Source organism: Salvelinus namaycush, chromosome 5 (assembly GCF_016432855.1).
Source record: "Salvelinus namaycush isolate Seneca chromosome 5, SaNama_1.0, whole genome shotgun sequence".
NCBI lineage: Eukaryota > Metazoa > Chordata > Actinopteri > Salmoniformes > Salmonidae > Salvelinus > Salvelinus namaycush.
This window is the reverse complement of record NC_052311.1, coordinates 63,592,290-63,664,378: the sequence shown is the minus strand read 5'-3', so window position 1 is coordinate 63,664,378 and position 72,089 is coordinate 63,592,290. Positions and strand designations below refer to the sequence as shown.

The following is a 72,089-nucleotide window of genomic DNA, read 5'->3' as shown; positions in this document are numbered from 1 at the left end:
CATTTCACATTTAATTAACCCTCTACTTTGGGGCAGATTCATGCATAAATCATAGAAATGTAATATTGATGTCTCTACTATTTAGCTTCTTGTCAGAGACGTGAAGAGCCGGGAATCTGACTGTCCATATCTTACATCTCTTCTCTACGGGACTAAGCCTCACTTCAGCTAAGAGCACGGAAATGTTATTTTCGGAGAATTGATGTCAATTCTGTTTCTGTCAGCTCTGCAAACTATCCTCCATGATGAAAACCAACCGCTCTATGACAGTTGGCATTCAAATTGGCATTATATTTACAATGGAATATGTGTTTCTTGGAAATGATATTGGAACTAGTGCCAGAATTCAACTATTCTAGCGTGTTGCGTGACAATAAAAGGTTTGCCACTGAAACATTGACTACTCTCCTTTCAATTGCCTTTGTTTTTCAATATCACACAACCCCAGGGGATAATTGTCTTTACAGAGTAGCGCTGAGCTCAGTGTCAATAACACACACTAATGAATGAATCATCTTATGGATGTAATATCCTTATCTGCTGTGTGATGACTGAGCCCTCTGGCTTGTCTTGCATGATCAGCCTGCTGTCTTTCCCTGACAGTGTCGGTGGTTGATGTGATATGTGTCTGTCGTCACAATCTGGCCCTGCTAGACGGGAAAGTATACGACTACTTCGTTACAGCAGGTAGCCTAGTGGTTAGAGTGTTGGGCCAATAACCGAAAGGTTGCTAGATTGAATCCCCGAGCTGACAAGGTAAAAATCGTTCTGCCCCTGAACAAGGCAGTTAACCCACTGTTCCTATATCATTGAATATCATTGTACATAAGCATGTGTTCTTAACTGACTTGCCTAGTTAAATAAAGGTTAAATAAAAATAATTAAAATCACAAATGGGATTTCAACCACAAACCCTCATCTTTAACGTTAACCCTAACATTACCCCTAAACCATAGATTGAACAAATAGATAATTCTAACATTTACTGTCACTCTAGTTCTCCACAGTATCTGACTTTAAAAAGTCAGGCCACCAACAAACACCCACAACTGCACTGTGAACAGCAGTAGGCTTCCTTTACACTATTACTGCTTCCTCCAGTCCCCATTCTAGAGGGAAGACACTCAAAGTTCGTCCCTGACAGATGAGAAATCTGCTGAGTCTGCAATCTGGGCCTGAGTGGTGTGTTAATGCAGTGGTCTGTCTGGTCACTCTTTCACTCGCTCTCTCGCTCTGTGTACCAATGGATCTATCTATCCCACTTTCATTATTCTCTCTCCTTTATACCTCTGTCTTTTCTCCCCCTTTCCTTCCATCTGTCCCCGTGTCCATCTCATCCTCTCCTCTATACCTCTGTCTTTTCTCCCCCTTTCCTTCCATCTGTCCCCGTGTCCATCTCATCCTCTCCTCTATACCTCTGTCTTTTCTCCCCCTTTCCTTCCATCTGTCCCCGTGTCCATCTCATCCTCTCCTCCTCTACGTGAGTCTATTATTCATCTGTAAAGTGACAGTGGGCAGGCTTCTCCGTACCTCAAATAAGGAGATACATGCTGTTTCATTATTGATGCCAGAGCCACTGTTTGTTTGGTAAGGGCTGTGACACCGCAGAGAGAGAGAATGGAAGAAAGGAAGGCTGGTGGACGGACAGAAGAGGGACAGAGAGAGAGGGAGAAAACGAGAGGCGAAGGGACACAGGAGACAGAATGAAAGAAAGACTAAAGAAGACAGAAATCACACAGTACAGTATGTGTTTATCTCCTGTCTTCGGGGAAGACAGACAGACACAGTACAGTATGTGTTTATCTCCTGTCTTTGGGGAAGACAGACATACACAGTACAGTATGTGTTTATCTCCTGTCTTTGGGGAAGACAGACAGACACAGTACAGTATGTGTTTATCTCCTGTCTTTGGGGAAGACAGACACAGGTAGAGAGAGAGAACTAAAGTGTTGTTCTCCCCTTCTCTAATCCTTACGTCTCTCTCTTCTTTTCTCTCTCTCTTGTGGTGTTAATATGCACTCCACTCTCTGCTGGAGTGTAAAGGTGACTCGCATTAGTTCCTGTCCCACTGTCACTGGTGTGTTCACTTTAGTTGAGTGGCCTTGCCTGCTCTCTCTCTTTTTCCATCCCTCCATCCCCCTTTCTATGTAGCTACAGTTGTTAATGCATACACTGCCACCCACTGTGAGTAGTGTCTAGTACTGTACATATTAGTCATATCTAAAAGGAGACGTAGGCTGCCTTGACACTTTCCAGGCAGTAGAGTCAGTTAGCACTCTACCAACCTCTTCCCTGTTAATATTGATGGAGAACAAAGGTGTGTGTGTCATGCTTTAGCACCTCTCTGCGATGGGCCCAAACACACCTACAAAACACACACAGTCACACACACTGAAGGTAAGGCACACAAACATGGTTTAGCACCTCTCTGTGATGGGCCCAAACACACCTACAAAACACACACACACTGAAGGTAAGGCACACAAACATTGTGGCACAGACACTCCAACATACACACTTATAGACAAACACAGAAACACTCCATTCATCCACCCATCTCCACCCTATCTCTTAATACGCTCCAGACGCTGCATCCATCCACAGACAGTCAGTCAAGGACAGATTCTGCTACCCTCCATCATTACATACAACCACAGAGAGAGAGAGACACAGGGAAATAGTGGAGGGAAGGATGGAGGGAGGGAGAGGAGGAATGAGGAAAAGGGGGGATTAACACAATTCCAGAAATAAGCTCACGCACGTCAAAGGGAGTTATCAAAACTTCACTGTTGGTTACAAAGAGGACAAGTGCTGATGGAGGGAGCAGCGGTTAACCCATCACACCCCACGCCTTGTTACAGTCTGCATAGCTTAACCTAGCAATGAAGCAAGAAGTAAGTCACTGAACAGGCACCAGCAAGATACAGGAAGAAAGACAGTTGCAATTTGGTGAAGATATGAGCAAGTTATTTCCCCCTGCTAATACCCTGTCTTTTTTTACTGCCTCTCTATATCTCTTCTCTGACATTTTGTGCATTACCTTCCCATGATGCTCTAAAAGCTACCTCTCATTTGGCACACTATTGGGCAACTCCATTAACCATGTTTTCCTTTTCAGCAGAAATGTAGCAGTAGGCCTATCCCTAAACCACTCAGTAATGAATTAACTGTTATTTTGCCGTTCTGTGGCCCTGTCTCTCTTTCCAGTTTCAGACTAATATTATTGGGCTATTTGGCACATTATCCAGCTAGCTTGATTTCAGGGCTAACTTCATTCACCATTTGTTCCTCCTCTTACTCAAAAAGCAGGCCTAGGCCTAACCATTCCATTAACAAACTGTTACTCTCCCTCTCTCACCCTTTCTCTCCCTTTTCTGCCACAATCGTGTTTGGCTCATTATGAGGCTATCTTGGTAGAGGGCTAATTTGGGCGGCAGGTAGCCTCGAGGTTGAGCGTTGGGCCGGTAACCGAAAGGTTGCTGCTTTGAATACCGGAGCCGACAAGTTGAAAAAAGAAAGTCTGGCTGTGGTCTTGAGCAAGGCATTTAACCCTAATTGCTCCAGGGGCGCTATTCAATGGTGACCCTGGCTGTGACCCCACTCCCCACGGGTGTCTCAGGGGGAGTTGGATATGGTGACCCTGGCCGTGACCCCACTCCCTGCGGGTGTCTCAGGGGGAGTTGGGATATGAAGAAACACATTTCCATTACACACATGTGTGTAACAGGACAAATATAAGCAACCCCAAATTATTATTATTATTCAGTTTAAAAAATGTTGTTCTCCTCGACAGATAAGTTAACTCTTCTGTGCCAGACAGTGAGTGGTCTTTGGTCTCTGTCGCCTCGGGGTTCATGGCTCTTGAATCACAGAAGTGACGCATGACTCAGCCATGGATAAACCAGACACGACCACGGAGATAATCCTCACATCACACAAGGGGAGACAGGGGAAATAAGCCTGAGAATAAATGTGAGAAAAATATACAATGTAAGCCCCCCCAAAAAAATGTCCCAACAAAAACAAAGCCCTGGCTCACCTAGGGGTCGTAGTGTTGTTGTAGGGTCCTCCTCTCGCCTCACACGAAGCCATTTCAATCACCATATGCGCACGCATGCAGGCGGCCAGGCCTCAAGGACATAGCGAGCTTTTAGTGGGAGAGCTGCTCTTTTAAAGCGGTTCCACGGTCCCAAGACTCCCGCTGAGAGACACGCGCTCCGTTTGAACACATTTTATTTTATTTCTTATGCCCTGAAAGAACAGCTTATCACACCAGAGATAAGGCCAATTATCTGCTCAATTAATGCCAGAACCTGTTACCAGCACTGGGCCAAATGACCTCAGATTCGGATTCAGAACACTTGAATGTCCTCAGAGAGGCAATTCATTTTCCAGCAGTCATAGAACTTATCACATATAAAAAATGTAAATGAAAAAACAACCACAAATAGCAAAGGATATTTCCAAGACAGTAGGCAGGGTAAGTGAATTTCATAGTCATAGCGCAAGTGCTAAGTGTAATTAGTCCAACATTTTGTTAAATTGCAGAATTGCATTCGGAATAAAAGAGTACTTGGCCATATTTAATTTATTTAAAAAAAAAAAAGTTTTGGGCCAATAACCGAAATGTTGCTGGTTCAAATCCCTGAGCCGACTAGGTGAATAAAAAAACAAACATCTGCTGATGTGCCCTTGAGCAAGGCACGTAACCCTACTTGCTCTGGATAATAGTGTCTGCTAAATTACTAAAATGTAAAAATGTAGTCTGTACCTGCGGCCAGAGGGAAGGGGTGGACTGGGTGGGATGAGTCAACCTCTATTTTATTTGCGTACCGGAGGGCTCTGCCCAGGTAGAGAGATGGAGGGCTCTGCCCAGGTAGAGAGATGGAGGGCTCTGCCCAGGTAGAGAGATGGAGGGCTCTGCCCAGGTAGAGAGATGACAGTTTGCTGTTGCTGCCCCATGATTTTTCCACAAGTCCTGACTATTTTGTACAACCTATTTTTCTGTGCACCTTTGATATTCCCAAACCAGCAGGTCAAGCAGTAGGACAGAATGCTCTCAATGAACGATTTATAAAAGAGAACCATGATGGCGAGATCAACATTCAAAAAGTGCAGGTTCTGGTGAGACTGACAGAATTATTATCTCTAGCCCACACAGCTAGCTGAGAGGCCCATCTTAGCCTGATAGCCTGTTATAAACAAGAAACAAATGGATATTAGGCCTAATCTGCTGTTAGGCATGTAACACTAAAGTCTGCTATTTTAAAAGTCAGGCTGAACTGAAAATATGAATCATATCCTATAGATACTGGTCATCGTTATCAGTGCCAATCATGTTATAGCCCTTTCCTGCAGTCAAATGACCAAATCGCCCTCTAGTGGCCTCATGGGTGGAATGTTGTTAATATTTTTCATAATTTCATAATGAATCTACATTATAAAAAAAACTGCTGAAAACCCAGTGTTTCTATGTCAAACGGTTTTGTCCAGTTTACTGTGATGTATATAAAGTGTAATATTGGGATGCAAACTCAAAATTGAATACCTTTCAACTCTCTATATATATATCTGACATGGTACAGGTGTCTTCTTTGTTTTAAGCCCATAACCATGTGTGTGAGGTGTAAACTTTTTGTTTCAAAGTAGATTTGTTAAGACTACCAAGAAAAACTCTGTGTGACCCTGATTTAGCCCACTACCGTAAAAGTTTAGCAAGTTACAGCCTACCGAAACAGAAGAGGGGATATTTTAGAAAATAAACAAATTGGTCATCACTGTCAGTCCATTCAGGCATGTCTTCTAGTGCCTGAGGTGATCAGGTCTGTCTCCTGTTGGTGCATCCCAGTTAGTGTTGAACCCAACACCCTTATTTGATTTATTAACCTTCATTTAACCAGCGGAAACCCATTAAGACCAGGTTCTCATTTCCAATGGTGCCCTGAGAACCACAGTTCAAACAACGTGAGCAACACATTTAAGAATGATCACCACAAAATGAGTTAGAACATTTCAAATAAGTTACGTTCCATTCAAAAGGACAGTAGAAACAAATACATACAATCAATCAAAACAAGGGCAGTTTTCATTGGTCACATTTTTTATCATGAGACCTAAATTCCCCTTCTGGGACCAGATAATGCCGTTTTAGAATGAACTGTAGGTCATCCCAGGACGGAGAGGCATAGTAACTGAAAGCAGTCTCCCCTAACTCAGAGAACACCCGCGGAGACCTGTTGAACAGCTAAACTCAAAGGACAGTGATAGATGGAAAAACACAGACAGGATACCGTAGAGTAATAACCCAGTTATTAGATGTTCTTCTTCAAAGGACGAACATGTTGCCAACGAGGTGTACGCTACAAAAAAGGAGTATAAGAGAGATTTATCTCTTTTCTTCATGTTTAATACGCATCAATCGGCACCTTGTCAATCTCTTTGGTATGTTGTGATCTTTGGCTCCTACCTGGCTATAGGAGTGTACACACCAACACCTTTCAGCCACCATAGTGAGCCATGACACACACACACACACACACACGGAGACATAAAGCGTCAGTTGTTCAACCCTAAGCAGTGTAGAGTAGCCTCTGGACAGGGAATACACTGGACAAACACAACACAAGATTCAACAACCACAACTCTCTGAACAACCTTACATACAGACATAGATATACTCATTGGTGCACGCAGAACAAAAAACATGTATTCACACTTGCACACTGACTCACAACACACACAGCCAAGCAAGATAAAAACACACCAGATCCCACAGACACTAAACACATGGTCACATACATAGAGACAGTCTGTCAGACAGTCAGACTTTCATTTAATTTCAATTAAATCACAACCTCCCACCACCATCAGTTCTTGGCATAACCAACTGGTTTTATGTCGTTTTTAGATGGAGTTCTGTGCTATCAGCTTAATACAGCATAGAGAAAGAGCTCTGTCAATCATTCAGCACATCAACAGAATCTGTAGGCCAGTGACACAATCTACCCCCCCTCCCCCTCCCCACACACACACACACACACACACACACACACACACACACACACACACACACACACACACACACACACACACACACACACACACACACACACACACACACACACACACACACACACACACACACACGCACACAAACACAGCACATTTCATCTTAGTAAAGACCATCTGTTACATACGCTGCAGCTCTGATCTGTGGAGCTAGATAGAGCAGTTTCCTCCCCTGCTTTGACACACAGACAGAGCCATCATGAATAACCACTCATACACATCAATCACTGCACATCACCCATCATCGCTCTTCTTTAAAATAGAACAGGAGCTTTCCAGTGCTTTTCAGATGAAATATATGCAGAGGCCTCTCCAAGAGATGGAGACAGAATGCACAAAGGTGTAATGAGTGTACAGACATACACTAAGTCACACACACATGTACACACCACACAGACAAAGACCCGTGCATGCACACATACACACATATACACACATAAAGGTGCACGCATGCACACACACACGCACACACGCATACACACACACACATACACACACACATACACACACACACACACACACACGCACACATACACACACACACACACACACATACACACATACACACACACATACACACACACACACACACATACATACACACACAGCCAAAGACAGATAGTGAGTCATTAACTATTACTTAGTTTTCGCATATCAACCCACTTCAATATGACTGTCCACTTTATGCATGTGGATTTTGTGCAGCTATCCATCCATCCCTCTCTCTCTCTCTCTCTCTCTCTCTCTCTCTCTCTCTCTCTCTCTCTCTCTCTCTCTCTCTCTCTCTTTCTTTCTTTCTTTCTCTCTTTTTATATCCCTTCCCATCCATCCATCCATCCATCCATCCATTTGACTATAAATCATCACCAAGACCTATCAAAGCCTGTAACAACATGCTGTCTTGAATACTGGGACAGTCTCCCATTAACATGAACAATGGGCGAAAAGACCAACAGATGAAAAGAGGCACATGTTACAGTGGGAGGAGGAGGAGGAGAGGAGGAGAGAGGAGGAGAGGTGGAGGAGGGAAGGTGAGAGGAGGAGAGGTGGAGGGGAGCGGAGGTGAAGGAGGGGAGGAGGGGTGGATGAGGACGAGGGGAGGAGAGATGGATGTGGAGGTGGAGGAGGCGGGAGAGGAGGAGGGGAGGAGAGGTGGTGGAGGAGGAGGAGAAGGAAAAGGAGGAGGGGAGGAGGAGGCGTGCTGTGGCTGTAGTGGAGCTGAATAGAGAGGGAGGCAGGGGGTCTTTAACTGTCACATTCATGATATCATGAGTGGGGGGTGGCAGGGTTCAGAGGGAGAGAAGGGTTATGCTTATTAATCATTTTGATTATGCCCCACATTTGTATTCTTTTGTTGTGAGAGCTTGCCAGGCCCCATGGAGAACCTGGCTTTCCCATGCCAACTAAGTCCTGTCTGACACACTATAACATGGAGACACACACCCGCATGCACACACTCTCACACACACAGAGACAAACCCACTCTCCATCACTCTTGAACACACACAAGCGCACAACACACATACACACATACATTCACACACAGAGCCACATCCATTGCACGCAAACACACACACACTCACAAACACAGAGAAACACACAAAAAGCAAACTCCCCATCACTCACAATCACACTAATACAAACACGCACACTGTCTTATATAGGAATAGAGAGATAAAGTAGTTTCTTACCTTCCTCAGCTGAATGAGACTGGAGAAACAGAGAGAGAGAAAGAAAGACACTCCACATCTCCACTACAGAATGACACTAACCCAGAGAGGGAGGAGGGAGGGAGCATGAAAGAGAGAGAAAGAGAGAATGAGAGAGAGAGAGAGGGAGAGAGAGAGGGAGGGGGGGACTGGGAGGAGGAGTCTGCCTGCTCTATTTCAGAGAGAGTTTGTTAAACAAACTGGGGACTGAGAGGAGGAGTCTGTCTGCTCTATTTCAGAGAGAGAGAGAGAGAGAGAGAGAGATATGGGGAGATGGATGGGGGAAGGAGAACAAATCCTTTTCGGAGTGAAGGAAAAAACGACAGCAGCACCAACATTGTGCCAGGCGTGAGGTAAACACTCCACATTCATAACTGTGGAAACGAGAACGACAGAGTGTGGCGGAAAAATCTACAAATGAGTTTGGCTGGTTTGCACTAGAACCACTGTCTAGACATGCCCAGATATCCTTCTCATCTATGTTATCCTTCTGTGTAAACACACATTAATTCAGGCTGGCATGAGACTATGGCATCACTAGCATATCTGAATTCTGTAACAACATGCATTTCTTGGAACTGTGCCAACATTTTTTTGTCATACTTTTTATGGAAATCATCATAATTTAGACACATGTTTGGCCTCCACCACTCATCTTGCTCTCTCTGTCTCCTGTCTGTGCTCTCTCTCTCATTCTCTCTCTTGCTGTCTTTCTCTGTCTGTATCACTCTCTCTGACACACACACACACACATAGGATTGCTCACCCAGACAGTATCTAAACACGCATCTCCCCAAAGACAAGGTGGAGATCATGCCAGCAGAAGCCCCTTGTCCACTAGTGACGCCTGCTTGTCAGGCCTAGTTACTACAGCTTGTTGACGCCTGCTGGTCAGGACTGGTTACTACAGCTTGTTGACGCCTGCTGGTCAGGACTGGTTACTACAGCTTGTTGATGCCTGCTGGTCAGGCCTAGTTACTACAGCTTGTTGACGCCTGCTTGTCAGGCCTGGTTACTACAGCTTGTTGACGCCTGCTGGTCAGGACTGGTTACTACAGCTTGTTGACGCCTGCTTGTCAGGCCTGGTTACTACAGCTTGTTGACGCCTGCTGGTCAGGACTGGTTACTACAGCTTGTTGACGCCTGCTTGTCAGGCCTGGTTACTACAGCTTGTTGACGCCTGCTTGTCAGGCCTGGTTACTACAGCTTGTTGACGCCTGCTGGTCAGGACTGGTTACTACAGCTTGTTGACGCCTGCTGGTCAGGACTAGTTACTACAGCTTGTTGACGCCTGCTGGTCAGGACTGGTTACTACAGCTTGTTGACGCCTGCTTGCCAGGCCTGGTTACTACAGCTTGTTGATGCCTGCTTGCCAGGCCTGGTTACTACAGCTTGTTGACGCCTGCTTGTCAGGCCTGGTTACTACAGCTTGTTGACGCCTGCTGGTCAGGACTGGTTACTACAGCTTGTTGATGCCTGCTGGTCAGGCCTAGTTACTACAGCTTGTTGACGCCTGCTTGTCAGGCCTGGTTACTACAGCTTGTTGATGCCTGCTTGTCAGGCCTGGTTACTGCAGCTTGTTGACGCCTGCTTGTCAGGCCTAGTTACTGCAGCTTGTTGATGCCTGCTTGTCAGGCCTGGTTACTACAGCTTGTTGATGCCTGCTTGTCAGGCCTAGTTACTACAGCTTGTTGATGCCTGCTTGTCAGGCCTAGTTACTACAGCTTGTTGACGCCTGCTTGTCAGGCCTGGTTACTACAGCTTGTTGACGCCTGCTTGTCAGGCCTGGTTACTACAGCTTGTTGATACCTGCTTGTCAGGCCTGGTTACTACAGCTTGTTGACGCCTGCTTGTCAGGCCTGGTTACTACAGCTTGTTGATACCTGCTTGTCAGGCCTGGTTACTACAGCTTGTTGACGCCTGCTTGTCAGGCCTAGTTACTACAGCTTGTTGATACCTGCTTGTCAGGCCTGGTTACTACAGCTTGTTGATACCTGCTTGTCAGGCCTGGTTACTACAGCTTGTTGACGCCTGCTTGTCAGGCCTAGTTACTACAGCTTGTTGACGCCTGCTTGTCAGGCCTAGTTACTACAGCTTGTTGATACCTGCTTGTCAGGCCTGGTTACTACAGCTTGTTGATACCTGCTTGTCAGGCCTGGTTACTACAGCTTGTTGATGCCTGCTTGTCAGGCCTGGTTACTACAGCTTGTTGACGCCTGCTTGTCAGGCCTAGTTACTACAGCTTGTTGATACCTGCTTGTCAGGCCTTGTTACTACAGCTTGTTGATGCCTGCTTGTCAGGCCTGTTACTACAGCTTGTTGATACCTGCTTGTCAGGCCTAGTTACTACAGCTTGTTGATACCTGCTTGTCAGGCCTAGTTACTACAGCTTGTTGACGCCTGCTTGTCAGGCCTGGTTACTACAGCTTGTTGACGCCTGCTTGTCAGGCCTAGTTACTACAGCTTGTTGACGCCTGCTTGTCAGGCCTAGTTACTACAGCTTGTTGATACCTGCTTGTCAGGCCTAGTTACTACAGCTTGTTGATACCTGCTTGTCAGGCCTAGTTACTACAGCTTGTTGATACCTGCTTGTCAGGCCTAGTTACTACAGCTTGTTGATACCTGCTTGTCAGGCCTGGTTACTACAGCTTGTTGATGCCTGCTTGTCAGGCCTAGTTACTACAGCTTGTTGATACCTGCTTGTCAGGCCTAGTTACTACAGCTTGTTGATACCTGCTTGTCAGGCCTAGTTACTACAGCTTGTTGACGCCTGCTTGTCAGGCCTAGTTACTACAGCTTGTTGATACCTGCTTGTCAGGCCTAGTTACTACAGCTTGTTGATGCCTGCTTGTCAGGCCTGGTTACTACAGCTTGTTGATGCCTGCTTGTCAGGCCTGGTTACTACAGCTTGTTGATGCCTGCTTGTCAGGCCTGGTTACTACAGCTTGTTGACGCCTGCTTGTCAGGCCTGGTTACTACAGCTTGTTGACGCCTGCTGGTCAGGCCTAGTTACTACAGCTTGTTGATGCCTGCTTGTCAGGCCTGGTTACTACAGCTTGTTGACGCCTGCTTGCCAGGCCTGGTTACTACAGCTTGTTGACGCCTGCTTGTCAGGCCTGGTTACTACAGCTTGTTGACGCCTGCTTGTCAGGCCTGGTTACTACAGCTTGTTGATGCCTGCTTGTCAGGCCTGGTTACTACAGCTTGTTGATGCCTGCTTGTCAGGCCTAGTTACTACAGCTTGATGACGCCTGCTAGTCAGGCCTGGTTACTACAGCTTGTTGACGCCTGCTTGTCAGGCCTAGTTACTACAGCTTGTTGATGCCTGCTTGTCAGGCCTGAATACTACAGCTTGTTGATGCCTGCTTGTCAGGCCTGGTTACTACAGCTTGTTGATGCCTGCTTGTCAGGCCTGGTTACTACAGCTTGTTGACGCCTGCTTGTCAGGCCTGGTTACTACAGCTTGTTGATGCCTGCTTGTCAGGCCTGGTTACTACAGCTTGTTGATGCCTGCTTGTCAGGCCTAGTTACTACAGCTTGTTGACGCCTGCTTGTCAGGCCTAGTTACTACAGCTTGATGACGCCTGCTAGTCAGGCCTGGTTACTACAGCTTGATGATGCCTGCTTGTCAGGCCTAGTTACTGCAGCTTGTTGACGCCTGCTAGTCAGGCCTGGTTACTACAGCTTGATGATGCTCAAGCAGACTTTCATGCTACAATTCTCTGCAGTGACTAAACGTTCGGTAGATTTTCCATGGAAAAGAAAGGGAAAGGGGGATACCTAGTCAGTTGTACAACTGAATGCATTCAACTGAAATGTGTCTTCCACATTTAACCCAACCCCTCAGAGAGTGGAGAAGTATCTGCTGAACTGTGATCCTCATTAAGGGAGGCAGAGACAGGAAGAAATGTAATCCATCTAACCTAGGCTACAGTAACAGTAGACCTCTGACTAATGCAACGGCTTGGCACTGTTGTAAATGTGTGTACTAAACCAGAACATGCAGACACTGTATCAGGAGAATCAGGAGTATCAGGAGAAAATTACAAATAATTGAATGAGGACTGGTGATGTGCACTGCACTTATCACATGTGCTGCACTAACTGGGAGTTGAGTGTTGGACTGTACAAGGAATCAGCACTCACCACTTGGTATAGTCACTAGTGGCTTTATTTCCAGGTCAAACGTCATTACGTTGTTACAGTGTTTAGTGAATTCTACAAGGCAGAGGAGGTTTTGTGTTGTATTGTGGGAAATGTAGTTTCCACCAAGAAGCATTTGTAACCAAGAAATAGCATTACATAGAACACAGAAATAACCATAGAATAAACACACACAGAATACATACAGTGAGGTTGATATACACACACAGATACAAGGAAAGTGACTTTATGTCTTTGAGGAAGAAAAAAAACCAACTGAGAATATAAGACTCTTCGGATTTTTCAATGGCACAAAAATATAGTCACAGATTCCCTTTAAAATAAAAGCATATTTTATTTTAGTTGCTCAAAGCTTGAGTGACTCTTTATTACAACATAATAAGAAAAAAAAATAAAAAAAATATTCTCTCTCTCTCTCTCTCATATACACACTGCGGGTTTTGTAGGGATGTGGTGCGTCAGGTTTTTTTATGTACAGTGGACGAGGAGGGAGGCTTGTCTTTAACTTTCTAGGTTGTTAAAATTCAAAATGATTGAAGAAAAAAAATCTCCTGTACAGTGGAACATTTACATACTAAGACAATTAATTAATACACAAGAGCGCCCATTGAACCACTGCATTCATAATATACACATTAACATCATGTTAGCACAATATGTATGGCAGAGAATGGTAGAGTACATCACCATAGCAACATTCAGTAGTATGTGCAGAGTGCAAGCAGCAGTGCCAGAAACATTATGAAATGAGTTATGAATTCTATGAGGAAAGCTATCATAACAGGAATGTATTTTGTAACAGACACATATTAACATACTGTATATGTACACACCACATTCACAACCATCGAAGAAAAGCCAGATTGCCAAAGTGATGATAGGTCAAATGTTGTTTTAGGCCAAAAGGTAGAAAAGTGCTCAGTTATCAATGAGTAACAACATCACATGAGTAATAATACAACAGAAAAGTATTAGTAGATACTGTATGAGACACAGAGAAGATATTTGCCACCATTATGGAATGTACACTAGCTACAATATAGTAGAAATAACTTACAGCCATGTATAACAACAACTAACCTGGTCAAAACCTACACAAGACTCCACAATCACAATACTATATTACACCACTGAAGTTTCAAGATTTTTAGACACTGTTGTTGTCACAATAAATACTATTATTTTAGGGTTGGTATATACTCTCATTTAACGGTAGACACCTTGTTGGAACAACTATTTTCAGGATGTTCCTAACAAATCTATGTTCCTAGAAAATCATATATCGTCTTCTACTGTGATCATATACTTCACACTTGGTAGGTTGTTAAAATGACTAGAAATTCACTCTTAGAAACGGTCTGATTAAAAATATAAAGGTTAGATCTAGTCTATGATAAATTCTATTTGGTAGAGGGCTTAATTCTATGATATATAGAATATATAGAAGTCTTCACACACAAAGCAATCACAGCTCATGTTACACGCGGTTGTCTTTAGTAGATTGTGAGATCTCACTCCAAAAACTGTGTAGCCGCTATACATCATACTGAGGTCAATATAGACTTTCCAAGTACTAGTTGAATGTCATTGTTCCATAGGGGTTGAATGGCTTTGCTCTATATATTGCCTCTACCCCTATCTGATACATACATTTTTTATTTAACTAGGCAAGTCAGTTAAGAACAAATTCTTACTTACAATGACGGCCTACCGGGGAACAGTAGGTTAACTGCCTTGTTCAGTAGCAGAACGACAGATTTTTACCTTGTCAGCTCAGGGATTCGATCCAGCGACCTTTTGATTACTGGCCCAACGCTCTAACCACTAGGCTTCCTGCCGCCCCATGAATTGGAGTACATCTGAGATTCTTCAAAGTTCCTCCACACATTCTCTCAATCTAACTGTCTTGAAGAGACTGTTATCATGCTGTCAAATAATTCTACTATCATACTGGCCAAACCCAGAATCTATGTTTGATGTACTATTTGGAGACTTGAAGTAATGTTACTACTGAACTCCTCATTAGCATAGCTATGATAGGCCAGCCAGGCATTGGAAGCCTGTACTGTATGTAGTCAGGCTCCAGAGAAGTAAAGGCTGGGTTAGGATACACCAGGCAGAGAGACAGATAGGCTAGGTTAGGATACACCAGGCAGAGAGACAGATAGGCTAGGTTAGGATACACCAGGCAGAGAGACAGATAGGCTAGGTTAGGATACACCAGGCAGAGAGACAGACAGGTTAGGTTAGGATACACCAGGCAGAGAGACAGATAGGCTAGGTTAGGATACACCAGGAAGAGAGACAGACAGGCTAGGTTAGGATACACCAGGCAGAGAGACAGATAGGCTAGGTTAGGATACACCAGGCAGAGAGACAGATAGGTTAGGATAAACCAGGCAGAGAGACAGATAGGCTAGGTTAGGATACACCAGGCAGAGAGACAGATAGGCTAGGTTAGGATACACCAGGCAGAGAGACAGATAGGCTAGGTTAGGATACACCAGGCAGAGAGACAGATAGGCTAGGTTAGGATACACCAGGCAGAGAGACAGATAGGCTAGGTTAGGATACACCAGGCAGAGAGACAGATAGGCTAGGTTAGGATACACCAGGCAGAGAGGATTTCAGATGAAACCCTTTTTAGGTTCCCGTACTGTACTCCCAAACCCACTGACCTCAGTACACATCAACCCAAATCCTAATACCCTTTCACCCAAGTGAAGGACAATACTGGAAGTTTATACTGAACATATTTGTTGGAATGTTTATCCTCTTAAATGCTAATACTATAAAGGTTTTTATTGTAATGTCAATCATTAAAAAGTACAGTAAAAAATTGTCATTGATTAATTAATGATTGGCGTCTATGACGTAAGTCACTTAAAAATAAATGTCATAAATTACTTGGGCATTGGTAAAAGATCATTACAAATGATCATTAATAACTTACAGTAATAAATACTTTAGGCAGTTTAAAAGAAAATGACTGAAGGCACACACACATGCACACACTGACACACAGTAAACATAACTTCTCTTTGACACGCACTCTCATGATGCCTGCATGATCATCCCCAACCCTATTCCCAACACACACTATACACACACCCCAACACTAAGCTGCTATTTCATATGGAAGCTCCTCTCCACAACAGTGCATATCTCTAGTCCTGCACTTTAAAAGTCCAATTCAACCTCAAATGGACAAAAAACGTTTTGTTTTAAACTCCCTACACTACAGTATCTATGCACAAGGGGCTTGTCTAACCCTGTAACCCTGTTCTCTAACTGTTACACTATCTACGGATTCGCTGACGATCACTTCTTTTACTTCTCTTCCGTCGGAAACTCAACCATTGGGACTTTCTCCGTCGTCGGGGAGACGGGCAGGGTGACCATACCCTCTGGGGGAGGAGATTGTGCTCCTGCAGTGCCGGCGAATCCTTTGGCAATGTCGTCAAAGGTCCGCCCCTTGGTCTCCGGAACTTTGAAGTAGGTGAAGACGAAGAAGAAGATGAGGAAGATCATGAAGATGATGAAGACGTAAGGACCACACAGCTCCTGTAAAGGAGAGAGAGGAGGTTAGAGAGTAACACAATCTAAGCTGTAAAGTTTGTCTGATGTTTTTGCCAATCCCATTCATTCAGCTTTGAGGCCTGCAGATGTATCTTGATACATATACATAGGTGTCTGTAGTAAGAGGGGTAGGATGAGGAAGAAGAACCAACCTCCAGTTTGGGGAAGCCCAGCCCAACCAGGAAGTTGGCGGTCCAGTTGGAGCAGCCAGCGACGGCCATAGCTGCAGGCCGAGGCCCCTGGGAGAACAACTCAGCAACTATGAACCATGGGATAGGACCTGGGCCCATCTCAAAACTGGCCACGAAGGCAAACACCGCCACGATGGCCAGGTAGCTCAGAGACGTGTTGGTCTTCTACTCAGAGAGGAGGGAGGGAATGGAGGGATCAAACAAGTTTGTTTTTTTCACCTTTATTTAACCAGGTAGGCCAGTTGAGAACAAGTTCTCATTTACGACTGCGACCTGGCCAAGATAAAGCAAAGCAGTGCGACAAAAACAACAACACAGAGTTTCACATGGGATAAACAAACGTACAGTCAATAACACAATAGAAAAATCTGTATACAGTCTGTGCCAATGAAGTAAGGAGGTAATGCAATAAATAGGCCAAGAGTGGCGAAGTAATTACAATTTAGCAATTTACACGAGTGATATATGTGTAGATGAGGATGTGCAAGTAGAAATACTGGTGTGCAAAAGAGCAGAAAAACAAAAACAAATATGGGGATAAGGTAGGTAGTTGGTTGGATGGGCTATATACAGATGGGCTGTGTACAGCTGCAGCGATCGGAAAGCTGCTCTGACAGCTGACGCTTAAAGTTAGTGAGGGAGATATAAGTCTCCAACTTCAGTGATTTTCATTGGCAGCAGAGAACTGGAAGGAAAGGCGGCCAAAGGAGGTGTTGGCTTTGGGGATAACCAGTGAAATATACCTGCTGGAGCGTGTGCTACGGGTGGGTGTTGCTATGGTGACAAGTGAGCTGAGATAAGGCAAAGCTTTACCTAGCAAGGACTTATAGATGACCTGGAGCCAGTGGGTTTGACGACGAATATGTAGCGAGGACCAGCCAAAAAGAGCATACAGGTCGCAGTGGTGGGTAGTATATGGGGCTTTGGTGACAAAACGGATGGCACTGTGATAGACTGCATCCAATCTGCTGAGTAGAGTATTGGAGGCTATTTTGTAAATGACATCGCCGAAGTCAAAGATCGGTAGGATAGTCAGTTTTACGAGGGTATGTTTGGCAGCATGAGTGAAGGAGGATTTGTTGCGAAATAGGAAGCCAATTCTAGATTTCATTTTGGATTGGAGATGCTTAATGTGAGTCTGGAAGGAGAGTTTACAGTCTAGTCAGACACCTAGGTATTTATAGTTGTCCACATATTCTAAGTCAGAACCGTCGAGAGTAGTGATGCTGGTCGGGCGCGTGGGTACAGGCAGCGATCAGTTGAAGAGCCTGCATTTCATTTTACTAGCATTTAAAAGCAGTTGGAGGCCACGGAAGGAGTGTTGTATGGCGTTGAAGCTCATTTGGAGGTTTGTTAACACAGTGTGCAAAGAAGGGACAGATGTATACAGAATGGTGTCGTCTGCATAGAGGTGGATCAAGGAATCACCCGCAGCAAGAGCGACATCATTGATATATATAGAGAAAAGTGTCGGGCTGAGAATTTAACCCTGCAGCACCCCCATAGAGACTGCCAGAGGTCCGGACAACAGGCCTTCCAATTTGACACACTGAACTCTACCTGAGAAGTAGTTAGTGAACCAGGCGAGGCAGTCATTAAAGGCTGTTGAGTCTGCCGATAAGAATAAAGTGATTGACAGAGTCGAAAGCCTTGGCCAGGTCAATGAAGACGACTGCACAGTACTGTCTTTTTTCGATGGCGGTTATGATATCGTTTAGGACCTTGAGCGTGGCTGAGGTGCACCTATGACCAGCTCGGAAACCAGATTGCATAGCGGAGAAGGTATGGTGGGATTCGAAATGGTCGGTAATCTGTTTGTTGACTTGGCTTTCGAAGACCTTAGAAGGGCAGGATGGATATAGGTCTCTAGCAGTTTGGGTCTAGAGTGTCTCCCCCTTTGAAGAGGGGGATTACCGCGGCAGCTTTCCAATCTTTAGGAATCTCAGACGATACGAAAGAGAGGTTGAACAGGCTAGTAATAGGGGTTGCAACAATGGCGGCGGATAATTTTTAATGTTAAGCAGTGGAATAAAATCCAGTCAAGGATATTTATGGTGTGACAAGAATAGTTATTGTCGGGTTCTTGACATTTGAAATGATGGACAGCCGAGATTCAAACTCACCACCAATGCGAGGGAGATGGTCATGAGCAGAGCACTGACAGCCATTCCAGCCAATCCGATAAGGTGCAGGGTCCTTCGTCCCGCCCTCTCCACCAGAAAGAGCTGTGAATCAAACAAGGAAGTGCTTAGAATGTGTCCAAGGGTATTACATTTCATATTGGAATCTGGTCAAGAGTAGTGCACTATCAAACTGTACTATTTCTGTATTATTATACTTGACACTTGATGTGTTAAAATACTTACAGACACCACTGTGAATAGAGTGTTGACCACCCCAGCTCCTATAGTGGCGTAGATGGGCTGGGTCACCCCGGCAGTGTCAAATATACCTGTCGAATAGTAGAATACCTGAGGAGGAAGTAGGAGAGAGGGAGAGGTTGTTGATTACATTCATAACCAATATGAGGATATGTATCTAGTTAAATCTAGTTGTTGTTGACCCATGTTTACTCCTACAGACAGAGAGAGGGCTGTTGTTTCACTGTGTTCTGTGGCCATCTGGGTTTGATTGATGCTGGATTTATAATTGTTTTATGTAACCTTTATTTAAGAAGGGAGTCATGCTGAGACCACTGTCTCTTTAGCAGATGAGCCCTGCATGAACACATCAATAAACAACAGTTTTACTATACATATCTATATACACATCAATAAACAACAGTTTTACTATACATATCTATATACACATCAATAAACAACAGTTTTACTATACATATCTATATACACATCAATAAACAACAGTTCTACTATACATATCTATATACACATCAATAAACAACAGTTTCACTATACATATCTATCTATATACACATCACTAAACAACAGTTTTACTATACATATCTATATACACATCAATAAACAACAGTTTCACTATACATATCTATATACACATCAATAAACAACAGTTTTACTATACATATCTATATACACATCAATAAACAACAGTTTTACTATACATATCTATATACACATCAATAAACAACAGTTTTACTATACATATCTATATACACATCAATAAACAACAGTTTTACTATACATATCCATATACACATCAATAAACAACAGTTTTACTATACATATCCATATACACATCAATAAACAACAGTTTTACTATACATATCTATATACACATCAATAAACAACAGTTTTACTATACATATCTATATACACATCAATAAACAACAGTTTCACTATACATATCTATATACACATCAATTACAAAATACATGAAAGCAAACACAAAACACGAAAAGCAAAACACAATCATATGAAACATACACATTGTTCAGTAAAAGGGCCCTCTAACATCCGTCTGAATTAGGCCCAGTCTAAAGGTCATTGCACTGACCTTTAACCTGGGTCTGTCTGAGTCAGGATAAACTTGGCTAACGCTAACTCAGACTGACAGCCAGGTTAACTGACCTTATCAACAGACAATCTCCATTAGATCTTAGGGTGATCATCTCGCTAGTCATGTTATTATGCTACATCCATTCCACTTAATCAAGCGCTTCCTTCCTCAGCCTCTGGGCTGAAGAGGAGGTGGTGCCTTGACAGTCTCTGTATGTTGGCATCTCTTCACTGAATCATTTAGTTTCAGTATTCTAACGTTGAACTGTGACTTCTGTAGAACTGTGAGAGTTGCAACATTACACGTCCTACTACATATGCTTATACGCAATAACTTTATCTGGAAAGGCTCATTGAGAACTTATTCTTTTGAAATATGTGGCTATGCTTCTCTTTCCTCATCTCCTTTCCTTCATTACTAATTTATAAAAGGGCTGGATAGGTTTCCACCATATTGCTTCCAACTGTCATGTATTGTTAGATCAGGGGTCATGGATTAAGAGAAGGAAAAACTCTGTCCTTCTTAAAGGCTTTTCCCTAATGTTTTTCCTAGTTCGATTATGTAGTATGGAATAACTCCTGGCCCTAATTATGTTGCATTGTGGGAGTTGTAGTCTACTCACCGCGTTGATGCCAGAGAGCTGCTGGGAGAGCTGCAGGATGATGGCGATGATGATTGGCTGACGGTAGGCTGGCGAGCGGAAGAGTTCTGGAATAGTGACCTTCTTCTCCATGGCCATCTTCATCCCTTCTTCCTTCATCTCCTGGATGTCATCACTTACGTCCTCACAGCCACGCAGACGCACCAGGGCTGGAGGGAGGGCAAGATATTTTTTAAATACTAGGTAATTTCAGATACTAATGAATCCCAAATAAACAACAGAGTAATTGTCATGTAATTACTTTTACACCACATAGTTTCTAAGTAAACAGTCAAATAAAAAAGTCACCTTAATGAGTGCTGTGCAATATGATCAGTAACATCTCCTTTATTTAATATGATCAGTAACATCTCCTTTATTTAATATGATCAGTAACATCTCCTTTATTTAATATGATCAGTAACATCTCCTTTATTTAATATGATCAGTAACATCTCCATTATTTAATATGATCAGTAACATATCTTATGTGTAATATGATCAGTAACATCTCCTTTATTTAATATGATCAGTAACATCTCCTATGTGTAATATGATCAGTAACATCTCCTATGTGTAATATGATCAGTAACATCTCCTATGTGTAATATGATCAGTAACATCTCCTATGTGTAATATGATCAGTAACATCTCCTATGTGTAACATGATCAGTAACATCTCCTATGTGTAATATGATCAGTAACATCTCCTATGTGTAACATGATCAGTAACATCTCCTATGTGTAACATGATCAGTAACATTTCCTATGTGTAATATGATCAGTAACATCTCCTATGTGTAATATGATCAGTAACATCTCCTATGTGTAATATGATCAGTAACATCTCCTATGTGTAACATGATCAGTAACATCTCCTATGTGTAATATGATCAGTAACATCTCCTATGTGTAACATGATCAGTAACATCTCCTATGTGTAACATGATCAGTAACATCTCCTATGTGTAATATGATCAGTAACATCTCCTATGTGTAACATGATCAGTAACATCTCCTATGTGTAATATGATCAGTAACATCTCCTATGTGTAATATGATCAGTAACATGTCTCCTCTCCCTGACCTTTGCGAGCCTCCTCCTCCTGGTTGAGGCTGATGAGGAGGTAGCGGGGGCTCTCTGGGCAGAAGGGCAACATGATGCTCTGCACCACAGCAGGGATGGCCGTCAGGGACAGCAGGAGGGGCCACAGGGAGTCTGACCCCAGCAGAAACTCCAGACCAAAGACCTACAGAGCAGAGAGAGGGACAACAGGATGGCCAGGGTTAAAGCTTAAGGTAGTAGAAGAGTCATGCTCAAACTAAAACAGATTTAACTGACTTGATTGTACAGAAAAAGGAGATCAGTCAATTACATTCAGTGAAATGAACAGCATTTAATTCAGTTGACCTCAATAACATTAAGTTCAATTAATTACAATAAACTCAGTAGAGTTTGAACTAAAATAACCTAAATGAAAGTGAACCCAGTGCCTGGTCCTCTCTGTGGTACCTGTGCCACCAGGATGCCAATGACCACTCCCAGCTGGTGGAGGGTGCCGAAGGCCCCCCTGAGGTGCGTGGGGGCCAGCTCTCCCACGTACATGGGCGTCAGTCCCGTACACAGGCCACAGAACACGCCAATGACCAGCCTGCCAATGATGACCATCTCAAAGGACTTACACAGGCTGGACAGACCCATCAGAGTTCCACCCAGAAGGGCCAGTACGTTGGCCAGGAGCATGGACTTACGCCTGGGGAGATAGAGAGAGAGAGCGAGAGAGCGAGAGAGCGAGAGAGCGAGAGAGGATAGGAAAAGGGGAAAGAAAAGAAAGAAAGTGGGAGGAAAAATGTGTGATGTTAGAAACATGAATGGCCTGCTAAATAAAGAGTGATGAAGTGAGGTGAGATGAGGCCAGGTTAGAGTAGAGGTTGACCGATTAATTGGAATGGCCGATTAATTAGGGCCAATTTCAAGTTTTCATAACAATCGGTAATCGTCATTTTTGGACACCGATTATGGCGGATTACGTTGCACTCCACGAGGAGACTGCGTGGCAGGCTGACTACCTGTTATGCGAGTGCAGCAAGGAGCCCAGGTAAGTTGCTAGCTAGCATAAAACTTATCTTATAAAAAACAATCAATCTTAACATAATCACTAGTTAACTACACATGGTTGATGATATTACTAGTTTATCTAGCGTGTCCTGCGTTGCATATAATCGATGCGGTGCCTGTTAATTTATCATTGAATCACAGCCTACTTCGACAAACGGGTGATTTAACAAGCGCATTCACGAAAAAAGCACTGTCGTTGCACCAACGTGTACCTAACCATAAACATCAATGCCTTTCTTAAAATCAATACACAAGTATATATTTTTAAACCTGCATATTTAGTTAATATTGCCTGCTAACATTAATTTCTTTTAACTAGGGAAATTGTGTCACTTCTCTTGCGTTCTGTGCAAGCAAAGTCAGGGTATTTGCAGCAGTTTGGGCCGCCTGGCTCGTTGCGAACTGTGTGAAGACCATTTCTTTCTAACAAAGACCGTAATTAATTTGCCAGAATTGTACATAATTATGACATGACATTGAAGGTTGTGCAATGTAACAGCAATATTTAGACTTATGGATGCCACCCGTTAGATAAAATACGTAACGGTTCCGTATTTCACTGAAAGAATAAACGCTTTGTTTTCAAAATTATAGTTTCCGGATTTTACCATATTAATGACCTAAGGCTCGTATTTCTGTGTGTTATTATATTATAATTAAGTCTATGATTTGATAGAGCAGTCTGACTGAGTGGTGGTAGGCAGCAGCAGGCTCGTAAGCATTCATTCAAACAGCAATTCCCTGCATTTGCCAGCAGCTCTTCGCTGTGCTTCAAGCATTGCGCTGTTTATGACTTCAAGCCTATCAACTCCCGAGATTAGGCTGACAATACTAAAGTACCTATTAGAACATCCAATAGTCAAAGGTATATGAAAAACAAATGGTATAGAGAGAAATAGTCCTATAATAACTACAACCTAAAACTTCTTACCTGGGAATATTGAAGACTAATGTCTTCAAGGAACCACCAGCTCATAAAAGGAACCACCAGCTTTCATATGTTCTGAGCAAGGAACTTAAACGTTAGCTTTTTTTACATGGCACATAATGCACTTTTACTTTCTTCTCCAACACTGGGTTTTTGCATTATTTAAACCAAATTGAACATGTTTCATTATTTATTTGAGGCTAAATTGATTTTATTGATGCATTATTTTAAGTTAAAATAAGTGTTCATTTAGTATTGTTGTAATTGTCATTATTACAAATATATATATAAAAATCGGACGATTAATCGGTATCGGCTTTTTTTGGTCCTCCAATAATCGGTATCGGCGTTGAAAAATCAGAATCGGTCGACCTCTAGTTAGGAGGTAAGACCGCAATTAACAGTACAGCCTCAATTAACATTACAGCCTCAATTAACATTACAGCCTCAATTAACATTACAGCCTCAATTAACATTACAGACTCAATTAACATTACAGCACAGAATCGACTAAGGGCCCTTGGTTCATCTTTGAGAGCAAATATTTACATGCCGCACACCTCTCATTGTGGTGCTGGGAATAAAATAAAATAAAACACTACAAAGTCATTACAGATACAAAACCACTTCCACACACACATTTACTGTACATCTGCATTGCTTTGTATCATTAGTCCTTAACTCACCTCCCAAACCTGTCCACCATGACCCCCACAGACAAGGACCCAACCATGCCCCCCACACTGAAGATGGCCACAGCGAAGCTCCAAACCATGGTGTTAGTCCCAGAGGAGAAGGGGTCTCCATAACGATCCATAGACACATTCTGGAAGAACCGTCGCAGTTTCTGAGAGTGGAGATGACAGACTTAGAACCTTCAGAGGTTAAAGGGTGGGAATATCACTGAGGATTTAGACAAGTGGTCTAAAATCCTAGTCCTGGAGATATACAGAAGGTGCAGGCATTTGTTCCAGCCCTGACTGTTATAGTCAATACACATGAGTACTGCCACTGACTGCCCACAAGGGGGAGACAAAGTTGAAAACAGCACATCTATCCAACTCCGTGTGAGTATGTGTGTGTGTGTGGGGTGGGGGGGGGGGGGGGGGGGGGGGTGACTAGTATGACACAACGCTAAGTTGATTATAAAAGGAGGTATCAATCCTTTTTGAATAAATAATACATTAATAATGATGGACCATTATGACCACTCCCGTATTGCACACGCACGCACGCACACACGCACACACACACACACACCTGCTCAGGGGCATTGATGACTCCAGTGTTGTATCCGAACTGCAGGGAGCCGATGACGGCTGTAGTGATGCAGTAGAGGAGGTAACAGGTCACTCCCTTCTTCTTCTGGGGATGGAGGAGAGATAGAGGGAGGAAGAGAGAGGGAGAGTGAAAACAGGGAGAGAGAGGGAGTGATGGAGGGAGAGGGGTGTTAAAATAATAGAAAGAGAGAGAGAAACAGATAACAAGAAAGTGACAGAGAAAAGGATAGCAAGAGAGAGAGAGAAACAGGAAATTAGATATCCACTGGTCTAATGCATATGGATGGAGATGTAGTGTACAATAATTCTGTCATTGTCATCATAGCCAGTGTCATAGCCAGTGTCTTGGCCCACAAGGCTCTTGTTGTTCCCAGTGACAGTAGAAAATACACAAAGAACCATTCTGTTTGTGATTGTTCTCCCTCTCTTCTGCTTTCTCTCTGAGCATTCACAAGCTGTCACTGTCTACACTGCCACGCTAGCCTAAGTGTTACAAAGCAGTGGAAATGGAACCATGTTTCGTAATCCTGATCGACCCGGAGTCTTGAGGATGAACTGTGAGAAGAATAGAGACTCTATGCTACTATGGATTTATGCTACTTTATTCTACTGTTGAGGCCTATTGTATGGGGTTCGGCTGTTATACCAGTCCAATATGCGTTAATATACTAATACTAACTACTACTTAAACAAATACCAAGTGAATACATCTGGCATGAAGATGTTTTCTTTTTAGCTGTGGGTTTTTGGTGAATGATAGTCAGTTGTCACATTTAAAGCTGGGCAACATAGCAGCACCAAGCGGATTGGTTATAATGAAAGTCTGCAATACAAAGCCCTGGGCCAGACCAGGGAAAGAACCCCTGTTTGATGTGGTCTCTTTTAAAGGACCAAAACCTACTCATCTCAAATACCACATCTCTTTTACAGAGAATGTAGGCTATAGGAAAGTGACATGACAGTATATCAGTTATTATTACACAAAGGTAGGCTACTCTTTATGACACACACTATTACACATAGATGGGCCAAAGACGAGACGTTTAAATTTGGTGTTCGAAGGCCATTCATTCAACATAAAAAGAGAAATATGTATAAATATAATATTAAATCACTCAACTCTTACCCTTCTTTTGACCTAGAAATATTTGTGTTGCAAACTATTATATTAAGGGAGTTATTGAGCTCTAAAGTGTCAAAATGTCCTTCAGTGTAACTGTCCGGGTTAAAATTCTAATGACAAGTGTTTTTAAAAGTTTGAAATTCATCCTAAAAATATAAATGAACACTCATGGCATAATTGTGTGTGTTTGCAACAATATATAGAATAATGGACAACATACTGTATCTAAAAAATATTTTTAAAACTTGAATAACTTTTGTCTGGACTTTTGCTCTTCATCAATGTCATTCAGTATCACAAAGGTAAAAAGCCATTTTAAAGGTAATCATGTGACAGTGTGTGACATTACAAAGAAGACCCATTGAAGACCCTCTATCAATGTGATGAGGTGAGTAAACCTCTGATGATTTCACCTTTTCAACCTCTAGTAACCTTTGTACCAAAAACGCATGTCCTTCAGTACAACACAGAAAACATACTTTTAATGTTATGAATTTATAAAAGGCAATATTAAATATGAAAAGTAAGGATAATATTTTTAGGTCAAGGTCATTACTTTATATAGGTGGCCAAGGAACTGCTTGTTAAATATGTTTATGTATGAAATCCATCCTTCAGTATCACGCTTTTGTCCTTCAGCACAACAAAAGTTTAATGTTATACCACAATGTCACCCATTATGCTGAATGACAGTAGCTTTGTTATCCCATGTTTTCACAAGTTTACAACAATTAATCATTTAATTTAATTCAGATTTAATTGTTGTATGAATACTGAATATTATAATTTAAAACAATTTTATGGCATTTTTAGGTATTTTCAAGGCACATTATCTTTATACTGTAGATGCCGTTGTCTAATAAGGAGAAGGCTGCACGACACAGACAAAAGATTAACGCAGGTCCAGTTGCTAGGGAGAAAAGACTAGCCAGAAGAAAAGCAAGATATTGTTTTCATGGTTTCATGCTACTGTCAGCAACAGAATAGGATATGATAGGATATAAAGCTGGGTGGATAACACTTAACATTAAGTTGCACTATTACACTCTAGTTAATGTTTTATTGCACTGCAGTTAAGGTATAACTGATGGATTATATTAGTTAATATAATATTACACACACACACAGGTTAGTAGAGGTAATATGTACATAATTGAGGTCAATGCAAATAGTCAGGGTAGCCATTTGATTAGCTGTTCAGCAGTCTTATGGCTTGGGGGTAGAAGCTGTTAAGAAGCCTTTTGGACCTAGACTTGGCACTCCGGTACCGCTTGCCTTGCTGTAGCAGAGAGAACATCTATGACTAGGGTGGCTGGAGTCTTAGGCCATTTTTAGGGCCTTCCTCTGACACCGCCTGGTATAGAGGTCATGGATGGCAGGAAACTTGGCCCCAGTGATGTACTGGGCCGTACGCACTACCCACTGTAGTTCCATGCAGTCGGAGGCCGAGAAGTTGACATACCAGGCAGTGATGCAACCAGTCAATATGCTCTCGATGGTACAGCTGTACAGTCGTGGCCAAAAGTTTTGAGAATGACACAACTATTAATTTTCACAAAGTCTGCTGCCTCAGTTTGTATGATGGCAATTTGCATATACTCCAGAATGTTATGAAGAGTGATCAGATGAATTGCAATTAATTGCAAAGTCCCTCTTTGCCATGCAAATTAACTGAATCCCCAAAAAACATGTCCACTGCATTTCAGCCCTGCCACAAAAGGACCGGCTGACATCATGTCAATGATTCTCCCGTTAACACAGGTGTGAGTGTTGACGAGGACAAGGCTGGAGATCACTCTGTCATGCTGATTGAGTTCGAATAACAGACTGGAAGATTCAGAAGGAGGGTGGTGCTTGGAATCATTGTTCTTCCTCTGTCAAACATGGTTACCTGCAAGGAAACACGTGCCGACATCATTGCTTTGCACAAAAAGGGCTTCACAGGCAAGGATATTGCTGCCAGTAAGATTGCACCTAAATCAACCATTTATCGGATCATCAAGAACTTCAAGGAGAGCAGTTCAATTGTTCTGAAGAAGGCTTCAGGGCGCCAAAGGAAGGCCAGCAAGCGCCAGGACCATCTCCTACAGTTGATTCAGCTGCGGGATCGGGGCACCACCAGTACAGAACTTGCTCAGGAATGGCAGCAGGCAGGTGTGAGTGCATCTGCACGCACAGTGAGGCAAAGATTTTTGGAGGATGGCCTGGTGTCAAGAAGGGCAGCAAAGAAGCCACTTCTCTCCAGGAAAAACATCAGGGACAGACTGATATTCTGCAAAAGGTACAGGGATTGGACTGCTGAGGACTGGGGTAAAGTCATTTTCTCTGATGAATCCCCTTTCCTATTGTCTGGGGCATCCGGAAAAAAGCTTGTCTGGAGAAGACAAGGTGAGCGCTACCATCAGTCCTGTGTCATGCCAACAGTAAAGCATCCTGAGACCATTCATGTGTGGGGTTGCTTCTCAGCCAAGGGAGTGGGCTCACTCACAATTTTACCTAAGAACTCAGCCATGAATAAAGAATGGTACCAACACATCCTCCGAGAGCAACTTCTCCCAACCATCCAGGAACAGTTTGGTGATGAACAATGCCTTTTCCAGCATGATGGAGCACCTTGCCATAAGGCAAAAGTGATAACTAAGTGGCTCGGGGAACAAAACATCGATATTTTGGGTCCATGGCCAGGAAACTCCCCAGACCTTAATCCCATTGAGAACTTGTGGTCAATCCTCAAGAGGCGGGTGGACAAACAAAAACCCACAAATTCTGACAAACTCCAAGCTTTGATTATGGAAGAATGGGCTGCCATCAGTCAGGATGTGGCCCAGAAGTTAATTGACAGCATGCCAGGGCGGATTGCAGGGGCCTTGAAAAAGAAGGGTCAACACGCAAATATGGACTCTTTGCATCAACTTCATGTAATTGTCAATAAAAGCTTTTGACACTTATGAAATGCTTGTAATTATACTTCAGTATTCCATAGTAACATCTGACAAAAATATCTAAAGACACTGAAGCAGCAAACTTTGTGGAAATTAATATTTGTGTCATTCTCAAAACTTTTGGCCACGACTGTAGAACTTTTTGAGTATCTGAGGACCCGTGCCAAATCTTTTCAGTCTCCTGAGGGGGAATAGGCGTTATTGTGCCCTCTTCACGACTGTCTTGGTGTGGCTGGACCATGATAGTTTGTTGGTGATGTGGACACCAAGCTCTCAACCTGCTCCACTACAGCCCTGTCGATGAGAATGCTCAGCCCTCCTTTTCCTGTAGTCCACGATCATCTCCTTTGTCTTAATGTTATGAGCTATAGGCTACGTGTGTACAGGAATGTAAAGGAAAACTGATCGTTGCTTTATCATAACGGTCCTAATATACAGTACCAGTCAAAAATTTGGACACACCTCCTCAATCATGGGTTTTTCTTTATTTTTGCTATTTTCTACATTGCAGAATAATAGTGAAGACATCAAAACTATGAAATAACATATGGAATCATGTAGTAACCAAAAATCAAAATATATATAAATATATATAATTCTTTTGAACCCCCTTTTTCTCCCCAATTTCGTGGTATCCAATTGTTAGTAGTTACTGTCTTGTCTCATCGCTACAACTCCCGCACGGACTCGAGAGAGGCGAAGGTCGAGAGCCATGCGTCCTCCGAAACACAACCCAACCAAGCCGCACTGCTTCTTAACACAGCGCGTATCCAACCCGGAAGCCAGCCGCACCAATGTGTCGGAGAAAACACTGTACACCTAGCGATCGGGTCAGCGTGCACTGCACCCGGCCCGCCACAGGAGTCGCTAGAGCGCGATGAGACAAGAATATCCCTGCCGGCCAAACCCTCCCTAACCCGGACGACGCTGGGCCAATTGTGCGCCGCCCATGGGCCTCCCGGTCGTGGCCGGCTGCGACAGCCTGGGCTCGAACCCAGAGTCTCTGGTGGCACAGCTAACACTGCGATGCAGTGCCTTAGACCACTGCACCACCCAGGAGGCCCCAAAAATGTATTTTAGATTTTAGATTCTTCAAAGTAGCCACCCTTTGCCCTGATGACAGCTTTGCACACTCTTGACATTTTTTCAACCAGCTTCACCTGGAATGCTTTTCGAACAGTCTTGAAGGAGTTCCCACATTTGCCGAGGACTTTTTGGCTGCTTTTCTTTCACTCTGCGGTCCAACTCATCCCAAACCATCTCAATTGGGTTGAGGTCGGGTGATTGTGGAGGCCAGGTCATCTGATGCAGCACTCCATCACTCTCCTTCTTGGTCAAGTAGCCCTTACACAGCCTGGAGGTGTGTTGGGTCATTGTCCCACTAAGTGCACACCAGATGGGATGGCGTAACGCTGCAGAATTCTGTGGTAGCCATCCTAGTTAAGTCTGCCTTGAATTCTAAATAAATCACTGACAGTGTCACCAGCAAAGAACCCCCCCACCATCACACCTCCTCCTCCATACTTCACGGTTGGAACCACACATGCGGAGATCATTCGTTCACCTACTCTGCGTCTCACAAAGACACAGTGGTTGGAATCAAAAATCTCAAATTTGGACTCATCAGACCCAAGGACAGATTTCCATCGGTCTAATGTCCATCGCTCGTGTTTCTTGGCCCAAGCAAGTCTCTTCTTATTATTGGTGTCCTTTAGTAGTGGTTTCTTTGCAGGAATTCGACCATGAAGGCCTGATTCACGCAGTCTATTCTGAACAGTTGATGTTGAGATGTGTCTGTTACTTGAACTCTGTGAAGTATTTATTTGGGCTGCAATCTGAGGTGCAGTTAACTCTAATGAATTCATCCTCTGCAGCAGAGGTAACTCTGGGTCTTCCTTTCCTGTGGCGGTCATCATGAGAGCCAGTTTCATCATAGCGCTTGATGGTTTTTGTGACTGCGCTTGAAGAAACTTTAAAAGTTCTTGAAATTTTCCAGATTGACTAACCTTCATGTCTTAAAGTAATGATGGACTTCTCTTTGCTTATTTGAGCTGTTCTTACCATAATATGGACTTGATATTTTACCAAATAGGGCTATGTTCTGTATACCACCCCTACCTTGTCACAACACAACTGATTGGCTCAAACGCATTAAGGAAAGAAATTCCACAAATTAACTTTTACCAAGGCACACCTGTTAATTGAAATTCATTCCAGGTGACTGACTACCTCATGAAGCTGGTTGAGAGAATGCCAAGAGTGTGCAAAGCTGTCATCAAGGCAGAGGGTGGCTACTTTGAAGAATCTCAAATATAAAATATATTTTGATTTGTTTAACACTTTTTTGGTTACTACATGATTACGTGTGTTATTTCATAGTTTTGATTATGAAAATAGTACACTTTTTTTTTTTACTGAATGAGTAGGTGTGTCCAAACTTTTGACTGGTACTGTATGTGTAGGAGGCATAATTAAGAGGCCTAGTTCTGGAACATAATTCAAATCAAAGACCAACTGACACAGAATGACTACATACGGAGGTAACCTGGGCTAACACTAAAAACACAGACGCCGGTGCCATAAGAATAAAATTCTCAAAGGGTTTCATTACCCAAGTTACACTGATAAAAGTGTTATGTTCTGTGATAGTACTAATCAGGCATATTGTATTTCCCTAGGAAGGACACTCTGGCCTTGTGACATTACAATACCCAGTCATCTAAAACAATATGAAAACTAAATGAATAGGCCTACTACAAGTGAAGTAAGATATGTAAAGACGGTGAAACAGGGTCCCCTTCAAAATAATAATCACCATGAGATGATGTAAGTCTTTATAGGTTTGTGTAAAACAGATGTTGTGCAAGTCACCAAGTGTTGACTGTCTCCATAGGTACGGTCTGGAGGACAGACTGGTGAGTGTGTTTTGACTGTCTCCAGAGGTACGGTCTGGAGGACAGGCTGGTGAGTGTGTTTTGACTGTCTCCAGAGGTACGGTCTGGAGGACAGGCTGGTGAGTGTGTTTTGACTGTCTCCAGAGGTACGGTCTGGAGGACAGGCTGGTGAGTGTGTTTTGACTGTCTCCAGAGGTACGGTCTGGAGGACAGGCTGGTGAGTGTGTTTTGACTGTCTCCAGAGGTACGGTCTGGAGGACAGACTGGTGAGTGTGTTTTGACTGTCTCCAGAGGTACGGACTGGAGGACAGGCTGGTGAGAGTGTTTTGACTGTCTCCTGACGTACGGGCTGGAGGACAGGCTGGTGAGTGTGTTTTGACTGTCTCCAGAGGTACGGGCTGGAGGACAGACTGGTGAGTGTGTTTTGACTGTCTCCAGAGGTACGGGCTGGAGGACAGGCTGGTGAGTGTGTTTTGACTGTCTCCAGAGGTACGGTCTGGAGGACAGGCTGGTGAGTGTGTTTTGACTGTCTCCAGAGGTACGGGCTGGAGGACAGGCTGGTGAGTGTGTTTTGACTGTCTCCAGAGGTACGGTCTGGAGGACAGGCTGGTGAGTGTGTTTTGACTGTCTCCAGAGGTCCGGGCTGGAGGACAGACTGGTGAGTGTGTTTTGACTGTCTCCAGAGGTCCGGGCTGGAGGACAGACTGGTGAGTGTGTTTTGACTGTCTCCAGAGGTACGGGCTGGAGGACAGACTGGTGAGTGTGTTTTGACTGTCTCCAGAGGTACGGGCTGGAGGACAGGCTGGTGAGTGTATCTCTTTAATAGACGTAGGCCTTCATATTTAATCTGCACAGACATGTTAAAGATGGAAACTGCAGTAGAGGAATCAGCGCCCCTGTCTGCTCCACGGCCGTTGTTATTGTTTTTGTTGACGAAGTGGAGGTGAGGGGCTTGCCCTTTGTGCTGTTGTCTGTGCCCAATAATCCTTGTACCATTTTTTTGTGCTGCTACCATGTTGTGCTGCTGCCATGTTGTGTTGCTACCGTGTTGTTGTCATGTTTTGTTTCTACCATGCTGTGTTGTCATGTGTTGCTGTCTTAGGTTAGGTTAGGTTGTCTTAGGTCTCTATTTCTGTAGTGTTGTGGTGTCTCTCTTGTCGTGATGTGTGTTTTGTGACGTGTCAGTTTGACCATTAAGGATTCCAGCTTTAATGTTGAGTAAGACAGCAAGAAAGAGTGTGTGAGCACATCATTTACTGTACTGAATACCGTCACAGTTCATAACATGACTAAATAAGGGAGTAGCTGAGTGAGTAAGGAGCACAGTGTGTGACAGTGCAGAATACTACAGTATGTGTGTGTCTAATCAAATCAAATGTATTTGTCACATTTACAGTGAAATGCTTACTTACAAGCCCTTAACCAACAATGCAGTTTTAAGAAAAAAAAAGAGTTAAGAAAATATTTACTAAATAAACTGTATTAAAAAAGTAAAAAATAAAAGAGCAACAATAAAATAACAGTAACAAGGCTATATACAGGGGGTACCGGTACCGAGTCAATGTGCGGGGGTATAGGTTAGTCGAGGTAATTGAGGTAATATGTGCATGTAGGTAGGGTTAAAGTGACTCATAGATAATAAAAAGTGAGTAGCATGGTTGAGTGTGTGTATACCACACATACTGTACTATACTAAAAAGCCTGTAAAGCTTGTTGACAAGCACAACTTGTTTTACACAAACCTATATAGACATGTGCATTTATGTCAGTGTGTGTGTGTGTGTGTGTGTGTGTGTGTGTGTGTGTGTGTGTGTGTGTGTGTGTGTGTGTGTGTGTGTGTGTGTGTGTGTGTGTGTGTGTGTGTGTGTGTGTGTGTGTGTGTGTGTGTGTGTCACATGAGTATGAAGGGGTATGTGGATACCCCTTCAAATTAGTATATTTGGCTATTTCAGCCACACTTGTTGCTGACAGGTGTATAAAATCGAGCACACCGCCATGCAATCTCCATAGACAAACATTGGCAGTAGAATGGCCTTACTGAAGACCTCAGTGAATTTCAACTTGGCACCGTCATAAGATGCCACCTTTCCAACTAGTCTGTTTGTCAAATTTCTGCCCTGCTAGAGCTGCCAACTGTAAGTGGTGTTATTGTGAAATGGAAACGTCTAGGAGCAACAAGGGCTCAGCCGCAAAATAGTAGGCAACACAAGCTCACAGAACGGGACCGCTGAGTGCTGAAGCTCCTAGAGTGTAAAAATGGTCTGTCCTCGGTTGCAACACTCACTACCGAGTTCCGAACTGCCTCTGGAAGCAACGTCAGCACAATAACTGATCGTCAGGAGCTTCATGAAAAGGGTTTCCATGGCGGAGCAGTCACACACAAGCCTAAGATCACCATGCGCAATGCCAAGTGTCAGCTGGAGTGGTGTAAAGCTCACAGCCATTGGACTCTGGAGCAGTGGAAATGCGTTCTCTGGAGTGATGAATCACGCTTCACCATCTGCCAGTCTGACGGATTAATCTGGGTTTGGTGCATGCCAGGAGAACTCTACCTGCCCGAATGCATAGTGCCAACTGTAAAGATAAGTGGAGGACGAATAATGGTCTAGGCCTGTTTTTCATGGTTCGGGCTAGGCCCCTTAGTTCCAGTGAAGGGAAATCTTAACACTACAGCATACAATGACATTCTAGACGATTCTGTGCTTCCAACTTTGTGGCAACAGTTTGGGGAAGGCCCTTTCCTGTTCAGCATGACAATGCCCCTGTGCACAAAGCGAGGTCCATACAGAAATGGTTTGTCGAGATTGGTGTGGAAAAACTTGACTGGCCTGCACAGAGGCCTGACCTCAACCCCATCGAACACCTTTGGAATGAATTGGAACACTGACTGCGAGCCAGGCCTAATCGACCCAACATCAGTGCCCGACCTCACTCACTTGTGGCTGAATGGAAGTCCCCGCAGCAATGTTCCAACATCTAGTGGAGAGCCTTCCCAGAAGAGCGGAGGCTGTTCTAGCAGCAAAGGGGGGACAAACACCATATTAATGCCCATGATTTTGGAATGAGATGTTCGACAAGCAGGTGTCCAAACACTTTTGGTCATGTAGTGTAACAACATGGTCAGTGAGTGACATGCAATTGACAAGAAGCTCAATTTCACATCAACGGTTGGTAGGAAAGTCTCATTGCCTAACAGCCACAAAGAAGAGAAAGACAACCAACAGTGTGCAACCTGTTTCAAAAGACAAGCCATGTTGTAGCTAGGCAACCATATGAAGAAGCATCTGGTAACAATAAGCATCCAATCCATCTGTATTTTAGAGTGGTTAAGAGTGTAATCATGACTAGGTTAGCAGTGTTGTTAGGGGCACTTTATGTAAATGATAGAGAATAAGGAAAGCCTTGTGTTGCTAAGTCAATGTATGGAGATCTGAGGTCACAGGGTTCATCATGGGGGGGGTGTCATGTTCGCTGGAATAATTATCGGACCAAACTGCAGCGCGATATGGTTTCCACGTAATATTTATTTGAAAAACGCGCAAAACAACAAAGAAAGAACAAAACAAACAACAAACCATGACTACAGAGGTGCTACGTGCACTAACTCAAAACAATATCCCATAAAACACAGGTGGAAAAAATGCTACTTAAATATGATTCCCAATTAGAGACAACGATAGCCAGCTGCCTCTAATTGGGAATCCTACCAAACACCAACATAGAAAAACTAAACTAGAATCCCACATAGAAAAGAATAACTAGAAAACCCCCCAGTCACGCCCTGACCTACTATACCATAGAAAAACAAAGGCTCTCTATGGTCAGGGCGTGACAGTATACCCCCCAAAGGTGCGGACTCCGGCCGCAAAACCTGAAACAAATGGGGAGGGTAGGGGGGGTGATTAGTGTCGGTGGCGGCTCTGGTGATGGACGAAGAACCCGCTCATCCCGCGGATCCGCCAGCATCGGGGGCGGCTCTGGTGCGGGACAAAGAACCCGCTCAGCTCGCGGATCCACCATCTTTGGTGGCGGCTCTGGTGCAGGCCGAAGAACCCGCTCATCCCGTGGATCCAGCCATGGCTGAACACTGTGCCTGGACTGGACCTCAGTATCAAGGAAGGCTCCTGCCATGGAGCGGGACTGGACACCAGATCTGGACTGGACATCAGTGCAGAGGAACGCTCCTGCCATGGAGCAGGACTGGACGCCATATCTGGACTGAGCACCGGCGCAGGAGAAGGCTCTGGCCATAGAGCTGGACCGGACGCCGTGCCTGGACTGGGCATCGGCGCAGGGGAAGGCTCCGTCCATAGAGCTGGACCGGACGCCGTGCCTGGACTGGGCATCGGCGCAGGGGAAGGCTCTCGCCATGGAGCAGGACTGGACGCTGTGCCTGGACTGGGCACCAACGCAGAAGAAGACTCTGGCCTTGGAGCTAGACTGGACGCCGTGCTTAGACTGGGCATCGGCGCAGGGGAAGGCTCCGGCCATGGAGCTGGAGGTTCCGGACCGTGTACCGTCTCAGGAGGTTCCGGACCGTGTACCGTCTCAGGAGGTTCCGGACCGTGGACCGTCTCAGGAGGTTCCGGACCGTGGACCGTCTCAGGAGGTTCCGGACTGTGGACCGTCTCAGGAGGTTCCGGACTGTGAAACGTCGCCGGAAGCTCTGGACTGGGGACCGTCGCCGGAAGCTCTGGACTGGGGACCGTCGCAGGAAGCTCTGGACTGGGGAGGCGCACTGGAGGCCTGATGCGTGGGGCCGGCACAGGTGGTACCGGACTGGTGACACGCACCTCAGGGAGAGTGCGAGGAGCAGGCACAAGACGTACCTGACTGGGAAGGCGCACTTGAGGGAGAGTGCGAGGAGCAGGCACAGGACGTACCGGACTGGGGACACGCACTTCAGGGAGAGTGCTAGGCGGAGACACATGACGTACCGGACTGGAGAGGTGCACTTGAGGCCAGAAGCGTGGAACCGGCACAGGTTGCACCAGACTGCTAACCGGATCCTCTGGTCGGATGTTGAGCAGAACACACTTGCACAACATCTCTCTCATCTCATTCTCTCGCAACTTCGCCATTGCCTCCCTGACAGTCTCTGGCTCTTCCCTCTGCTCAGCCGCCAGGCTCCATGTCCCCCCCCCCCCCCAAAAAAAAACTTGGGGTTGTCCTTGGGCTTTCTGTTGCCGCGAACCCTGTCGTCGTCGCTGTCCTCCATAATCTCCTTTCCGTCTGTCGCCAAGGAAGGGTTTCACATCTCCCCATCACTTCTTCCCATGTCCAGAAATCCTTCCCTCTTTGGGCACGCTGCTTGGTCCTGGTTTGATGGGATATTCAGTCACGTTCGCTGGAATAATTATCGGACCAAGGCGCAGCGGATGTTGAGTTCCCCATAATTTATTAGAAAGTGAAACTTAGCAAAACAAAAAACAATAAACTAACAACGAACCGTGACTACAGAGGTGCTACATGCACTAACTCAAAACAATATCCCATAAAACACAGGTGGAAAAAATACTACTTAAATATGATCCCCAATTAGAGACAACGATAGCCAGCTGCCTCTAATTGGGAATCATACCAAACACCAACATAGTGTCGGGGGCTAAACTAGAACCCCACATAGAAGATAATAACTAGAAAACCCCCCAGTCACACCCTGACCTACTATACCATAGAAAAACAAAGGCTCTCTATGGTCAGGGCGTGACAGGGGCGGTCTGATGGCCAATCTAGGCCTAATGGATAATCTCCACATAGCTACTGTTTACAAGGGCTTATAACTCTATCCCTCTGTCACACTATTACTATTGCTATTGCTCCCTCTATCATATGACTCTTTCTACTCCTTTCTCTCACCTCACACATCATTTCCTAAACCTCCCCCTTACTACATATTACTCTCTCTTCCCTCATTCTGTCTGTCTCTCCTAGTCCTACATGCAGGTACAGGCCAGAGAATAAAACAGACCCGCTCAAGTTCAGACACGCCACCTGTATCTGTAGCATCCGCCAATCCCCTTTCTCCTTCTCTATCCCCCCTCTCTCTCTTTCCGCTCTCCTCTCCCACTTCCCTTCCACCCCAACCCCTGTTCTTCTACATACCAGAGAGGAAAAGTAGTGCTTACCCGTCTCCTTGTAAATACCATTCTCTGACTGACTCATTAAAGGTAGGGAGACAAAGACAGGGGGGGGGGGAAACATTGCTCTACTCTTCCCCAGGAAACAGTGCTGGTGGATGAGGATTGTTTATGAAATAGTCACCAGAGATAAATTAATGTATAATGTACAAAGAGGTGGAGGAGAAGAGTAGTAGTAGAAATACTGTTGCACAACTGGTGTGACGGTAGAGTAACTAATGTGGTTCAAATGGTGATGTAATTCAATTGCATTGTTATGTTGTGGAAGGAAACATTAAAAACTGTAATTGCAACAACAACAAAAAGAAGCAACATGAATAAATGAATAAAATCATATGATGTAATCAGTAACTCTGTGAGAAGACCAGTACTCGACTTGGGCAGTAGCTCACCAGAGCTGAGTACCAGCACCTCAAAATTACTACTGCTTGAGTTCCTGCACCTTGTATAGAATATTATCGCAAAAGTATTGTGGAGTTCCTGCATCGAAATATAAATAGTACCAGCACCCAAAATGAGTACCAGCACCTATTTCAGTCCAAGTCAAGCACTGGAGAATACTAGATGTGAGAAGATGTGAGAAAAGAGATGATGACAGACCTAATGTGTTGCTTACCTTCCCATCTTCCATATTCTCCATCTTGAATTATGTTTCACTGTCTGACTTCCTCAGGAAAGATCAAATAACTCCAAGTTAAATAGTTTGTTTGAGTTTCTCCTTCCAAAACTAGGCTCTCATTTGCAAGGTAAACAATGTAGGCAGTCCAAACAGCAGTTTGCAGAGGAACCACCTGCAGAGAAAAATAAAAACAGAAGCATTTTAATACATTAGAAGTGATGAACTAAAACACCTGAAACACATCAAGCCTAGCAGCTGCTCAGACAGCAGAGTATATTTTACCTGTGGATGCACAAATTCAACCTCTACTGTACTGTAGACTATCTGGCTTGAGCAGCAAAAGACATGATGATTATACCCTCCCTCTTTCTCTTCCTTCCTCCCTCATCTCACCATCAGTTTCAACTCTAATTTTCAAATGAGAAAGAAATCAACGTTTCCCTAGATTGATATTGACATTATGATGTATTTTACGAAAGTGGTGATGATACAGGTTTAATTTTCATGCATACATTACATTTCATCCTATTCTATTCTATACCCCACTAATTCTGACAGAGCATCCTCCTGTTGACTACTATTGACTAAAGTCTATAAATAAATCTATGTCTATAAATACATCCCTTCTCATTCTAAATGTACAAATACAAATGTTTGCTAACTTCACAATAGTAAAACGATATAGGCTATTTTACCGTAATTCCTGTTTGGTGCCAAATAGGTTATCGTATCTCCCTTTAGTCCGTTATCTAGAACTGTATGCTTAGAAGAATGTTCAGCACTTGCTCCCCTCCCTCTCTCGTCACCGACTTATATACCATAGTGGCACAAGTCTGTCCGCACGTTCCCTAGCTTTGCCGACATCCTACGCGCCCTGGTCATGCTTGCTCCTACACGTAAAAGCGCACGTAGTTTTTTTACCAAATAATTGCGCTCGTGGGGCATTTAAGCCCTGAACAGCGCCTGGCAGGCATAAGGCATGATCATGTCTGAAAGAAAGTTCGAGGAGAGTGTAGGCTGGTTGGGAGTTGTGCCCCTGCCCATTCTCTCAAAATGTCGGTGCCTTTAGAAGACATGTTTTCGAGTTGAGCAAGACGATTATGAGATGGAGTTACATCGGGATGCCACCTGGCCGCTAGCAAAGCCAGGAGGAGAAAAATATTGGGACAGGGATACGGAAAGGTGGATTTCGAAGGAGGAATGGAGGAGGAAAAAGAGGAAGAAGAGGTCGAAGAGAATGAGGAAAGCAGAGGCTGAATTGGAATTTGATGAAGATGAAGATGGTGTGTAGAAGAAGTCTGGAGTCAAATACAAACAGGGTGCGCTGTCCACCAGACCGAGTTCTGGAAGTGAACTGGAAGTGAATGAGGGAGATTTAAGTGAGGTGGAAGGTGTGGTGAGGATCTCGCAAGCTGAGCCTTGCATTGATGGACATGCATTGATGGACATGGAGAAAGCAGAGGCTGAATTGGAATTTGATGAAGATGAAGATGGTGTGTAGAAGAAGTCTGGAGTCAAATACAAACAGGGTGCGCTGTCCACCAGACCGAGTTCTGGAAGTGAACTGGAAGTGAATGAGGGAGATTTAAGTGAGGTGGAAGGTGTGGTGAGGATCTCGCAAGCTGAGCCTTGCATTGATGGACATGGTTATGATAAAGATGAGTTTTGCCCAGTGGGAGTTAGATTCTTGGAGAAAGTGGATCCAGGCCTTTTGCTGGACAAATCCTTTTGCTCTAACTGGTTCTGCAGATGGATATATCCACTAATACAGGACTATTAAAGGCCCAGTGCACTAATTTTGTGGAACAAAAAAAAGTTACATTAGTATTTTTTATTCTGCAGCACCCTCAGCACCCCTACTTCCATTGGTATGCCTGTGAGGAGTAGATCTGTGCCAGCACAGAGGAATAGGCCAAGGAGTGATATATGCTTCAGTAAGGTGGGCTTCTTAGCATTCATAGCAATGGTTATCAACTCTACCTCAGAAATGGAATGTCAATCACAGAAAATAGATGTTCTGTTGGCAGCTGCAGTACTTGGGTGTACGAGATTTGACTTCTGAAGAGTTAGAGAGTGTGTTGAGAGGTGGTGTCCTGTCCTCCCAGACCATTGGCATGGTGCAGGAGCAGATAGGGTCAAAGTAGTAGAATTGGGTAGTCAGAAGGGTGTATTATATATTTTTTTTAAATGGTATATATTTTTGGGGTATCACAAAGTATAATGGATTTATACTATAGTCCAGTTGGGGGCATTAATGCAACATATTAGATGCCTACAGCCGTTAAACCCCACCGAAGAAGATGAAGAAGAAGACATGCAGCACTCTCTCACAGGCTGCATGTCGCCCCCAAGACCAGAACCAATCGCATGCAGGGAACAATGAGTCATCAAAGCCACATTCAAACAGAGCCAGAAAGCTGAAGCCTAGAGAAAAAAGGTAATATAGCTAGCATCTTTCAAAATGAAGGCAACTTTATACTGATATATCACTGATATATCAGACTGGTTTGTTATAGATTAGCAATATGTTTGTGTTTGTTAACTAGCTTGCTAGAAGGGCTGCTTAGCAAGCCCACTTAGCTAGGTAGTCTTGTTAGCTAGCTAGCAAGCTAGCTAGTTATCTGTGCTGGTTGTTAGCTTGTATAACTGATATGTGTATAATTATAAGGGACACATGTTTTGTGGATAATATAAACATGTACAGTGCTCCATTCCTGACAGGCTGATCAGATTAGCTTTCAGCCTCAGAGCTTGATCAGATTCAATAGCAGCTTCAGAGGCTGATAAATCAGGATGCTGTCTTGTAGGCTGTTTCATGAGTAATGGAGTAATGGAGGCATATTAGTGGTCAAGGTGCCTTATAGGCTGATACATATGATCCAGTGGGTGAGCTCTACTCCTACCAGGCTGATCAGATTCAATAGCAGCCTCAGAGACTCAGTCAGGATGTTGCCTTTAAGCCTTTAAAGTGGTTTCATGAGCACATTTTTTGTCTACAGTGTCAATATGAATCGGGTTATGAATGCTACCTGACCTTAGTAGTCATTCTTCAATCAATGATTGGGTGCACTACTTTGTTTCACAACATATTTTGTCTTATAGATGTGTGATGTTTGACAGTGACATGAAAGGAATAAAGACAAATCAGTTGTCCCACAGTCTGCAGTGTTACTTTGCTGGTTCCATGTGCTACAAGTAAGTGTAATGAAAGTATCTGACAGCCTCCTTCCAAAATTCAGTGTCACAATGATTCATTGACACATTTACATATGAGCATGCTTGCCAGGCTGATTGGTTTACATAGGACTACGGGGATTGCAAGTTGGAAGCAATTGGAACAGTCATTTAGTCCAAAGAAAGGTAGGAATAACAAGAAAAAGTAAGAAGGGTCTAAAATAACAGAAAAGTAATTTTCTCTCTCCGGCAGTACATCATTGGCTAATAAGACAAGATGGAGGAAATCTTAGCGATTCATCAGCAAGGAACGCTGTGATAAAAGGAATGGTGTCTCTGAAGCATTGCAGTTACGCATCTGATATTGTGTAACATAATATTGTTTCAACTTAATGGTGCACTCCATAGTCCTAATGGAAACATAAATGGTAGCCTTGCCACATAATGCTGAAGAATGACGTAGGAGAAATGTTTACTCTCTCAAATTCATAGTCATAGTACCCTCTCATGACCATGTTGAACTCGCGAGCTTCCACTCTGGTTCACTTGTGGATTCAAACTGTAGGCAGAACAGTGGAAGCTCTGGAGATTTCAGGATGGTCTCACAAGGCTTTTTCAGTTTTAAAGCAAGTTTGCTGCACATCTACACATTTTGCCATGGGGCAGAGAGAAAGGTTTTGCAATTTTATAACTAATTTCCTGCAATTCTACTAATTTTGCTATGGGGCATAGAGGAACATTTGTGGTTTAACAGCTAATTTCCTGCAATTCTATACAATTTTCCATAGGGTGGAGAGAAATGTCTTGCAGTTTTTGTATTTGAAATCAATCGAAGCCCCCGGCTGGTAATTCGACCATGTTAACAAGTTTAGATAGCTGGCCGCTAAACTAACTTAGCAATCAAAAAAATGTTAACTGACATGGGCTATTGACTGAATATCAGTGACAGACATAACGAGAAAAACGGCTGATGAACAACCACATGTCGAAATTGCACCTTGTGTATTCTACTATTCTAACTCGCAACAATAAGTTGAGATCAGGGGCAGGGGATGACCAGGGATGTTCTCTTGATAAGTGCGTGAATTGGACCATTTTCCTGTTCTGCTAAGCATTCAAAATGTAACGAGTACTTTTAGGTGTCAGGGAAAATGTATGGAGTAAAAAGTCCATTATTTTATTTACGAATGTAGTGAAGTAAAAGTAAACATTTAATTTTCCAAAATATAACTAGTAATGTACATGTACCCCCTCTGTATGACTGGAAGGCCCTGCAGGAGCTGAGTCAGCCCTGCATGAGCTGAGTCACGGCAAGTTGCCCTCCTATCCCCTAACACCACTTACTGTATATCTGTTGTGATTCTCTCCAGGATTATGTCCCAAACCCAGACCACCCTGCGGACTTCCTGCCTTAGCTGTGGGGACATGAGTTCTCTTACCAAGACTACAAAGGATGCCTGTTTACATTTGCCTCCTGGTGAAATGGGTTGCACTTTAACTCTTATTTAAGCACTGCTGTTTGTTGTTTTGCTATTATATTCCAACACACAGGTTCTCTTCCCGGCGTGCGTTCTGATAGAAGCACTGTGGAGGCAATGTTCAATTAGACCAGTGACAATCAATGCGCTGTTGAAGATGATGGCTTGTCTCATTTCTTACTTTGTTCCTTATTAAGGACACGACAGACCAACACTAACGTTGACCTTGCACAGCGGTTGCATAGCCTCAGACCACAGAATATTGTGATAAAAATTTAAAAAATCCCAATGATTCTAAATGTTGAATGGCCACCGTTCGTCGACACCCAGCAGGTGATCTAGTGCACACGGCTGACGTTTGTGTTTTACACACTTGAGTCTTACCAGTTACAGTTAGGGGTGTTCTACATTACATCCTTCAGTGGTGACTTCATATGCAGTACACAGAGCTCCAAAAGTATTGGGACAGTGACAGAAATGTTGTTGTTTTGGCTCCGTACTCCAGCACTTTTCGATTTGAAATGATACAGCTTTCATTTGAGGGTATTTTCATTCATATCAGGTGAACCGTTTAGAAATTACAGAACTTTTTGCACATATTACCCCCATTTTAGGGGACCAAACGTATTGGGAGAAATGCATTCAGAAAATACTCAGACCCCTTGACTTTTTCCACATTTTGTTAAGTTACAGCCTTATTCTATAATGGATTAAATATTTTTTCCCTCATCATTCTACACACATTCCCCATAATGACTAAGCGAAAACTGTTTATTTTTTATTTTTGCTAATTATAAAACCTAAATATTTTATTTCCATAAGTATTCAAACCCTTTGCTATGAGACTCAAAATTGAGCTCAGGTGCCACCTGTTTCCTTTGATCACCCTTGAGATGTTTCTACAACTATATTGGAGTCCATCTTTGTACATGGTTTGAAAAGGCACACACATGTCTATATAAGGTCCTAAGCCATGAGGTGGAAGGAATTGTCCATAGAGCTCCGAGACAGGATTGTGTCAAGGCACAGATCTGGGGAAGGGTAACAAAAACTTAATGTAGCATTGAAGGTCCCCAAGAACACAGTGGCCTCCATCATTCTTAAATGGAAGAAGTTTGGAGCCACCAAGACTTCCTAGATCTGTCCGCCTGGCCAAATTGAGCAATCGGGGGAGAAGAGCCTTGGTTAGGAAGATGACCAAGAACCCGATGGTCACTCTGACAGAGCTCCAGAGTTCCTCTGGGGAGATGGGAGAACCTTCCAGATGAACAACCATATCTGAAGCACTCCACCAATCAGGGCTTTATGGTAGAGTGGCCAGACAGAAGCCACTCCTAAGTAAAACGCACATGACAGCCCACTTGGAGTTTGCCAAAAGGCACCTAAAGGACTCTCAGACCTTGAGAAAAAGATTCTCTGGTCTGATGAAACCAAGATTGAACTCTTTGGCCTGAATGCCAAGCGTCACGTCTGGAGCAAACCTCGCACCATCCCTACGGTGAAGAATGGTGGCGGCCGCATCACGTTGTTGGGATGTTTTTCAGTGGCAGGGACTGGGAGACTAGTCAGGATTGAGGGAAAGATGAACAGAACAAAGTACAGCGAGATCCTTGATCAAAACCTGCTCTAGAGCGCTCAGGACCACAGACAGGGGCAAAGGTTCACCTTCCACCAGGACAATGACCCTAAGCACACAGCCAAGACAACGCAGGAGTGGCTTCCGGAACAAGTGTCTGAATGTCCTTAAGTGGCCCAGCCAAAGCCCGGACTTGAACCCGATCGAACATCTCTGGAGAGACCTGAATGTAGTTGTGCAGCGACACTCCCCATCCAACCGGACAAAGCTTGAGAGGATCTGCAGAGAAGAATGGGAGAAACTCCCCAAATACAGGTGTGCCAAGCTTGTAGCGTCATACCCAAGAATACTCAAGGCTGTAATAGCTGCCAAAGGTGCTTCAACAAAGTACTCAGTAAAGGGTCTGAATACTTATTTAAATGTGACATTTCAGTTTTGTGTTTTTAATAAGTTAGCAAAAACGTCTAAAAACTTGTTTTTGCTTTGTCATTATGGGGTATTGTGTGTAGATTGATGAGGGGGATTTTTTTTTAAATCCATTTTAGAATAAGACTGTAATGTAAAAAAAAAAATTGAAAAGTCAATGGGTCCGAATGCACTGCATGAGCGTGTGTATTAAAGTAGTACAAGGTTTAGTATTTGGTCCCATATTCCTAGCACGCAATGATTACATCAAGCTTGTGACACTACAAACTTGTTGGATGCATTTGCTGTTTGTTTGGTTGTGTTTCAGATCATTTTGTGTCCAATAGAAATGAATGCTAAATAATGTATTGTGACATTTTGGAGTCACTTTTATTGTAAAGAAGAATAGAATGTTTCTAAACCCTTCTACATTAATGTGGATGCAATCATGACTATCTAAAGTCCTGAATGAATCGTGAATAATGATGATTGAGCGTTACAGACGCACAAATATCATACCCCCAAGACATGCTAACCCTAAATTTTTTGGGGTGGTATAATAATAATGCTTTTGTAACTTTCTCACTCATTATTATTCAGGACTGTCTGTAAAAGAAACTGCCCACCCTACAGACGGCTATATCTGTCATCTAGTAAAGGCCCAGGACTAGTAAAGTCCTAGGACCAGTAAAGGCCTAGGACTAGTAAAGGCCCAGGACTAGTAAAGGCCCAGGACTAGTAAAGGCCTAGGACTAGTAAAGGCCCAGGACTAGTAAAGGCCCAGGACTAGTAAAGGCCTAGGACTAGTAAAGGCCTAGGACTGGTAAAGGCCCAGGACTAGTAAAGGCCTAGGACTAGTAAAGGCCCAGAACTAATAAAAGCCAATGAGTAGTAAAGGCAGGACTAGTAAAGGCCTAGGACTAGTAAAGGCCCAGAACTAATAAAAGCCAATGAGTAGAAAAGGCAGGGCTAGTAAAGGCCTAGGACTAGCAAAGGCCCAGAACTAATAAAAGCCAATGAGTAGTAAAGGCAGGACTAGTAAAGGCCTAGGACTAGTAAAGGCCCAGAACTAATAAAAGCCAATGAGTAGTAAAGGCAGGACTAGTAAAGGCCTAGGACTAGTAAAGGCCCAGAACTAATAAAAGTCAATGTGTAGTAAAGGCAGGACTAGTAAAGGCCCAGGACTAGTAAAGGCAGGACTAGTAAGGCCCAGGACTAGTAAAGGCCCAGGACGAGTAAAGGCCCAACGCTACCAAATACTAATTGAGTGTATGTAAACTTCTGACCCACTGGGAATGTGATGAAAGAATTAAAAGATTAAATATATAATTCTCTCTACTATTATTCCGACATTTCTAATAAAAGCCAATGACTAGTAAAGGCCCAGGACTAGTAAAGGCCCAGGACTAGTAAAGGCCTAGGACTAGTAAAGGCCCAGAACTAATAAAAGCCAAGGATTAGTAAAGGCAGGACTAGTAAAGGCAGGACCGGTAAAGGCAGGACTAGTAAAGGCAGGACTAGTAAAGGCCCAGGACTAGTAAAGGCAGGACTAGTAAAGGCCCAAGACGAGTAAAGGCAGGACTAGTAAAGGCCCAGGACTGGTAAAGGCAGGACTAGTAAAGGCCCAGGACTGATAAAGGCAGGACTAGTAAAGGCCCAGGACTAGTAAAGGCCCAGGACTAGTAAAGGCCCAGGACTGGTAAAGACAGGACTAGTAAAGGCAGGACTTGTAAAGGCCCAGGACTGGTAAAGACAGGACTAGTAAAGGCCCAGGACTGATAAAGGCAGGACTTGTAAAGGCCCAGGACTGATAAAGGCAGGACTAGTAAAGGCCCAGGACTGGTAAAGGTAGGACTAGTAAAGGCCCAGGACTGATAAAGGCAGGACTAGTAAAGGCCCAGGACTGGTAAAGACAGGACTGGTAAAGGCAGGACTAGTAAAGGCCCAGGACTGGTAAAGGCAGGACTAGTAAAGGCCCAGGACTGGTAAAGGCAGGACTAGTAAAGGCCCAGGACTGATAAAGGCAGGACTAGTAAAGGCCCAGGACTGATAAAGGCAGGACTAGTAAAGGCCCAGGACTGATAAAGGCAGGACTAGTAAAGGCCCAGGACTGATAAAGGCAGGACTAGTAAAGGCCCAGGACTGGTAAAGACAGGACTAGTAAAGGCAGGACTAGTAAAGGCAGGACTAGTAAAGGCCCGGGACTAGTAAAGGCCCAGGATTAGTAAAGGCCCAGGATTAGTAAAGGCCCAGGACTAATAAAAGCCAATGAGTAGTAAAGGCAGGACTAGTAAAGGCCTAGGACTAGTAAAGGCCCAGAACTAATAAAAGCCAATGAGTAGAAAAGGCAGGGCTAGTAAAGGCCTAGGACTAGCAAAGGCCCAGAACGAATAAAAGCCAATGAGTAGTAAAGGCAGGACTAGTAAAGGCCTAGGACTAGTAAAGGCCCAGAACTAATAAAAGCCAATGAGTAGTAAAGGCAGGACTAGTAAAGGCCTAGGACTAGTAAAGGCCCAGAACTAATAAAAGTCAATGTGTAGTAAAGGCAGGACTAGTAAAGGCCCAGGACTAGTAAAGGCAGGACTAGTAAGGCCCAGGACTAGTAAAGGCAGGACTAGTAAGGCCCAGGACTAGTAAAGGCCCAGGACTAGTAAAGGCCCAGGACTAGTAAAGGCCCAAAGCTACCAAATACTAATTGAGTGTATGTAAACTTCTGACCCACTGGGAATGTGATGAAAGAATTAAAAGATTAAATATATAATTCTCTCTACTATTATTCCGACATTTCTAATAAAAGCCAATGACTAGTAAAGGCCCAGGACTAGTAAAGGCCCAGGACTAGTAAAGGCCTAGGACTAGTAAAGGCCCAGAACTAATAAAAGCCAAGGATTAGTAAAGGCAGGACTAGTAAAGGCAGGACCGGTAAAGGCAGGACTAGTAAAGGCAGGACTAGTAAAGGCCCAGGACTAGTAAAGGCAGGACTAGTAAAGGCCCAAGACGAGTAAAGGCAGGACTAGTAAAGGCCCAGGACTGGTAAAGGCAGGACTAGTAAAGGCCCAGGACTGATAAAGGCAGGACTAGTAAAGGCCCAGGACTAGTAAAGGCCCAGGACTAGTAAAGGCCCAGGACTGGTAAAGACAGGACTAGTAAAGGCAGGACTTGTAAAGGCCCAGGACTGGTAAAGACAGGACTAGTAAAGGCCCAGGACTGATAAAGGCAGGACTTGTAAAGGCCCAGGACTGATAAAGGCAGGACTAGTAAAGGCCCAGGACTGGTAAAGGTAGGACTAGTAAAGGCCCAGGACTGATAAAGGCAGGACTAGTAAAGGCCCAGGACTGGTAAAGACAGGACTGGTAAAGGCAGGACTAGTAAAGGCCCAGGACTGGTAAAGGCAGGACTAGTAAAGGCCCAGGACTGGTAAAGGCAGGACTAGTAAAGGCCCAGGACTGATAAAGGCAGGACTAGTAAAGGCCCAGGACTGATAAAGGCAGGACTAGTAAAGGCCCAGGACTGATAAAGGCAGGACTAGTAAAGGCCCAGGACTGATAAAGGCAGGACTAGTAAAGGCCCAGGACTGGTAAAGACAGGACTAGTAAAGGCAGGACTAGTAAAGGCAGAACTAGTAAAGGCCCGGGACTAGTAAAGGCCCAGGATTAGTAAAGGCCCAGGATTAGTAAAGGCCCAGGACTAATAAAAGCCAATGAGTAGTAAAGGCAGGACTAGTAAAGGCCTAGGACTAGTAAAGGCCCAGAACTAATAAAAGCCAATGAGTAGAAAAGGCAGGGCTAGTAAAGGCCTAGGACTAGCAAAGGCCCAGAACTAATAAAAGCCAATGAGTAGTAAAGGCAGGACTAGTAAAGGCCTAGGACTAGTAAAGGCCCAGAACTAATAAAAGCCAATGAGTAGTAAAGGCAGGACTAGTAAAGGCCTAGGACTAGTAAAGGCCCAGAACTAATAAAAGTCAATGTGTAGTAAAGGCAGGACTAGTAAAGGCCCAGGACTAGTAAAGGCAGGACTAGTAAGGCCCAGGACTAGTAAAGGCAGGACTAGTAAGGCCCAGGACTAGTAAAGGCCCAGGACTAGTAAAGGCCCAGGACTAGTAAAGGCCCAACGCTACCAAATACTAATTGAGTGTATGTAAACTTCTGACCCACTGGGAATGTGATGAAAGAATTAAAAGATTAAATATATAATTCTCTCTACTATTATTCCGACATTTCTAATAAAAGCCAATGACTAGTAAAGGCCCAGGACTAGTAAAGGCCCAGGACTAGTAAAGGCCTAGGACTAGTAAAGGCCCAGAACTAATAAAATCCAAGGATTAGTAAAGGCAGGATTAGTAAAGGCAGGACTAGAAAAAGGCGCAGGACTAGTAAAGGCAGGACTAGTAAAGGCAGGACTAATAAAGGCAGGACTAGTAAAGGCCCAGGACTGATAAAGGCAGGACTAGTAAAGGCCCAGGACTGATAAAGGCAGGACTAGTAACGGCCCAGGACTAGTAAAGACAGGACTAGTAAAGGCCCAGGACTAGTAAAGGCCCAGGACTGGTAAAGGCAGGACTAGTAAAGGCCCAGGACTAGTAAAGGCAGGACTAGTAAAGGCCCAGGACTGATAAAGGCAGGACTAGTAACGGCCCAGGACTAGTAAAGGCCCAGGACTGGTAAAGGCAGGACTAGTAAAGGCCCAGGACTGGTAAAGGCAGGACTAGTAAAGGCCCAGGACTGGTAAAGGCAGGACTAGTAAAGGCCCAGGACTGGTAAAGGCAGGACTAGTAAAGGCCCAGGACTGGTAAAGGCAGGACTAGTAAAGGCCCAGGACTGATAAAGGCAGGACTAGTAAAGGCCCAGGACTGGTAAAGACAGGACTAGTAAAGGCAGGACTAGTAAAGGCCCAGGACTGGTAAAGGCAGGACTAGTAAAGGCCCAGGACTAGTAAAGGCCCAGGACTAGTAAAGGCAGTACTAGTAAAGGCCCAGGACTAGTAAAGGCAGGACTAGTAAAGGCCCAGAACTAATAAAAGCCAATGAGTAGTAAAGGCAGGACTAGTAAAGGCCCAGGACTAGTAAAGGCAGGACTAGTAAAGGACTAGTAAAGGCCCAGAACTAATAAAAGCCAATGAGTAGTAAAGGCAGGACTAGTAAAGGCCCAGGACTAGTAAAGGCCCAGGACGAGTAAAGGCCCAGGACGAGTAAAGGCCCAGGACTAGTAAAGGCAGGACTAGTAAAGGCCCAGAACTAATAAAAGCCAATGAGTAGTAAAGGCAGGACTAGTAAAGGCCCAGGACTAGTAAAGGCAGGACTAGTAAGGCCCAGGACTAGTAAAGGCAGGACTAGTAAAGGCAGGACTAGTAAAGGCCCAGGACTAGTAAAGGCAGGACTAGTAAAGGCCCAGGACTAGTTAAGGCCCAGGACGAGTTAAGGCCCAGGACGAGTAACGGCCCAGGACGAGTAAAGGCCCAGGACTAGTGAAGGCAGGACTAGTAAAGGCCCAGGACTAATAAAGGCCCAGGACTAGTAAAGGCCCAGGACGAGTAAAGGCCCAGTGCACTACTTTTGTGGAAAATGTTTTTCTTATTCTGAATTCTCATCGAGTAATGCAGTACCCTCAGCACCCCTACTTCCTGCAGCTATGCTGCTATAGTCCATAGATATTTAGTGCATGATAATCATGAATGAGATGAGGTCCCTTTAGGATCATCTGGTATGTAAGACTGATTACTATCTGACAGTATGGTTTATCAAAACAAGTACAAAAATATTTACAAAGCACAAATTAATTAGGGCATATTAAGTGAAACACAACATGCAGAATGCCGATAGAAATACTGTAAGAATGTACAATGTGGACTAACCATCTATTATTCAAGAGGGTGGCATCGTATATTATTCTATGCATTACATTTCTATCTGCAACATTCTGAAAGCATACCCCCTAGAGTAGACATCGAGCTTGTTCTAGAGGGCTGACTTGAGATGGACTTTTCATGGTTTCATCTGCAAAACACCTCAACTCCCAAACAACTGGGCTTGACCTGATTAAGACATCTGAGCGGTGCCTATCTCAGAAGGACCTTCATCAACAATGACCTGATTAAGACATCTGAGCGGTGCCTATCTCAGAAGGACCTTCATCAACAATGACCTGATTAAGACATCTGAGCGGTGCCTATCTCAGAAGGACCTTCATCAACAATGACCTGATTAAGACATCTGAGCGGTGCCTATCTCAGAAGGACCTTCATCAACAATGACCTGATTAAGACATCTGAGCGGTGCCTATCTCAGAAGGACCTTCATCAACAATGACCTGATTAAGACATCTGAGCGGTGCCTATCTCAGAAGGACCTTCATCAACAATGACCTGATTAAGACATCTGAGCGGTGCCTATCTCAGAAGGACCTTCATCAACAATGACCTGATTAAGACATCTGAGCGGTGCCTATCTCAGAAGGACCTTCATCAACAATGACCTGATTAAGACATCTGAGCGGTGCCTATCTCAGAAGGACCTTCATCAACAAGCAGATTGACATGTTAGTCTTCCGGTTCAGGATCAGTCTTGGTTGTCATGGCATCCTTCTACTACATAAACATGCCGGCAATGAGTATGTACATCTGAAATGGCACTCTATTCCCACTACCAATGGCCAGGACTAGCAGTGAAATATGCAGGGAATGTGTTATTTAAAGACACACACCCTCTCTTTATGTTATACTTTTGTTCCATGATATAAACAGGGAAATATATATACTTTTTAAGTGTCTTGTGATAAAAAGGGTTGGCAGAATTCCAAACTAACTGAACATGGTTTACATCTTAATCATCAGATTTCCTCATCAACATTATCCTTAAATCAACAATAGACTGGACTGGTTCAAATAAAATAAACCCAGTCTCTCTTTTAGGAAATGAAAACAAAATCTAATTTTGCAAGAGCTGTAAATAGATTGGATTCCCGTAGGACTCCTTTAGAATTGCGGAACCCCAGGCTCAGTGAAGTAGAGGAGCTCTAGCTTTTGGGATGGAGTGACTGAAGGGACAAAATGCATACAGTTACACCCAGGCAGAGAGAGATGGGACATACAGGTCATACACAGCTAAACCTAAATAATACTACATTGTCTTTTCATTGTAGAACTTCAGTACCAAATATTAATTGAGTGTATGTAAACTTCTGACCCACTGGGGGATTAAGAATGACACAATATGCAAGAGTTTACTACGGCAGAGAGGAGGGATGTGGTTAATTGAGTCAACATGAAACCATAAATGGCAGCATCATGATTTATGAGCCTCTGAGGCTGCTATTGAATCTGATCAGCATGGCAGGAATAGAGCTCACCCACTCATATCATATGTATGTATCAGCCTATAAGGCACTTGGACTGCTAATATGTCTCCATTACTCATGAAACAGCCTACAAAGCAGCATCCTGATTTATCAGCCTCTGAAGCTGCTATTACATCTGATAAAGCTCTGAGGCTGAAAGCTAATCTGATCAGCCTGTCAGGAATGGATCTCTGTACATTTTTATTTTATCCACAAAACATGAAGTGTCCTGCGGTTCCGGATTTTTACACAAAATGCTGCTAGTTTTGTCCCAATGCAATGTGTAGATTTTGTGTGTAGACTGTGTCTTGCTTGTGCTGTGGTAATATCCGTAACAGACAGATAGCCTTAATATATATACAGTTGAAGTCGTAAGTTTACATACATTGAGGTTGGAGTCATTAAAGCTCATTTTTCAACCACTTCAAATTTCTTGTTAAATTCTTGTTCTTGTTAACAAACTACCTGTGGATGTATTTCAAGGCCTACCTTCAAACTCAGTGTCTCTTTGCTTGACATCATCGGAAAATCAAAAGACCTAAAAAACAAAAAAGGGAAACCTCCACAAGTCTGGTTCATCGTTGGGAGCAATTTCCAAACGCCTGAAGGTACCATGTTCATCTGTACAAACAATAGTACGCAAGTATAAACACCATGGGACCACGCAGCCATCATACCGCTCAGGAAGGAGACGCATTCTGTCTCCTAGAGATGAACGTACTTGGGTGTGAAAAGTGCAAATCAATCCCAGAACAACAGCAAAGGACCTTGTGAAGATGCTGGAGGAAACAGGTACAAAAGTATCTATATCCACAGTAAAACGAGTCCTATATCGATATAACCTGAAAGGCAGCTCAGCAAAGAAGAAGCCACTGCTCCAAAACCGCCATAAAAGAGCCAGACTACGGTTTGCAACTGCACATGGGGACAAAGATCGTACTTTTGGAGAACTGTCCTCTGGTCTGATGAAACAAAAATAGAACTGTTTGGCCATAATGACCATCGTTATGTTTGGAGGGAAAAGGGGGAGGCTTGCAAGCCGAAGAACACCATCCCAACCGTGAAGCATGGGGGTGGCAGCATCATGTTGTGGGGGTTCTTTGCTGCAGGAGAGACTGGTGCATTTCACAAAATAGATGGCATCATGAAGAGGAAAATTATGTGGAAATATTGAAGTAACATCTCAAGACATCAGTCAGGAAGTTAAAGCTTAGTCGCAAATGGGTCTTCCAAATCAACAAAGACCCCAAGCATACTTCCAAAGTTGTGGCAAAATGGCTTAAGGACAACAAAGTCAAGGTATTGGAGTGGCCATCACAAAGCCCTGACCTCAATCCTATAGAACATTTGTGGGCAGAACTGAAAAAGTGTGTGCGAGCAAGGAGGCCTACAAACCTGACTCAGTTACACCAGCTCTGTCAGGAGGAATGGGCCAAAATTCACCTAACTTATTGCGGGAAGCTTGTGGAAGGCTACCCGAAACGTTTGACCCAAGTTAAACAATTTAAAGGCAATGCTACCAATTACTAATTGAGTGTATGTAAACTTCTGACCCACTGGGAATGTGATGAAAGAAATAAAAGATTAAATATATAATTCTCTCTACTATTATTCTGACATTTCACCTTCTTAAAATAAAGTGGTGATCCTAACTGACCTAAGACAGGGAATTTCTACAAGGATTAAATGTCAGGAATTGTGAAAAACTGAGTTTAAATGTATTTAGCTTAGGTGTATGTAAACTTCCGACTTCAACTGTATATATACATATATACACAGAACCAGTCAAAAGTTTGGACTTGCCTACTCATTCAAGGTTTTTCTTTATTTTTTACTATTTTATACATTGTAGAGGGCACAACAACACTTTTTCCCCCTCAGGAGATTGAAAAGTTTTGGCATGGGTCCCCAGATCCTCAAAAAGTTCTACAGCTGCACCATCAAGGGCATCCTGACCAGTTGCATCACCGCCTGGTATGGCAACTGCTCGGCATCTGACAATAAGGCGCTACAGAGGGTAGTGCGTACGGCCCAGTACATCACTGGTGCCATGCTTCCTGCAATCCAGGACTTATATAATAGGCGCTGTCAGAGGAAAGCCCATAAAATTCTCAGAGATATAGACTGTTTTCTCTGCTACCGCACGGCAAGCGGTACCGGAGCGCCAAGCTTCTAAACAGCTTCTATCCTCAAGCCATAAGACGGTTGAACAATTAATTAAATGGCCACCGGACTATTACTGGACACCTCAATTTATTTTGTACACTGCTGCTACTCGCTGTTTATTTTCTATGCACAGTCACTTCACCCCTACCTACAGTGGCTTGTGAAAGTATTCACCCGGCCTGACATTTTTCCTATTTTGTTGCCATACAACCTGGAATTAAAATAGATTTTGGGGGGGGGGGTTTGTATCATCTGATTTACACAACATGACTACCACTTTGAAGATGCAAAAAAAATTATAATGTTGTGACACAAACAAGAAATGACAAAAAAACAGAAAACATGAATGTGCATAAATACTTTGTAGAGCCACTTTTTGCAGCAATTACAGTGGCAAGTCTCTTGGGTTATGTCTCTATAAGCTTGGAACATCTAGCCACTGGGTTTTTTTCCCATTCTTCAAGGAAAAACTGCTCCAGCTCCTTCAAGTTGGATGGGTTCCGCTGGTGTACAGCAATATTTAAGTCAAACCACAGATTCTCAATTGGATTGAGGTCTGGGATTTGACTAGGTCATTCCAATACATTTAAATGTTTCCCCTTAAACCACTCGAGTGCTGCTTTAGCAGTATGCTTAGGGTCATTGTCCTGCTGGAAGGTGAACCTCCGTCCCAGTCTCAAATCTCTGAGACTGAAACAGGTTTCCCTCAAGAATTTCCCTGTATTTAGCGCCATCCATCATTCCTTCAATTCTGACCAGAATCCCAGTCCCTGCAGATGAAAAACATTCCCACAGCATGATGCTGCCACCACCATGCTTCACTGTGGGAATGCTGTTCTCGGGGTGATGAGAAGCGTTGGGTTTGCGCCAGACATAGTGTTTTCCTTGATGGCCAAAAAACAACATTTTTGTCTCATCTGACCAGAGTACCTTCTTCCATATGTTTGGAGAGTCTCCCACATGCCTTTTGGTGAACACCAAACATGTTCGCTTATTTTTTTCTTTAAGCAATGCCTTTTTTTCTGGCCACTCATCCGTAAAGCCCAGCTCTGTGGAGTGTACAGCTTAAGGTGGTCCTATGGACAGATACTCTAATCTCCGCTGTGGAGCTTTGCAGCTCATTCAGGCTTATCTTTGGTCTCTTTGTTGCCTCTGATTAATGCCCTCCTTGCCTGGTCCGGGAGTTTTGGTTCTTTCCATTTTTGAATTATGGATTTGGTGCTCCGTGGGATGTTCAAAGTTTCGGATATGTTTTTATAATCCAACCCTGATCTGTACTTCTCCTCAACTTTGTCCCTGACCTGTTTGGAGAGCCCCTAGGTATTCATGGTGCCCCTTGCCTAGTGGTGTTGCAGACTCTGGAGCCTTTCAGAACAGGTGTATATATAATGAGATCATGTGACAGAACATTTGACAATTAGATTGCACGCAGGTGGACATTATTTAACTAATTATGTGACTTCTGAAGGTAATTGGTTGCACCAGATCTTGTTTAGGGACTTCATAGCAAAGGGAGTGAATACATATGCACGCACCACTTTTCAGTTTTTAATTTTTTTTACATTATGTTAAACAAGAAAAAAATGTAATTTCACTTCACAAATTTGGACTATTTTGTGTATGTCCATTACATGAAATCCAAATAAAAATACATTTAAATTACAGGTTGTAATGCAACAAAATAGGAAAAACGCCAAGGGGGATGAATACTTTTGCAAGGCACTGTACATGTACAAATTACCTCTAACCTGTACCTCCGTGCACTGACTCGGTACCTGTACCCCCTGTACATAGCCTCGTTATTGTTATGCTATTGTGTTACTTTTTATAATTTTTTTACTTTAGTTTATTTGGTAAATACTTTCTTAACTCTTCTTGAACTGCACTGTTGGTTAAGGGCTTGTGAGTAAGCATTTCACGGTAAGGTCTACACTTGTGGCAAATAAAATTTGATTTGATGAGAAGAAGAGACTTGCTTGGGCCAAGAAACACGAGCAATGGACATTAGACCTTTGGAAATCTGCCATTTTGGTCTGATGAGTCCAAATTTGAGATTTTTGGATCCAACCTCTGTGTCTTTGTGAGACACAGAGTATGTGAATGGATGATCTCCGCATGTGTGGTTACCACCCTGAAGCATGGAGGAGGAGGTGTGATAGGGTGGGGAGGTGCTTTGCTGGTGACACTGTCTGTGATGTATTTAGAATTCAAGGCACACTTAACCAGTATGGCTACCACAGATTTCTGCAACGATACGCCATCCCGTCTTGTTTGCTCATAGTGGGACTATCATTTGTTTTTCAACAGGACAATGACCCAACACACCTCCAGGCTGTGTAAGGACTATTTGACCAAGAAGGAGAGTGATGGAATGCTGCATCAGATGACCTGGCCTCAAACCAATTGAGATGGTTTGGGATGAGTTGGACCGCAGAGTGAAGGAAAAACAGCCAACAAATGCTCAGCATATGTGGGAACTCCTTCAAGACTGTTGGAAAAGCATTCCAGGTGAAGCTGGTTGAGAGAATGCCAAGAGTGTGCAAAGCTGTCATCAAGGCAAAGGGAGGCTACTTAGAAGAATCTCAAATATAAAATATATTTTGATTTGTTTAACGCTTTTTTGGTTACTACATGAGTCCATGTGTGTTATTTCATAGTTTTGATGTCTTCACTATTATTCTACAATGTAAAAAATAATAAAATAAAGAAAAACCCTTGAATCAGTAGGTGTGTCCAAACTTTTGAATGGTACTGTGTTTTTGGAATGTTCATTCAAATCGCCACAGTTTTTATTTCAGCTGTTCAGAAATATGAGGCAGAGACAGATGCTAACTATATTACCTTTTTTCCTCTAGGCATCAGCTTTCTGGCGGTGTTTGAATGTGGCTCAATGGTTCTTTGTTCCTTGCATGCGATTGGCTCTGGTGTTGGGCAGACCCATTGCCAGGATAAGGGGATAGTTGAAATCATCGAGAGGGCAATATTTTTTTGGGTTCTTTGCATTGAAATGGTATTGAATTGTGCTTATATCACGCTATACCACAATAAACAAGATTACGAGACTCCGAGATCATTGAGTGCTTTTGAAGTGACAGTGAGGTTGGCGCAAAATCTGTAGTCAATCTCAGCGAACAGAACAAAACAGAGGTAGTATGCATAGTAAACTAAATATCAGATCAATAAAGGCATGACCTAATCTACTAAACAAAAATATAAACGCAACATGTAAAGTGTTAGTGCCATGTTTCATGAGCTGAAATAAAAGAGCTCAGAAATTTTCCATATGCACAAAAAGCTTATTTTCTTCAAATTTTGTTCACAAATTTGTTTACATCCCTGTTAGTGAGCATTTCTCCTTTGCCAAGATAATCCATCAATCTGGCAGGGGTGGCATATCAAGAAGCTGATTAAACAGCATTATCATTATACAGGTGCACCTTGTGTTGGGTACAATAAAAGGCCACTCAAAAATGTGCAGTTTTGAGTGTGCAATTGGCATGCTGACAGCAGGAATGTCCACCAGAGCTGTTGCCAGATAATTTAATGTTAATTTCTCTACCATGTTGTCTTCGAGAATTTGGCAGTACGTCCAACCGGCCTCACAACCGCAGACCACGTGTACCCACGTCAGCCCAGGACCTCCACATCCGGCTTCTTCACCTGCGGGATTGTCTGAGACCAGCCACCCGGACAGGTGATGATAATGAGGAGTATTTCTGTTTCTAATAAAGCACTTTTTGGGGGAAAAACTCATTCTGATTGGGTGGACCTGGCTCCCCAGTGGTTAGGCCTGGCTCCAAAGTGGGTAAGCCTATGCCCTCCCAGGCCTACCCATGGCTGTGCCCCTGCACAGTCATGTGAAATCCATGGATTAGAGCCTAATGAATCGATTTCAATTGACTGATTTCCTTATATGAACTGTAACTCAACTTTTCTGAACACTTGCAGCCTCATTGATCCTCTGTGGAACTTCCTGAGTAATCGATCATTCCATTCTCTCCAAAACTTTTTGTAAGATCCCCCTCAAATGCCAGTTGGATTAGTTAAGCTTTCATTCAGTGTAGCATGCTTCTTCTCTGCTGGCTGAACACGTTTCTCTAAGTGGAAAATTAGTTCTCGCACATAGCTTCCTCAGTGACAATCCCACTAATAAGCCCTATGATTTCATTTAGAATAATGTGTGATGTGTATGTGGCATTGTGGGGTGTGGTGCTAAACACCTTGGCGAGTTCCTTGTCTTTTCAGAGAGTATGTTCCATCATAGACAGAAAAAGTCCACTGCCCCCCTCCACTCTTGACTCTATTGCGTCCAATGTCCCCCTCAGTGGTTGCTGGTTTGAAACAAGGAGCTCAATAAATGTCCACAATCGCCAACACTTACATGTGATTTCTTGCCAGCTGCCCATCATTAACAAGTGTTGACCGCTGAGTACCCATACCCAAACTAGTTTTTCTTTCCACAGTACAGTTCATTTAAAATGCTCTTCGCATTATGCATGCCTAGCGAATCCATTAGTATCAATAGCATGCTTCCAGTCAGAATACCAAGATTTGGTGAAGGCCTTGTCTGCATTAACAATGGACCCAACACAGAACTTTCGACATGGGAGAATTTTTTTTTGCATCTGCAGTAACCAAGTATTCCAGACACTCTCTTCCTATGAACCAGTTGCTATTAAACAAATGTTTTTGGATAGAAAACCTACAGCTAGGGTAGGATTCTAGGCTAACCTGGGCTGGCTCCTCTGTTCCAAGATAGTCAGGAACAGTTGGAGGTGGATAGGGCTGTGGAGCCATTATCCTGGCGGAGCTTGTGAAAGAGGGGGAAGGCTCTGCACGCGGAGCTAGCTGGAGTTCGGGGCTTGGCGGCGGGCCTCGGTTGTTTGATGGTGCTGCTGCTCATCGCTCACCTTCGGCTTTGTTTGGATACTTTGGCAGGGAGCCAATGTTTGATATCCATCGTGGCAGTGGGAGATTAGCTGGTTCAAGTTAGCTAAATAGGCTAAGGCTAATAACACTAACACTTTTTACAGATAGCTAAGAAGCTAACTAAACTATGTATTGGTGTGAGGTAGAGTTGAGTGAAGCAGCTTCAATGATAAACTTGTCACCACCATTATAAATCAAAATAAAATATTACAGGAGGAGGCACATCACGTTATTCACTTAGCCTACCACAGATGAGAAGTGTTTTTTCCGGTATGGTCTTGGCAGCATACAGCCTGGGAGACACCGCTGCCGGTTAGGCGCTGTTCAGGCCTTAAATGCCAGACGAGCCATCAGCTCTGAGTCGGCGTGTTTTGTGAATACTGTAATGTGTGGACCAGTGGCGCAACAATATTTTTGGTTTTTGCGCTTGACTGAAACTGGGGGACGACGTGCTCGGGAATGCGTGCGGATCGCGAGATTGAGAACAAACAGCCCCGGTGAATGGAAGCTCTGTGCTGCCCACCGCAAGCCCGAGAACAAAAGACTATGGCCACTGAGTTCGGACACAAAAGCACGGTCATGCAGAAATCATGAGACCGGCACAGTGGGTGGTAAAACAACAGTAAGAATGGCCTGCTCATTTTAATCTCGATCAACACTTTCTAATCTTCATTGCCCACTAATTCCCTGTCTGGAACCTGACAAACTCTCCTGCCTAGACTACTGCATAATAATTAGACTAGTAAATATTTCTGTTCATACCAATTCTGCTTTTATGTAGCATATTGCTTTTTTTATCCCTCACAAATGGCCAAAAAAATGTATTTATTATGCTTAGCCGACCCACTACCTCTCTAAATTCCCGTGTGGCTCAGTTGGTAGAGCATGGCGCTTGCAACGCCAGGGTTGTGGGTTCTATTCCCACGGGGGACCAGTACAAAAAAAAAAGTATGAATGTATGTACTTGTAAGTCGCTCTGGATAAGAGCGTCTGCTAAATGACTTAAATGTAATGTAAATGTAAATTCAGAACTCCTCCTGCAGAACAAAGGGGGAGAAGAACAGAGAGAAAAAGAGAGAACTGAGAGGACAGGACATACTGTAGTGGTAGTGACAGGTGTGCCGACCTGGAAGATGGATGGATGTCAGTAGGTACAGAACAGAGGGGCAGGCTGTGTACAGAGAGTGCCTGCCCTGGGCTTGTTGGAGCTGGCCGGTGGTGCATTGTGGGAGAGGGTAGGGTGAGGGTATGAAGTGAAGAATGTTCTTAATTAGAACAAACGAGGCCTGGACCCTGCCAGAGAGTGGAGGAACACAGTGAATGAAAGGACTAGACACTGTTCTCTCTTCTAGTAATGGATCTGTCAACAGCTACATTGTGTGTGTTTGTGTGTGTGTGTGTCTGTGTCACTTCTGAAGAACTTAATGCGGGGTGCTGCTGTTTCATTTTGTGTATGCACTTAGCAGACGCTTAGCCAGAATGACTCACGGTCAGTGCATTCAAACATATTTAGTAGGGTAAAACAACCACATATCACAGTCATTGCAAGTAGGCTCTTCTTCAAAATAGCTGTTATCAGCAGAATCAGTGCCAGGAAGATAAGACAAGTTCAGGTACGAGTGCAAGAAATATAAGGTTGGTGAAGAGTTCTGTTTTCAGTTGTTTTCAAAACTTGGGGAGGGATACTGCTGTTCTGTCTTTCTCTGTCAGCAACTGTGAGTCTTGAGCCAACTTCCTTTTCTGAAACAGGAAACTGTGAAATGAGAACAGGAACCAGTCACCAAGTGCAGCAGACAGATTCTCAGAAGTGTGATCATACAGTGAGAGCCGACCACTGTGACTTCCATTTGCATCCTCCATCCTGCACAAAACCCTAGACGTCCTGTCTATGAAATACTGCCTGTTCTCCAAGACTCATGTCTATGAAACCCTGCCCGTTCTCCTAGAGGTCATGTCTATGAAACCCTGCCCGTTCTCCTAGAGGTCATGTCTATGAAACCCTGCCCGTTCTCCAAGACTCATGTCTATGAAACCCTGCCCGTTCTCCAAGACTCATGTCTATGAAACCCTGCCCGTTCTCCTAGAGGTCATGCCTATGAAACCCTGCCCGTTCTCCTAGACGTCATGTCTATGAAACCCTGCCTGTTCTCCTAGAGGTCATGTCTATGAAACCCTGCCCGTTCTCCTAGAGGTCATGCCTATGAAACCCTGCCCGTTCTCCTAGAGGTCATGTCTATGAAACCCTGCCCGTTCTCCTAGAGGTCATGCCTATGAAACCCTGCCCGTTCTCCTAGACGTCATGTCTATGAAACCCTGCCCGTTCTCCTAGAGGTCATGTCTATGAAACCCTGCCCGTTCTCCTAGAGGTCATGTCTATGAAACCCTGCCCGTTCTCCTAGAGGTCATGTCTATGAAACCCTGCCCGTTCTCCTAGAGGTCATGCCTATGAAACCCTGCCCGTTCTCCTAGACGTCATGTCTATGAAACCCTGCCCGTTCTCCTAGACGTCATGTCTATGAAACCCTGCCCGTTCTCCTAGAGGTCATGTCTATGAAACCCTGCCTGTTCTCCTAGAGGTCATGTCTATGAAACCCTGCCCGTTCTCCTAGAGGTCATGTCTATGAAACCCTGCCCGTTCTCCTAGAGGTCATGTCTATGAAACCCTGCCCGTTCTCCTAGAGGTCATGCCTATGAAACCCTGCCCGTTCTCCTAGACGTCATGTCTATGAAACCCTGCCTGTTCTCCTAGAGGTCATGTCTATGAAACCCTGCCTGTTCTCCTAGAGGTCATGTCTATGAAACCCTGCCCGTTCTCCTAGAGGTCATGCCTATGAAACCCTGCCCGTTCTCCTGGAGGTCATGCCTATGAAACCCTGCCCGTTCTCCTGGAGGTCATGTCTATGAAACCCTGCCCGTTCTCCTGGACGTCATGCCTATGAAACCCTGCCCGTTCTCCTAGAGGTCATGCCTATGAAACCCTGCCCGTTCTCCTAGAGGTCATGTCTATGAAACCCTGCCCGTTCTCCTAGAGGTCATGCCTATGAAACCCTGCCCGTTCTCCTGGAGGTCATGCCTATGAAACCCTGCCCGTTCTCCTAGAGGTCATGCCTATGAAACCCTGCCCGTTCTCCTAGAGGTCATGCCTATGAAACCCTGCCCGTTCTCCTAGAGGTCATGTCTATGAAACCCTGCCCGTTCTCCTAGACGTCATGTCTATGAAACCCTGCCCGTTCTCCGAGAGGTCATGTCTATGAAACCCTGCCCGTTCTCCTAGACGTCATGTCTATGAAACCCTGCCTGTTCTCCTAGAGGTCATGTCTATGAAACCCTGCCCGTTCTCCTAGAGGTCATGTCTATGAAACCCTGCCCGTTCTCCTAGACGTCATGTCTATGAAACCCTGCCCGTTCTCCTAGAGGTCATGTCTATGAAACCCTGCCCGTTCTCCTAGAGGTCATGTCTATGAAACCCTGCCCGTTCTCCTAGAGGTCATGTCTATGAAACCCTGCCCGTTCTCCTAGAGGTCATGTCTATGAAACCCTGCCCGTTCTCCTAGAGGTCATGTCTATGAAACCCTGCCCGTTCTCCTAGAGGTCATGTCTATGAAACCCTGCCCGTTCTCCTAGAGGTCATGTCTATGAAACCCTGCCCGTTCTCCTAGAGGTCATGTCTATGAAACCCTGCCCGTTCTCCTAGAGGTCATGTCTATGAAACCCTGCCCGTTCTCCTAGACGTCATGTCTATGAAACCCTGCCCGTTCTCCTAGAGGTCATGTCTATGAAACCCTGCCTGTTCTCCTAGAGGTCATGTCTATGAAACCCTGCCCGTTCTCCTAGAGGTCATGTCTATGAAACCCTGCCCGTTCTCCTAGACGTCATGTCTATGAAACCCTGCCCGTTCTCCTAGAGGTCATGTCTATGAAACCCTGCCCGTTCTCCTAGAGGTCATGTCTATGAAACCCTGCCTGTTCTCCTAGAGGTCATGTCTATGAAACCCTGCCCGTTCTCCTAGAGGTCATGTCTATGAAACCCTGCCCGTTCTCCTAGAGGTCATGTCTATGAAACCCTGCCCGTTCTCCTAGAGGTCATGTCTATGAAACCCTGCCCGTTCTCCTAGAGGTCATGTCTATGAAACCCTGCCCGTTCTCCTAGAGGTCATGTCTATGAAACCCTGCCCGTTCTCCTAGAGGTCATGTCTATGAAACCCTGCCTGTTCTCCTAGAGGTCATGTCTATGAAACCCTGCCCGTTCTCCTAGAGGTCATGTCTATGAAACCCTGCCCGTTCTCCTAGAGGTCATGTCTATGAAACCCTGCCCGTTCTCCTAGACGTCATGTCTATGAAACCCTGCCCGTTCTCCTAGAGGTCATGTCTATGAAACCCTGCCCGTTCTCCTAGAGGTCATGTCTATGAAACCCTGCCCGTTCTCCTAGAGGTCATGTCTATGAAACCCTGCCCGTTCTCCTAGAGGTCATGTCTATGAAACCCTGCCCGTTCTCCTAGACGTCATGTCTATGAAACCCTGCCCGTTCTCCGAGAGGTCATGTCTATGAAACCCTGCCCGTTCTCCTAGACGTCATGTCTATGAAACCCTGCCTGTTCTCCTAGAGGTCATGTCTATGAAACCCTGCCCGTTCTCCTAGAGGTCATGTCTATGAAACCCTGCCCGTTCTCCTAGACGTCATGTCTATGAAACCCTGCCCGTTCTCCTAGAGGTCATGTCTATGAAACCCTGCCCGTTCTCCTAGAGGTCATGTCTATGAAACCCTGCCCGTTCTCCTAGAGGTCATGTCTATGAAACCCTGCCCGTTCTCCTAGAGGTCATGTCTATGAAACCCTGCCCGTTCTCCTAGACGTCATGTCTATGAAACCCTGCCCGTTCTCCTAGACGTCATGTCTATGAAACCCTGCCCGTTCTCCTAGAGGTCATGTCTATGAAACCCTGCCCGTTCTCCTAGAGGTCATGTCTATGAAACCCTGCCCGTTCTCCTAGAGGTCATGTCTATGAAACCCTGCCTGTTCTCCAAGACGTCATGTCTATAAAACCCTGCCCGTTCTCCTAGAGGTCATGTCTATGAAACCCTGCCCGTTCTCCTAGACGTCATGTCTATGAAACCCTGCCCGTTCTCCTAGAGGTCATGCCTATGAAACCCTGCCCGTTCTCCTGGAGGTCATGTCTATGAAACCCTGCCTGTTCTCCTAGAGGTCATGTCTATGAAACCCTGCCCGTTCTCCTAGACGTCATGTCTATGAAACCCTGCCCGTTCTCCTAGAGGTCATGTCTATGAAACCCTGCCCGTTCTCCTAGAGGTCATGTCTATGAAACCCTGCCCGTTCTCCTAGACGTCATGTCTATGAAACCCTGCCCGTTCTCCTAGAGGTCATGTCTATGAAACCCTGCCCGTTCTCCTAGACGTCATGTCTATGAAACCCTGCCCGTTCTCCTAGACGTCATGTCTATGAAACCCTGCCCGTTCTCCTAGAGGTCATGTCTATGAAACCCTGCCCGTTCTCCTAGAGGTCATGTCTATGAAACCCTGCCCGTTCTCCTAGAGGTCATGTCTATGAAACCCTGCCCGTTCTCCTAGAGGTCATGTCTATGAAACCCTGCCCGTTCTCCTAGAGGTCATGTCTATGAAACCCTGCCCGTTCTCCTAGAGGTCATGTCTATGAAACCCTGCCCGTTCTCCTAGAGGTCATGTCTATGAAACCCTGCCCGTTCTCCTAGAGGTCATGTCTATGAAACCCTGCCCGTTCTCCTAGAGGTCATGTCTATGAAACCCTGCCCGTTCTCCTAGAGGTCATGTCTATGAAACCCTGCCCGTTCTCCTAGAGGTCATGTCTATGAAACCCTGCCCGTTCTCCTAGACGTCATGTCTATGAAACCCTGCCCGTTCTCCTAGAGGTCATGTCTATGAAACCCTGCCTGTTCTCCTAGAGGTCATGTCTATGAAACCCTGCCCGTTCTCCTAGAGGTCATGTCTATGAAACCCTGCCCGTTCTCCTAGACGTCATGTCTATGAAACCCTGCCCGTTCTCCTAGAGGTCATGTCTATGAAACCCTGCCCGTTCTCCTAGAGGTCATGTCTATGAAACCCTGCCTGTTCTCCTAGAGGTCATGTCTATGAAACCCTGCCCGTTCTCCTAGAGGTCATGTCTATGAAACCCTGCCCGTTCTCCTAGAGGTCATGTCTATGAAACCCTGCCCGTTCTCCTAGAGGTCATGTCTATGAAACCCTGCCCGTTCTCCTAGAGGTCATGTCTATGAAACCCTGCCCGTTCTCCTAGAGGTCATGTCTATGAAACCCTGCCCGTTCTCCTAGAGGTCATGTCTATGAAACCCTGCCTGTTCTCCTAGAGGTCATGTCTATGAAACCCTGCCCGTTCTCCTAGAGGTCATGTCTATGAAACCCTGCCCGTTCTCCTAGAGGTCATGTCTATGAAACCCTGCCCGTTCTCCTAGACGTCATGTCTATGAAACCCTGCCCGTTCTCCTAGAGGTCATGTCTATGAAACCCTGCCCGTTCTCCTAGAGGTCATGTCTATGAAACCCTGCCCGTTCTCCTAGAGGTCATGTCTATGAAACCCTGCCCGTTCTCCTAGAGGTCATGTCTATGAAACCCTGCCCGTTCTCCTAGACGTCATGTCTATGAAACCCTGCCCGTTCTCCGAGAGGTCATGTCTATGAAACCCTGCCCGTTCTCCTAGACGTCATGTCTATGAAACCCTGCCTGTTCTCCTAGAGGTCATGTCTATGAAACCCTGCCCGTTCTCCTAGAGGTCATGTCTATGAAACCCTGCCCGTTCTCCTAGACGTCATGTCTATGAAACCCTGCCCGTTCTCCTAGAGGTCATGTCTATGAAACCCTGCCCGTTCTCCTAGAGGTCATGTCTATGAAACCCTGCCCGTTCTCCTAGAGGTCATGTCTATGAAACCCTGCCCGTTCTCCTAGAGGTCATGTCTATGAAACCCTGCCCGTTCTCCTAGACGTCATGTCTATGAAACCCTGCCCGTTCTCCTAGACGTCATGTCTATGAAACCCTGCCCGTTCTCCTAGAGGTCATGTCTATGAAACCCTGCCCGTTCTCCTAGAGGTCATGTCTATGAAACCCTGCCCGTTCTCCTAGAGGTCATGTCTATGAAACCCTGCCTGTTCTCCAAGACGTCATGTCTATAAAACCCTTCCCGTTCTCCTAGAGGTCATGTCTATGAAACCCTGCCCGTTCTCCTAGACGTCATGTCTATGAAACCCTGCCCGTTCTCCTAGAGGTCATGCCTATGAAACCCTGCCCGTTCTCCTGGAGGTCATGTCTATGAAACCCTGCCTGTTCTCCTAGAGGTCATGTCTATGAAACCCTGCCCGTTCTCCTAGACGTCATGTCTATGAAACCCTGCCCGTTCTCCTAGAGGTCATGTCTATGAAACCCTGCCCGTTCTCCTAGAGGTCATGTCTATGAAACCCTGCCCGTTCTCCTAGACGTCATGTCTATGAAACCCTGCCCGTTCTCCTAGAGGTCATGTCTATGAAACCCTGCCCGTTCTCCTAGACGTCATGTCTATGAAACCCTGCCCGTTCTCCTAGACGTCATGTCTATGAAACCCTGCCCGTTCTCCTAGAGGTCATGTCTATGAAACCCTGCCCGTTCTCCTAGAGGTCATGTCTATGAAACCCTGCCCGTTCTCCTAGAGGTCATGTCTATGAAACCCTGCCCGTTCTCCTAGAGGTCATGTCTATGAAACCCTGCCCGTTCTCCTAGAGGTCATGTCTATGAAACCCTGCCCGTTCTCCTAGAGGTCATGTCTATGAAACCCTGCCCGTTCTCCTAGAGGTCATGTCTATGAAACCCTGCCCGTTCTCCTAGAGGTCATGTCTATGAAACCCTGCCCGTTCTCCTAGAGGTCATGCCTATGAAACCCTGCCCGTTCTCCTAGAGGTCATGTCTATGAAACCCTGCCCGTTCTCCTAGAGGTCATGTCTATGAAACCCTGCCCGTTCTCCTAGACGTCATGTCTATGAAACCCTGCCCGTTCTCCTAGAGGTCATGCCTATGAAACCCTGCCCGTTCTCCTAGACGTCATGTCTATGAAACCCTGCCCGTTCTCCTAGACGTCATGTCTATGAAACCCTGCCTGTTCTCCTAGAGGTCATGCCTATGAAACCCTGCCTGTTCTCCTAGAGGTCATGCCTATGAAACCCTGCCCGTTCTCCTAGAGGTCATGTCTATGAAACCCTGCCCGTTCTCCTAGAGGTCATGTCTATGAAACCCTGCCCGTTCTCCTAGAGGTCATGTCTATGAAACCCTGCCCGTTCTCCTAGAGGTCATGTCTATGAAACCCTGCCCGTTCTCCTAGAGGTCATGTCTATGAAACCCTGCCCGTTCTCCTAGAGGTCATGTCTATGAAACCTTGCCCGTTCTCCTAGAGGTCATGCCTATGAAACCCTGCCCGTTCTCCTAGACGTCATGTCTATGAAACCCTGCCCGTTCTCATAGAGGTCATGTCTATTAAACCCTGCCCGTTCTCCTAGAGGTCATGCCTATGAAACCCTGCCCGTTCTCCTAGAGGTCATGTCTATGAAACCCTGCCCGTTCTCCTAGACGTCATGTCTATGAAACCCTGCCCGTTCTCCTAGAGGTCATGCCTATGAAACCCTGCCCGTTCTCCTAGAGGTCATGCCTATGAAACCCTGCCCGTTCTCCTAGAGGTCATGTCTATGAAACCCTGCCCGTTCTCCTAGACGTCATGTCTATGAAACCCTGCCCGTTCTCCTAGAGGTCATGTCTATGAAACCCTGCCCGTTCTCCTAGAGGTCATGTCTATGAAACCCTGCCCGTTCTCCTAGAGGTCATGTCTATGAAACCCTGCCCGTTCTCCTAGAGGTCATGTCTATGAAACCCTGCCCGTTCTCCTAGACGTCATGTCTATGAAACCCTGCCTGTTCTCCAAGACGTCATGTCTATGAAACCCTGCCCGTTCTCCTAGAGGTCATGTCTATGAAACCCTGCCCGTTCTCCTAGAGGTCATGTCTATGAAACCCTGCCCGTTCTCCTAGACGTCATGTATATGAAACCCTGCCCGTTCTCCTAGAGGTCATGTCTATGAAACCCTGCCCGTTCTCCTAGAGGTCATGTCTATGAAACCTTGCCCGTTCTCCTAGACGTCATGTATATGAAACCCTGCCCGTTCTCCTAGAGGTCATGCCTATGAAACCCTGCCCGTTCTCCTAGAGGTCATGTCTATGAAACCCTGCCCGTTCTCCTAGAGGTCATGTCTATGAAACCCTGCGTGTTCTCCTAGAGGTCATGCCTATGAAACCCTGCCCGTTCTCCTAGAGGTCATGTCTATGAAACCCTGCCCGTTCTCCTAGAGGTCATGTCTATGAAACCCTGCCCGTTCTCCTAGAGGTCATGCCTATGAAACCCTGCCCGTTCTCCTAGAGGTCATGTCTATGAAACCCTGCCCGTTCTCCTGGAGGTCATGTCTATGAAACCCTGCCCGTTCTCCTAGAGGTCATGTCTATGAAACCCTGCCCGTTCTCCTAGACGTCATGTCTATGAAACCCTGCCCGTTCTCCTAGAGGTCATGTCTATGAAACCCTGCCTGTTCTCCTAGAGGTCATGTCTATGAAACCCTGCCCGTTCTCCTAGACGTCATGTCTATGAAACCCTGCCCGTTCTCCTAGAGGTCATGCCTATGAAACCCTGCCCGTTCTCCTAGAGGTCATGTCTATGAAACCCTGCCCGTTCTCCTAGAGGTCATGTCTATGAAACCCTGCCCGTTCTCCTAGAGGTCATGTCTATGAAACCCTGCCCGTTCTCCTAGACGTCATGTCTATGAAACCCTGCCCGTTCTCCAAGACGTCATGCCTATGTAAGAATATTTTAAGATAATACACAACGCAGAGGACGAGAGGACTAAAGGTTTTCAGTTCAACATCTGTTTATAATCTGTGTGCCACGTTTTCATTGGTCTGAATCCTGTACATTGAGTCTAAAATAGGATACTTGTTATTTGTCCATTGGCCCAATTTTACTGCAAGGAATTCTAATTGGTCAACCATAGGCTAGGGCTGTGGGTTATAAATTACATCCTGTCGCTTTGTTCTGTGGAGAGAATCACACGGGAGAATCACTGAGGACAGGGGAGAATGAACATCTACCATCTACCTCCCCACATGATTTGTTCTCTTTTAATAAACCTATTTTCCTCCCACTGATTTTCTTTGGGGTCTGTGTTATTGAAGAGTAACATCAACTGCTAACACCTATGAAACACTGCCTGTCCTCCTCCAACACATCACTACTTATGAAACACTGCCTGTCCTCCTCCAACACGTCACTACTTATGAAACACTGCCTGTCCTCCTCCAACACGTCACTACTTATGAAACCCTGCCTGTCCTCCTCCAAGACATCACTACTTATGAAAGCCTGCCTGTCCTCCTCCAAGACATCACTACTTATGAAACCCTGCCTGTCCTCCTCCAAGACATCACTACTTATGAAACCCTGCCTGTCCTCCTCCAACACGTCACTACTTATGAAACCCTGCCTGTCCTCCAACACGTCACTACTTATGAAACCCTGCCTGTCCTCCTCCAACACGTCACTACTTATGAAACCCTGCCTGTCTTCCTCCAAGACATCACTACTTATGAAACCCTGCCTGTCCTCCTCCAAGACTTCACTACTTATGAAACCCTGCCTGTCCTCCTCCAACACGTCACTACTTATGAAACCCTGCCCGTTCTCCTCCAAGACATCACTGCATATGAAACATCTATAAAATGAGAGGGATGTAGAGGAGGCACCTTCATTACTGAGAAGGAAAATCCTGCAGAAAGAAACACTTTCAACTATCCACAAAAAATCTGAATGACATGCATTGCTTAAGTCTAGTTTGGAAACGCTTGCTTTCGGTCCAAAAACAAGTAAATCCTGACCAATAAAAAAGGAATTTGATCATTTGACAGGGACCCACAAGTTTGATTACGTGGGATTGACAGACATGACTTTTGCTTAGTCTATCACTGTCTCCCTCCCCTCTCTCACATCCTGTCTGTGGTCTCAGAGCTGTTGCCAGGGAAACCAATCGGCCAACATCTCCACTGGTCATGTGGTCTCTCTAAGCCAATAACATTGCATTGCCAGGGAGCTGTGAAAGCCTGCTGTAGTCAACAGAAGGAGGGGGAGAGAGAGGTGTGTGTGGTGTGTTACGTGCACTCAGACACACTCCATCTCCACCCTACTGATGTGGTCATGATATAAGGCACAAATTATTTTTTATTTTTTTAAATCAGCAAACATTCTCACTGATCAGAAAGCTCTTCAAGACTACCAGTATGCAGAAACTGGTTACATTAGCAGAAATGCTTTGAATTGATCCAACACCTCCACCCTCTGTTACAAAGTGGGCATTGCATTGAACTGATTTCTAGTAATGACAATTGCCATCGTATGGAGATTAGCTTCTTTGGAACACTTACAAGCTGCAGAATCAATGTCAGTCTATGCTGTGACTGAGCCCAGTCATAAAATGTATAAGATTGATTGGAATTTCTCAGTCAAAAAATTTGCATTCCTAATGACCAACAACTATTCAATAGACCGACTATCACAGAAACATCATTGTAACTCAAACATGTCCAGCTGAACTAAATGGTATATCAAAGTAAAAAGTACCCTGTCAAAATAGCGAGAATTAATGTTGAAACTACAAGCCAATGTCTCTCATGGTGCAAAGTAGATGAGATTGACCACATCACTCTTGTAAGAAACATACTGTTGAAAATTCCAAATTGTTTGTATAATTCACTTACATACAGCTGACACAGTACTAACCCACCAGACATAACACCAGGGGTCACTTCACGGTCCCCAAATCCAGAATGCACTCAAGGTAATGCACAGTATCGTATCGAGCGATGGTTGCATGGAACTGACTTCCAACTCGGGTCACTCAGGCAAGCGGCAAAAACAATTTTTTAAAAACAAAGTGAGGCAACACCTCATGGCCTCTAACCCTGTATGACAGAGATCATCAACTAGATTCAGCCACGGGCCGAATTACAAATCATTTGTAGATGCAAATTGACCACAAGAAGCCCAAACAGACATAACACTGGACTAAAACATAAAAATGGCAAACCTTGCTTACATTACTA

The 72,089-nt window shown here is 44.5% G+C and overlaps 1 protein-coding gene across 1 annotated transcript; it reads right to left on the bottom strand.

Moving 5' to 3' along the window:
• Window positions 1–15,440: 15,440 nt before the first annotated feature.
• Window positions 15,441–39,661, bottom strand: LOC120048694 (solute carrier family 2, facilitated glucose transporter member 3-like). The gene is made up of 11 exons (XM_038994850.1): window positions 39,566–39,661; window positions 38,868–39,042; window positions 25,133–25,237; window positions 24,559–24,719; window positions 22,339–22,579; window positions 21,913–22,075; window positions 20,808–20,995; window positions 19,078–19,182; window positions 18,835–18,936; window positions 16,673–16,876; window positions 15,441–16,505 (listed from the first exon to the last, which is right to left on the bottom strand). The coding sequence occupies exons 2-11, from the start codon at window positions 38,889–38,891 to the stop codon at window positions 16,272–16,274; spliced, it is 1,527 nt and encodes a 508-aa protein (XP_038850778.1). The 5' UTR covers window positions 38,892–39,042; window positions 39,566–39,661; the 3' UTR covers window positions 15,441–16,271.
• Between the last annotated feature and the right edge of the window lie 32,428 nt (window positions 39,662–72,089).

Coding starts and splice junctions, on each gene's coding strand:
- LOC120048694 (XM_038994850.1), bottom strand. CDS start 38,891: ATGGAGAATATGGAAGATGGGAAG. Junction 16,877..18,834: donor CCATCTCCCTCGCATTGGTG/GTGAGTTTGAAT, acceptor CTCTCTGAGTAG/AAGACCAACACGTCTCTGAG. Junction 16,506..16,672: donor TGGGCTTCCCCAAACTGGAG/GTTGGTTCTTCT, acceptor TCTCCTTTACAG/GAGCTGTGTGGTCCTTACGT.